The following is a 72089-nucleotide window of genomic DNA, read 5'->3' as shown; positions in this document are numbered from 1 at the left end:
GTACCACACACCATACACCCACACATATATATAGAGAAAGAAGAGATGGGGCACAGGTTAGAGACACATGACATGTACATGCACAGAAAGATGCCCATCAGAGGACAGAAGGAGGCAGGGGCCATCTATAAGCCAAGGAAAGAGACCTTCAGTAAACAAAGAACGCACTTGGCATCACTATCTTGGACTCCCTAAATATACTTATGTTGTGTAAGTCATTTAATCCGGGGTATTTTATCATGGCAGTCCTAACAAACAAATGTGCTAGCATTTTCATCAGCTTCATTATCCTTTCCAATGACAACAGCATTTTAGTAGCCTATTCCCATGATAACGACTCAGATTTCTTTGTAAGCCCTAACTAAGTTGGGGAAAGAGGAGGACACAGACTGTGTAAATAGAGGATGTAAGCAGAGGGGAACAGAAACCAAAGACTCCATGAAAACTCTAGTTGGGATGGTGCAAGGTTGTCATGAAACAAGATTAGGGGAGCCTGCCCCCTCTTTTCCGTTGACTCAGAGGCTGGTCACTCATTGACAGGACGTTTCCCCAGAGCATCCACTAATGTCGGAGGAGGAGGCAAAACCTTGGTCATAGTCTTTATTCATTGTCCCAGCTATGGACTGTGTACTGGGGGTGGGGCACAAGGGATGAGGAAGAGAACCTGGAATCTGGGTGTTGGTTATGGAAATAAGAGGAACATGGGAAGAACTTGCTGCCTCTTGCATCCTCACTATGCAAAAATGAGTTCAGAACAAATGTTAAGAAGGAAGAGAATGGAAATTGTTGACTCATACTCTTTCAGAACAGGTGTCAAAGACATCTTTGAAAAAAGAAGTAGAGAAGATATTCCCAAAAGTTTAAACTGAATGCCAGCTGTGGCCAAAGGGGATGGAAGGGATGGAGAAGAGAGAGTGTATAGGAGAGAAAAGGTAGAATGTAACAGTAGGGGTGGTGGTCTAATGCCCTTGAGTTATTCTGGTTAACTGAATAGCCAGAGAACATGCAGCCCAACTCGCTAGGCTCTGACAGCCCAATAATGGATGCTGACAAGCAATGTGAAGACGACGGTGTTCTAAACACTAAGATATGGCAAGTGATGCTCACGGGATTAGGGCATGCAGAGGGTTACCTCGCCTGGTCCTGGGAGGAAGGAGAGTCAAAAGAGGCATCTCCAAGTCACACTCAGGGGAAGTAGGAAGCAGGGATAGGCCTATGGAATGATGGGTGGAATTGTTTCACATACTAGAAATATGTGATATGGGACATCATGATTCATTCCTGAACTACAGGTAGGTCCTTATGTAAGGCACAGAATGTTATCTCTGAAACAGTATTTTCTAAGTAGTAATAAGGAAGACACAGGCGCTCTCTCTCTCTCTCTCTCTCTCGCTCTCTCTCTCTCTCTCTGTGTGTGTGTGTGTGTGTGTGAACTTAAAATATATGATACAAAGCTGGGGAGATGGCTTAGCAGCTATGAGCACTTGCTGTTCTTGCACAGGATTTAGGTTCGGTTCTCAGCACCCACACAGTGACTCCTAATTTCCCGTACCTCCACTTCCAGGGAATCCAGTGCCCTCTTCTGGTAACTGTGGGCACCAGACACACTTGTGTTGCACACACATACAAGCTGGCACACACTTATACACATAAAAGGTCTGTTTTAAAAATATAGATCAACACGTGCATATTAGGAAAAACCTAGATGATTCGCATATATTCAAGAACTATAGCAATGCAGGCAATTTAAGGCACTAAGTGACAAGTGTGGGCTTTTCATCGAAGGATGTGTCTGAATGCTGAGGGGAGATGCAGCTACAGCTGCAGGTAAGAGCTTTTGGTTTTTAAGATACTGTTTGCCAGCACATTCCCTCATGCTAACAGTATCTCTGGGTGTGCACGTTCTCAAGGCCTGAGCTAACATTCGACTCATCCAACCCAGCCTGGACTTTAGAGGCTTCCTGTGGATCAGGAGAAACTCCTGTGTGACTCTGATTTGCAGTGGTAAGTGTTCTTCCTATTAGATCTATGAACTGAAACTATGGAGAAAGTATTTGGGTATGAAAAATGAAATCAAAATAATCACCGTCTTTAAGGGGAAGTGTGACAGCCAAAGAACCGTCTCTATCTCCTACTTTGTGATCTACCACAGTGTGCCTGCTCTCCCCCAGGATTCCCCCACCTCTCTCACACACATACACCCACAGAGCTGCTCTTTGGAGTGGTTACTTGGTGCACTTTCATTGTGACAAACATGATCTGTATTTTTGTCTGGCATATTAGAAGTATATACACTGCATACCCTAGGTCTTACTGGATCAACCAAAGTTTGGGTTCTTTAATGGATCCCACTCAGATGTAGACCTTCAAGCCTTCATGTTAAGTGTTCTGACTTTTCAGCAGAAATTCCAGTATGGGGCAGGCTATAGGACTGAGTCACTTAAATGTTATTGAAGGGTCCCATGGTGTGTCAAAACACCTTAGGCATTGTCTTAGTTTAGGGTATTGCTGCTGTGATGAAGCACCATGCCCAAAACAACTTGGGAAGGAAGGGGCTTATTTTGCTTACAATTCCATATAGCAGTTCACCATCAAAAGCAGTGAGGGCAGAAACTCAAACAGGGCAGGGACCTGGAGGCAGGAGCTGATGCTGAGGCCATGGGGGGTGCTGCTTACTGACCTGCTCCTTGTGGCTTGCTCAGCCTGCTTTCTTATAGAAATCCAGGGATGACATGACCCACCATGTGCTGGTCCTCCACCATCAGTCCCTAATTAACAAAATGATCTGCAGGGTTGTCTATAACTCAGTTTTATAAGGGCATTTTTATCAGTTGGGATCCCCTCTTCTCAGATGACTCTAGCCTGTATCAAGTTGAATTAATCTAGCCAGCACAAGCATATTTAATGTATATAGGGAATCTTCAGCTCTACAAATACTTGTTTCATAATGGTCCCAGTTCTTTCTGTTCCTCTCCCCATCAGAGCAGAAGCCTGTGAGAAAGGGATTTTACTGTTCGCAACTATGCTGTGTTTACACTGTCTTGTCCTTGAAGGCTGTTCAGAATGTAATAAAATCATAGTCCAGTTGTTTTAACATCTGTCTCACTGGCTTTCCTCAGAGCTAGCCAGGCATGCTATCTTACTTGCTGCTGTGGAAACTGAGTCTCAGAGGGTATGATTTTCCGAAGCAAAATGTGCAAAGCATTGGCCTGCCTTGGTTTTAAGGTATAGTTTTGCTCATTTGTTGGAGAGCTGGGCTCTGGCTTTTGGAAAACTTGCTGAATTCTTCTTTCTGCAGGTACCTATCCCCAAAAACCTGTGGCTTGAACTTCCGTGATTTCAACGTTTGGGGATTTACTGAGACATCATGTTCCTCAGATGTTTCTGCCCCACAGCATCTCCTGTGGTACCCATGGAGTTTCCCAAGGGACTCTTGCTCAAGATGGCCAGCTCATAGGGTGCTTTGTCAACTGCAGCCCGCTACCTCCCTCCTGTCATGCTTCCTCCTGTCACACGGGCGTACAGAAAGCGCTGTGTTGATGTGTCACTGTTGGCTCTGAAGCCTCTTCTCACCCAGGAGGCAGGACAGGGGTGAGATATAGTCTTGGCATGGTTTCTTGACGGGAGAGGCTTGGCCTGGTTATATTTTTGTTGTTACAAATTCAAGATTAAAGCAGACATGTTTTGCTTGGTGTAGGAGATCTACAGTATTATTGTTCTTTTTTTCCCCTACTGTGATCTAATTTTGTTGTCCCTAATCTTTGGAACTGACCCTTTAGCACCACTCTGGACTTGACTACTTTTCTGCATTTATAGACATATTCTATTTTGTAAATGCTTAATGTCTCCACTCTCAGTTCGATTAAAGGAATGAAATTTTTTTTTACATCTTTTTTTTTAAAAAATTTATTTATTTATTAAAGATTTAGGAATGCAATTTTTGAAAAAAATTATATTTGCTATTTAATAGATGGGCAAAGGATTTGACTCTGAATCAGCTTTCTTTATCAGGTGTCTGACTTACAGCAGCAAGGGTTTCCAGAAGGAGGTTGGTTGGAGCATGTGCATATGAAAGTATGTGCTTGGGAGTACAAATGGAAACGCAGAGCTCTAACATACAAACAGGGATGTTATCCACATGTGAAGATGCTGTTGATTTCTTGATATTGTCAAGGCAGACAATGTTGCATTCAATTGGCTTGTTTTAGCAGGGGAAAGAGACCCATGTGGCTGTTTGTAAAGGCGCTGGGCTTCTCAGCATGCTTATGCACGCTGTGTATTCAGTCTGAATTTTGAGGTGTTGTCCCGAGGACCTCCTAAAAGCAGGTTGCTCTGCAAAAGCTGGGAGAACGCAGAGGAATAATGCACACTCCTCTGAACAAAGGAATTTACAGTCTAGAAGGTGAGGCGGTGAACAACAGGAGATCATAATCAGGTATAATGAGTGTTGTGCAAGAAGTCTTGCAGAGCGATTATGCAGGAGGACGTAGGAGGGGGTGCCTACACATTGTCCTGGTCAAAGATAACAAGATTTAGCATGGGCAGCTGGACCAGGACTGGTCACGGCATAGATGGAGGGGTTTAAGGAGATTTCCTCAAAGAAGTTGAGTGGAATATTCCGTCTTTCAACATTGATGCAGAAGTTAGGATCAACATGGCTCTAGATAAGAGAGAAAAACATGTGGGGGCTCCCTGAGATGAGGGTGAGCTAGATAAGTTCAAGGACTCAGTTTCCATGCTTGAAGCTGAGTGGTAAGGCTGTTGCAGAGCATTTATTTGGGTGGCTATGGAAATTGGGTGAAAGGCTTAAAAGCAGGAAGAACTAGGATTCATTGTTTAATTTTATAAATCTAAATGCACCCGCATTTTGAATGTAAGCATGCGAATCCTTTTTTCTTTGGGGAGCTTCCTATTAGAATGGTAAGTGTTGGAGATGGGATTTCAAATAATTGGACATTGGCATAACTTCTTCCCTATTACAATTGATTACTGTCTTCAGGACCACAGAACTCCCTACTGAAACGTCTAATTAGCTACAGAGTTGGCTAACATAATTGTCAATGAATGGTCTGTGGAGGAAGACACACTGACGGCAGGAAACCAGAGGTTTTTGGTTTTTTTAAATTTTGTTTTATTTCTGAATAATCCCATGAGTGGAAACAAACCTAGAGAATACTTGACAGGACTGGGAAGGAGTAGGGGGTAAGCTTAGAGGGGACACAGGTGTCCAGGGTGGCCTGAAGTTGTCTAGTTTGGACAATTAAGAGAAGAGTGTTCAAACAGCAATGTACATGAATTGAGGAGTCACCGTGTACCACTACTACGCCACATGGTTTAGGGATATGAGCTCATGGAATATTGTAAGAATTTCTCTTTTCATTTCTGCTGTCAGCAAACAGAACTAAAGGATAAATAGTCCTCCCCCTTCCAATTTAGAGACTCAGTAAGAAACAGATCTGGGCACTGTAACATTAGTTTATAAAGGCCTTGAAATCCAGAGAAATGGGAATAGATAGAATTTCCCAAGGCGCATCTCCTTGTTGAAGAAAGTATTGTGCCAAGGGCAAAACAGGGGAATCCCAGAACTTGGCGTGAACCTGTCTGGGAGAGAGACTGAGCTGGCTCTCCTGACAGGGTGGTGCCCTCAGAAGAAAATAATGGAAGGTGCCGACCTCAGGTGAGGACTGGCCCTGCAGATGAGGAAGCAGAGTCTGGGACAGCAGAGTCTTGGTGCTTGGGAGCCGCGAAGGCTGGGCTCTCCCCACAGCCCTGTTGTCATTGAGGCACTGGAAGAACAAACCCATGAGCCTTCTTCCTTTATGCTTTCTGATTCTTGATAATCTGAAGGAATATGGTTGAGGCTCTCCTGAGCTCAAATTTGGGTCTTCTGGCTTCAGTAGAGATCACACAGCTCATTTCCCACTTCCGTGGAATCTTTCACTGGAACTTTTACAGAGTCCGAAAAAGTGTGTGATTTAAACAGTAGATCCTCTTTCTCTCCATTGTGAACTCTCCGGACGGCATCTAGGAGAAATGGCAGATCTGATTTAGCTCTGAAATAGTCAATGTTCTGGCGAGCCTGGCAACTCACTGCTCATGGTATTTGTGAGCAAGCCACGTTCTTTATAATGATTGCTGGAAGAACCTTAGTGAGCATTTCCTTAGGGTTATAGTTCATCCAGTCATGTCAAGCTCTCAGAAGTCTTTGCTTCTCTCTGGTCATTCCACAGTTGGCTACTTCCTTCAAATTCTCTGAGCAGGGGGGAAAGCTGGAGTGTGGTGCTTGTCCTTACAACCTGACAGGGACAGCTCAAAGGGCTCCTTGGGGCTCTGTAAGCCCTGATGACTGACCATTTGCTCTTCTTAAACCAGGTCACACCCATATATACCATTCTGATACCCCATACAGAAATATATATTTCCTTTCTCTTAGAAAAAAAAAACCAAGAATGTCCTGTAGTAGAATCTGCATTCAAAGTGCCTCACCCCAAACCTGTTGGAGCCCTTTATGAACTGGACTACTCAACTTGTATTTTTAAAAGTTACTACCATTTCATCTGAGTTTTTATGTTTTTATTTTCTTCCTCTCCGTGGCCCTGCTTGCTACTGAACTCCCTGTACACTCATCAGGAAGCCATCGTGGTTATAAAATCGACTTATATACTCCTTAGCGATTCGGGTCAGGTTTTATTTGGGTGTTTTCATGTTTGCCTGTCTCTCCCACTAATGAAAGATCTGCGGAGATTAGGAATCATGCCTGCTTGAAAATTCAGTACTGTGATCCCTGCTTGCATTTCAAGCTCATTGTTTCTCTCACTCCCAGCATACCAGGACCAGAGACTGGAGAAGGAAGTTTTGGGCAAGATGGGGAGGGGAGAAGATGGACCTATGCCTGACACTAACCAGAGGAGTGGATGTCATGCAGACAGCATGAGGAAAGGATTTCAGGCCATAGGGAGGGGATGAGCTCAGACTGAGAGGATGCAGAGGGGTCAGAGACCAGGGTCAGAGTTGGGTGGGACAGATTTTACTAAGTTTAGGTACTGTTTTTTTTCAACCATTTCCCCATCTTTCTTTGCATTTTTTAATGCTTTTTCTTTTTTGTAAACCCATATCTAGAGGAAAGTGTCATTAGGAACATGGGAATTGGATAGGAAAAAACTACCCAGTGAAACTAGAACAATCAATTGCTAGGCCTCATTTATATCCCCCATTGATATGCCTTATTCTCCACAACCACAGCAAGCAGCTCTACCAAGGAAGTCAGTAGACCCTGTGAATTCTTAGAAAGCAGACCACAAAATGAAGCAGAGTCCTCCAGAAATAAGGTGTTCAAGAAGAATGAGAAGCTGAACACATGACATACGAAAGTATGATTAGGTCTAGGGACACACAAAGCCCTAGGCTTTATTTCCAACACTGCATCATCTGGGCGTGGTGGTGAACACCTAACAATCCCAGCACTGGGGAGGGAGAGGCAGGAGGATCAGAAGTTCACGGTCATCCTCACCTACCTAGAGTCTGAGGCCAGCGTAACCTACACAAGGCCTTGTTTAAAAAGGAATAGACAAATAAAATGCAACCACACAATTCTAATGAAAAAACTACCAGCAATATATAAACCCGTGTCGCTGCAGGGAGAACTCTTCTTAGCACTGTTTGTTCGGAAAAAGGCAAGAGGGGTGGGTGGATCCTGCAAAGGGTGTCATATAATCAAGTGCAGATGTTAAGGATGGCTTTAACCTGTTTGTCAACAAGCCATTCCACAACTAAATAAGAGAAGAGGAAGCTGTGAGTTTTCGAGAAAAAGTAGGACAATGAAAAGCATTTTTTTTAAAAAAAGATTTACTTTTGATTTTTTAAAACTTGAATGTGTTATTATCTGTGTGTTTGCGTGGTGGGTCTGTGCATGAGTACATGGATAGTGCTGGGATGGCCAAACATTAGACCAGCCTTGGATCTGGCGCTGTGGGTGGTTGTGAGAGCCACCTCACATGGGTGCAAGGAACTAAACCGAGGTCTTCTGCCTGAGCGTTTAACTAGATGTATGGTGGGCCACACTATCTAGGGTTGACAAAGGGCACTCTGTAATGTTTGAGCCATGGCAAAGACAACACAAGACAACACATGTCTCAGAATCTCATTTTCTCCATGGGCTTTCCACTGCCTCTTTCATAGGTCAAGTCCCACACTCTCAATCTGATCTGGGAAGTTTGACACACCTTCTTCCTGGCAGCCTAACCCTTCCCTTTACCGACACCAGAGTTTTGGTTTGTGACTTCAAATTGAGGGTCTCTGCTGGGACAATTTTGACACAACTTTCTTTTCCTTTAGTCAGCTTCAGGAAGAAAGCCCAGGCAGAGCTATTCTTCCTCTGTCCTTGTAGCTCTTCCTCTACACAGTGCATTTGCCGAGTCTTGCTCATTCCCTGTTTCCTGTGTCCTTGACTTTAGAAGATCTTGGGTCATCCCCCCCCCCGCCCTCCGCGCCCCCCCCCCCCCCTTGTAAAGTGTTCAAGTTGATACAGTAGTCACCAATCTCTGTTATGCAGCCTCAACTAAATGGTTTCATTTGGGCATTTTAAGGTACCTGCCATGGGCGAAGGAGGCATCAGCTCTGGAAGCATGAGGGTTTCCAGAGGAGGTGGAGATGGGAGAATTCCTTGAAACCTGTGGTTCAGGTCATCTGCTGTATGCAGTGGTAAAGAAGGGATGGTCGAGACAGAGACAGAGAGACAGAGAGAGAGACAGAGAGAGACAGAAACACAGAGAGAGAAAGAGAGACAGAGACAGAGAATTTAAAAAAATACATAATTCACCATTTTCCTTCATTTTATAATGGGAACAAGGAGAGAACGGGGTGGGGGTGACTGTTGAAGGGTGGACATTAGTTCCTGTTGTATTGGGTAATCTATATTTGGACAATGTCCTTTGAGAGAGTTTCACTTTCCTCAGAATTGAGTCTTATCAAAAGCTGACATTCTGTCTAAATTGTAGACTGTTGACTATCTCTGGCTTTCCCTTGCCCTGGCTTCTAAGTAACTGAGCCCTTGCTAGACAGAAGCGGCTGCTCTTCCTTCCCAAATTTTTCTCTAGAAGGGAACAAACCCTCTTTCAGAGCTGTGAGGATTTACGACTTATTGATATTTTTCCCTTGGTATTTTGTATCTAGGATTTGAAGCCAACAATAGACCACTGTTAAATTACAGTCATAAAGTATGTATGGATCCCATTGGGAGAAACTAAAAAGGAGTGTTCAATTAGGATGTGCTGGGTATTTCTTTTCTAGTCAGTCTTTGAGAATAAGAAAAAAACTGTATCTATTCTGTACTTGTACAGAGGATGCTAATCAATCAAAAATGGAGGCTGGGACTCGGGAGATGGTCTGGGTAGACTTGAGTTCAAATTCCCAGTACTCGCGTAAAAGCCAGGCATGGTACCACAGGCCTGTAACCCCCGCGCTGGATCCTGAAATCTCCCCACAGGTCAGTCAGCCTAGCCGGAAAGATCAGCTTCCTGTTCAGTGAGAGACCCTGTTTCCAGGGCAATAAAGCAGTGAGCGACAGAGAGGGATACAGAGAGGGACACTTGGTGTCCTTCTATGGCCTTCACGTTGGTGACCACTCCTACACTCACGTGCATGCTTTATACACACATATGCCCACACCCCACACGCGGGAGGGAACTGGGGGTTGGTTGGAGATCTGTGTGTTTGGGGACTTCTGCTCTTTGTGGTATTTTGTTGCGCGGAAGGTATCATGAAGTGGAAATGGCCCTCTGAAAGGGGGAGGGGTGGTAGACGAGGGGTGGGGCCAGTGGAGTGGCTGGGGCAAGGACCTGATCATCTGTCCAAAGAGATAGTTTTTTTCTAGATAGCTTGCAAAAATAGAATGGATGTTGCAGGAGGGAGAACAGGCAGCGGGGTGGGCAGATACAAGGCTGTAAAAATATTTTATCTAGAAAATTGTTATCCCTCCCTGACTAATCTTGAAACAAGTTTAGTTGGGGGCAGGGGGCAGAAGTCTAAATAAATGACTGTGTTGTCATGAGACCCATTCCACTTTGTCGCGGGATGCCGTGGCTCACACAAACAGCATCCTTTTCCAACGTGCTCCAAGGTAGCCTTCTCCTGACTCACATCCCAGCTGGGGGAGGGGTGGAGTGGCCCATCTGCTTGTTTCTCTTTTTCCACCCTCTCTTCTACTTTTTTCTCTTTCTTTTTAAGTGACACTCCAATGGGACGTCCCTGAGGTCCCACAAAAGCCTCACATTTAGCCACGAGCAATTAAATTCCCTTAATGTTCTGCATTTAATTTCATTGTTTTATCCCACGTTGTTGTGGAGTGAGTTGTCAAACTAAGACGTATAAACACAATTGCCTCACTCCTCACTCTGACTCTTGCAAGTCCTGCAAGGGGAAAGCACGGAATCATTGCCTTTTGGACTGACCTTGGTGAAAACTTCACGTAGGGAAACACTTATAATCAAGAAATGTTAAGTAATATTATGCTTCAAGCTTTATAAAAAGTAATAAACCATAAAGACATTAATTTCCAGGAAAGTTCTTGCAACTACCCCAAAAGTCTGTTCTTTTTTTCTTTCTTTTTTTTTCATTAGAAGAACAAATGGAAAAAAAGAGAAAATGCCAAATCAAGCACAACCCTTAGTGTTAAATGCATTTTGGAGTTTGTGAAATTAAATCTGCATTTTAAAGTGAATCCAAATGTCTCTTTAAAGAAGTTTCTCACTCCTTAGCCCATTTCTTCCCTATAATGACAACCAGCACAAAATATTCTTTTCTTCTCTTCTGCATACTTATATTTGAGTAAAAAGTAATTGTTTGAAGAGAATTTATTCTTTACTGACTTACAGTTTAGGCTGAGAGCAACTTTAGAACTGCCTGTTGGTAGGGAACATGTAGGAATTCTGAAATGAATTTTTTTCTAACTCTTTTCTCGTGAAGGGAAGAGATGAGGAATGCTGGATGCTACAGAATTTTCCTAAACGGTCTACAATGATTTTTCCCCCCTGAAAAACTTACCCCAAGAATGAATGAGATTTGCAAAACACAGGAGTAATTTTAAATCATTATTTTAAAACACAAATGAAATCCAGGCTTTTGAAGGGTGACCCAGTCTTCCCAGAGAACTGTCAGGTTCTCCTAGTTGATGCTCTAAAGGAGGTCCTCATGGAACTGTGGCTTCTTTTTTCCCCCACCACCTTCTTTTCCTTTGCTGGCCCCTGCGGTCATCCTTGGCCTTGAGAATCCCAGTGTGAAAGTGTACGGCAGAGACATCCTGCATCCTGCTGGGACTTTACGGACACATTCATGAAATAGATCCCATCCCTGAGCCATCACCACTGGCAGCTGGATGCTCTTACTGAAACTGGAAACCCAGCAGTCAGGCATTGGTACAGCTCCCTCCTTCCTCCCCACACCCTCCTCTTTCCTCCTCCAGACTCCTCCTTTGTTTTGGTGGTTTGGTTTGTCTCTCCTTCTTTCTTATTGTTTTCTTTCTCCCAGCCTTCCTTCATTTTCTTTTTTAAAAACAGGATTTCACATAGCCCAAACTTATTATGCAATTGAGGATGGCTTTAAACTTCTGATCCTCCTGCCTCCACCTCCCAAGTGTTGAATTATAGGTATGCTTTATTGCTCATGGCTTCTTCTCTATCCCTGATCTGTTGGCTGTTCCTTACCATAATCCTTAAATTCTCTAACTTGGAAAGTCTCTCCAGCCCTGTGTTGCTTATGCCTGGCAGTTTTTAAAAACTTTCAATAGTCTCTTGACTATTGACTTGGGAATACAAATATGTCATTTTTTCCCTTCTCATTGCCACATACAAAGATCCTAGAACTACCTTGGTCACCAAGTTGTGGATCAATAACGCCTATGTCTATTAAATTAGAGAAACTGCATAAAAGGAGCTTTCTGATTTCCAACCTCTAACATGAAAAATGAATTTCAAAGAAGCCGGTTTCTTGCTACTCCCCTGGCCTGGTGGCACATATTTTAGCATGGTGCCAAAGGTTTTTTTTTTTTAATTATAAAATATCTAGAGAAAGATTGAAGATCTTTTGCTTATTTTTTACTACCACAGATGAGATGCCAAATATATTTTTTTAAAAATACAGATCTTAAAAATGGGTTTTAACCTGGGTGTGGCAACATGTTGGAGGCTGAGAGAGAACTCCCTATGTAGATCAGGCTGGCCTGGAATTTATAGAGTTCTACCTGCCTCTGCTCCAGAGGGTTGAGATTAAAGGTGTTCACCCACCATGCTTGGCCAGATTTACTTCTGTACTGAATATGTGGGTGCATAAAAGTGATCCCAGAACCTGGCAGGCAGGGGAAGACAGGGTCAAAATTCAGTAGCATCCTGCCCTATGTAGACAGTTTGAGATTAGCCTAAGCTATGTGAGATCCTATCTCAAAATTAAACAAAACACAGTCTGTTAGCCATCCCATGTGTTGCTACAATACAGTAGTTAACTGTATGCTGCTTTATAAGAAGCAGTTGTAGTGTGAATTTTAATTGGTCTTAATAATAAAAACCTGGAGTCGGATATTGGGGTAAATGCTGAAAGATCACAGAAGCCAAGGAGCCAGCCACTAGAGAGATTCTTTATCTCTACTGAATCCTCAGACCAAAGGGGGCAAGATCCTGTCTCCATGAATCCTCAGACTGAATGGACTATCCTAACTCTACAAGTCCTCAGACTGAACCCTGTCTCTAGGAGTCCTCAGACTGAATTGCTGTTCTCCTGTCTCCCCCCACCTTAAATTCCTCTCTCCGCCCAGCTATGTCACTTCCCATCTCCACATCCCTAGTGTTGGGATTAAAGGTGTGAGCCACCATTAATTATTTAATGTCTCTCTTTTAGACTGATTCAATCTCGTGTAGCCCAGTGTGGCTTTGAACTCACAGAGATCCATCAGTCTCTGACTCCTGAGTGCTAGAATTAAAGGTGTTTGCCACCACTTCCTGACCTCTATGGCTAACTGGTGTGGCTGACTCTGTACTCTGATCTTCAGGTAAGCTTTATTTGTTACAGCACAAACAACATGTCACTACATTTCCCCTTTAGTGTCTAAAGTAAAAAAGAAGTCTATAACTAATGTAAGAAAAACTATATACAATAAGTATAGTAACTATATACAATATATACAGGTAATAAATACATCAACAGTTTGTAATCCATTTGCATTTGATAAATTCTGAGAAAATACTCCATTATCTATCCTATCTTGGTGAGTCCAATGTCTTGTACATAATTCACTTTCTATCCTAACTAGCATTATCATCCAAAACTATCTTTTGATGTCTCTCAACCTTATACACTTTATACTTCTTTAGTGAGTTTCTTTTCTGAATCTGGTAAGCAAGGGAAACTATAACTATCTAGACTTTAACCTTCTCATAGACTCAAGGAAGAAATAATATTAACTGAGTAAGCAGGAAGTGCAAACAAGCAACTTCCAAAAAAATTGAGACATCCATCTTCAGTCTACAAGCCTAGAATATTCAGTCAGACTTTTTTATGGAGCAGGATTTTTGAAGGACTGTCCTGCCTGGTCTGTGTAAGATTTGGCAGTCACTCTCTTTGTGTCCTGCTTGTCCAATTTGAACAGCACATTTTCAGCAATAGAAACAAGGGCATTTTCTTGCCCAGTGACTTACTTTTGCCATAAAGATGAATTCCATGTGGAGTTTCTGTGGTGTCCATCATCTTCTCTGAAGTAGATTGGTGCTGCTAGAAACAGACATATCTTATTGTCATAAAAAAGAACTTATGTTATTAAAACATCTTAAATGCCATACTCTTTATAGCTCTTAAGTCTTTGAAGATATCCTGTCTATCTAAACTATATCTGTTTGACCTTGAAAATATACATAACATGACTTCAAGTTCGATTGTAATAGGTGATTCATTTCCTTATTATCTTAAATAATTGGTAATAACAACTTTCAAGGACTAGAAATTTATATTACATTGTTAAATGAGTTGTATATGTATAATATCTTGAATAAGATTAGAACTGTATGTACAGTATGTTCTAACAAAAATAATCTTAAATTTGTATCAATATACAAAAATCCATATCAATGTAAAATATTTAAAACTAGTAGTTGCGTTTTTGTTTAAAAGCAGATTCAATAATCCACATTTTTATACTATTTCTATATTCCCCTTTTTCTTTTCAGATTACATTGAATAATCTACCCTTATATCCTATCATATCTATATCCTTTTTTTTTTCTCTTCAGAACAAGAACTCTAAATATAAACTCCTTGTTCAGCTTTTTCCCTGACCATTACCAATAACAACTTGTAACTAACCACCCTAAACAATGACAAATATCCAGAACCTATTGAATGACCAAGAACCACCCACCCCACATCTTGGGAATGTGGGCGTTGTGTTCTTAAATTTACTTCCTCCTGTCTGGTGGTGACAATATCTCTAGGGGATCCTGAAAAGAAAAATTGGTGTTAATTGTCAAGTCCTGGGAGAGGTAGCTGTATCATTTGTTGTCTTTTCTCTGAGTAATGGGAAAGTTCGGGGCTTTATCTCAAGTCCTGGCTAGAGTAGCCTGTGAGGCTAGACCATCTCAGCTAGCTTTTTTGAAATCGTCCTGAGCAGTTTGTAGTAATCTACCTTTTTATCCTATTTCTATATACCCCACTTTTCTTTTCAGAAAATAATCTACCCTTATATCCTATCATATCTGCAATGTTTTTTTGTTTGCTTGTTTTTTTTTTTTTTTTTTTTTTTTTTTGCTTCGTAGTCTTGAAAGTTTGCAAGGCCGAGATCATGGCACCAACATCTCTCAGGCTTGTGATTGTGAGGAAGGTGCAGGGCTGCCTGACTCACCTTGCAGTGGAAGGTGGAAGAACCGTAGGCTGTCAAGGAAGCGGCTGTACACTGGAGAAAGCCTTACTATACTACATCCATAACTTTTTCCCTGGAGAAATGACTAATCTTGACTAGTAGCCTAGTCACCTACAAAGACCCTCATCTTCTATCACCACAAATGGAACTAAATGTCCTGATGTTTTCAGACAGGACATCTGCTTCACATGTCCTTCCGCCACACGGAGGAAAGCTTGCTGAAAATATCCCCACGCATACCGTTTAATGAAGTGATGCTTCTCCACTCCACACAAGTAGTTTTCTATTTGTCCTCCATGTTAAAGTCCCTTTAGTTCCAAAAGGCGTGCGTGTGATTAAAGCAAAAGACTAGCCTACAGACACTGGACGTCATTCTCTTTGGTGACATGTGGAATATTACTATTGGCTCCCATTCAAACCCACAGGCCTGTGTGTGTCTGAATGTATGGGAGGACCAACACTTGTGCTGGATGTGCTTGCTTGAGAAGGATGAGAATAGCAAGGGAGCTCAAGGGCAGCCATGAAACCCTGGTGTGTTAAGCCACTAAAGCAGGGGACCTGTTAGATAGGGACATTTTAGACGTGAGCCTTTGTTTTTCTCACTTCTGCTAGAGCTACTATCTCTTGGAAGTGCACTCTTGTGAGCATTCTTGATGGAAGATATTTGGTGTTTGTCTTGAAAACAGAACCAGAGAGGAGAAACAAATTGAATCCTTCACGACCCATGTCATGTCCCCATGGATGGAACAGTGATTCAGTAAGAGCGATGAGCATGCCGTGGTTGGTACAGCAGGAGCATGGTTTATGGACAAGCATTTTTTTTTAAACCAAAATGAACAGACAATAATAAAACGTTCCATATATATTAAACCATATCCGTAATGAAGGATAGTGGTGTTATGAAATTTTTCTGAGCCAGGAAGATGGATCAGTGAATAAAGGGCTTGTATCTTTAAGCATGAGGACCAGAGTTCAGATTTCCCAGGATTCATGTGGCAGTCAGGCTTGGAGGCTTGTGTGTGTAACCTTAGTTTTGAGGGCCAGAGAGAGGTATATTATGGGGCCTTGCTGGTGAGCCAGCCTAGTCAGAAGGGTGAGATCCAGGCTCAGTGAAAGACAGTATCAATAAATAAATAATAACGTGGAGTGTGATAGAGAAAGATCTCACCTGTAGACTCAACCTATCTCTACATCTGTGCATGTATACGCGCGCACACACACACACACACACACGCACACACACACGCACACCCCCCCCAGAGGACATAAACACACACTTTCCTAAAATTATTCAAGTAAAAACAAAACACTTTTGTTAAAAACAAAATATCAAGAAAATATACTTGTCAAACAAATCTGAAAAATAAGAAGAAATTGTAAAAGCGGTTTCCTGGTGACTGTGCTTCAGAAAAACTAGGTCAAAGAGTTTCACGCTATCTTTTAAACTGAAGGTAAATCATACTTTGTACTTTTTTTTTTAATGCACTGGATGAGTTGATTCAGGGGCCATCCCATTTCCATTAGTTTTTGGATTAAAGGGAGAAAGAAACTCCGTCCATTCCCACTACCACGTGTATGCGGTGTGGCGTGGGCACCGTGGTTGTCAGGTACAACACTGCACGAAAACTCGGTCTATACAGCAATCACCCACGCCAGAACAGAGCAGGCTCAGTGTCTGCATGGCTTCACCTTGCCCACCAGAAGCTAACTTCCACTTGCCGTCAAGCAACTGCACAGCTCTCTTCTTCCCCGGACAAAATGCAACATCTTTCATCAAATTTATTGGCTTGGCAAAGTTGCAAGTTTTGTTACGCAAAAGTTGAGAAAGAGCAAAGTCGAAGAGTGCTAGAAACAATACACTCTGCTACTGTGTGGTTTCTGTATTTCGGGCTCAGGGTGTTTTATTTATAGCTATCTATTAATATGCAGCCAAAGATACAGAAAGAAAAACATAAAAACAGCTTTATCAAGCAGTTTCCCGCATTCAAGGGTAACATCTCCAGCAGGAACAATAAGGCCAACAAGGAGCTGTTGTATGGGAGGGAAGAACCATCTTCCTTGTCTCTTTTCTCCCTCCTCGGGGGTGGTGGGCTGTCAGGAGCATTCCCCTGGGAGGTTTTTGAAGAGTGGGGTGAACTCAGGGAAGGCACCCCCGTAGTTATAAAACATCCACTCATGGCTTTTTCTTCCTTCAGCTCTTCAGCCTTTCTAATAGGAATATCTTCAGTGGAGGCGGGTGGGACCAGCTAGCTTGTCAAACTGGTTTGATGGGACTGTCCTCCCCTCCCCTCCCCTTGATACTTGGCAAAATTTTATCTGGGACGTTGCCTAGAGGAGCCTAGAGCTTCCCTTGCTGGCCTTGAATGAGGAGTCCCACTTCCTTCCCTGGGAAGAAAAGGAAGGGGGGGGCTGCTGTAAGGGACAGAGATGGAGAGTTGGTAGAGAGGCAGTCTGCACTGCGTCCTAAGCACACACGAAAGAGACTAGGTGCACATGCATGCACACACAATGCATAAACACACAGAGGCCTGGGGACTTCAGGACAAAACATAAAAGGTAGGATCATATCTGGAAAGATGAGACCCTCCCAGGCTTAATGGATTGTTTTTGTTTACAGTTTGCGCTCACAGAATGTTAGAACAGCAGGGGTCAGAGTGGGTTACTGCCAACTTTTACATTTCTACTTCGAGAATATGTACGGGGTGGTATTGGTCAGACTCTTTCTCACATGAGAAGAATTTTATTTGAGATAGAGAGTAGGAAGATACCTGGACAGTTCCCACTTGCTTCCCTTGATGCTGGGGCCACTCGTACCTGCAGGGGTTCCAGCGCTGAAGGATGTTCTGGGCTAGACAGTAGAGGATACCTTTGCTAACTGGGTTGGGCATTTCCGGGGTGGAGCTGAGGACAGGTTGGTCCTGACAATTGCCAGTGTTTGGCTAAATTGGCCAGGAGGTTAGGAAAGGTGTGTATGGGGGGGGGGGGCAGAGGAGAGGGGTTAAGGGAGTACACATTTCCAGCCGCCTTTCTTCTGCGTGTGAGAAGCTTGGGCTTTGAGGAGGTGACATCAGCTCTCATCCCCCAGGTCTTCTGAGGAGCCGGGGTGGGCAGAGCTGGCTTCCTGTTGGGGCCCAGTTCTAGGGATAGCCATCACCTCCTGGATACCCTGGGGGTCAGGCTGAGGTAAGCAAAGCAGAGGTTGAGGCCTGGCAGTGGCCCTGGGCCTCAGGTCTAGGTGTGGGAGGGTTCCTGGTTCCTGCTTCTCCAGCTCTTAGTACAGTGCCTCATAAGGGACAGAGTTCACTAGGGACCTGATTCTGCTGGTGTATCTCCCTTGCGCTGGTTTCCAGTGAGGTCAAAGGGACTAAGCATGTCATTGTCTACAGCTTGGGTATTGCTATCAAATCTGCCTTCTGATTGCAGAGGTGGAGAAATGGTTGCAGTCCATCTCCTTCCGTGGGTCAGGTATTAGAAAGGAGTCTGTACTGGCATCTACTCCCAGGGAGAACGGTAGTCAAGCAAGATGAGAAGGAGGAGGGGGCCTCTCTGGTGGCATCCCTAGGTCTTGGCACAGTCCTGTTTAATCTCTATAGAAAAGCACTCTGAGTGGCTTCAGGCTTCTGGACATTTTGGGGTCCTCCTTTTCCTCACCTGAAAAGGGAAGCCTACTGGAAAAGCCTACATGTTTTATGTGTTTCGCTTTATTCATTAAAACATGTTGTCACCTGTACCTTAGAAACCCGCGGGCACCTGGGGGAAGGGAGGCTTTCATGGTAAAATAGACAGGAAACTGTTTGGAAAATGTAAACACGCTATTAAACGGTGAGGTATGATCTGATCCGCTTATTTAGCACAGGCAGGTCAGGTTCTCCCTCCCCGCATCGCCCTTGTAGCTTCCTAAACATGCACAGAACACCCCTTTGCCCAAATAAAGCAGCGCAGGGGGACAGGGCGACTCTGGAAAGCCAGGGAAGGGGGGTAATGGAAAGCCTTGAAGTCACCCTCTCTGCCCCTCTTTTTGTTCGGCCACAGCTTGTTTCCAATTATTTAGAAGCCAAGGCTTTAATTGTTTTAGTCTAAAACATAAGCCCCTGCAGCTCTTCATTGCCCCCTAGTGTTCGTTTCCTGCCATTTCTCGAGATCGGGCCGGATAGCCCGACAATTGCCAGGGAGAGTGGGCGCAAGAAATATTTAGTGTGGGACTGGTGGGGTACTTCTAATCAGTGATCCTAGGAAAATAAGGATGTGCCTAACAAAATAAAATTACTGTTGTTTTTCTTATCATTATTATTTATTTATTTTTCCTTGTTAACTCTTTACGGACTCTTTCTCACATGAGAAGAATTTTATTTGAGAGAGAGAGAGAGAGAGAGAGAGAGAGAGAGAGAGAGAGAGAGAGAGAGAGAGAGAGAGAGAGAGAGAGAGACAGAGACAGAGACAGAGACAGGGACAGACAGAGGGAGACAGAGAGACTTAGTTGAGGAAGGGGTCTTGGAAAAGTAGGCTAATCTTCCAAAATAATCTGATTCTCCAGTACCAGGGAGTGAACAGCAAAGAGGGCGAGCGTCCCCTTGTTTATCCCGTTTAAAACTCAAAAAGACATAAAAGGAAAATGAAGCGAACAATGACCATCACTCCCCCACCCCCACCCCCAGCGCTCACAATACAATCTATTTCATTGTACTTCATACTTTTCATTCCAATGGGGTGACTTTTCTCCTGGAGAACCTCTTGATTCTTGAACTCTGGGGCTGGCAGCCTGCAAAGGGAAGCGGGCTGCCGCTCAGCGCAGGTTTTGCAGAGGTCTCTGTCTAGTGGGTGTTTTCTTTTGCTTAGCCCTGCCCCTGGATTGTCAGACGGCGGGCGTCTGCCTCTGAAGTTAGCCGTGATTTCCTCTAGAGCCTGGCCTTATCTCCGGCTGCACGTTGCCTGTGGGTGACTAATCACACAATAACATTGTCTAGGGCTGGAATAAAGTCGGAGCTGTTTACCCCCACTCTATAGGGGTTCAATATAAAAAGCCGTCCCAGAGCCGTCCGAGTCAGACGCGTTCCTGCACTGGCGCTGTGAGCTAGACTCGCTCTGCGCTGCAGTCCTCGCGCACCGCCTCCCCAGCTGCCCGCGACGCTTTCGCTCTGGTGAAAGGGCCACTTGCTGAGGACCGCGCCGAGATCTCAATTACCAGAGGCGATCGGAGCGATCAGACGCCGTCCTCTTCGTTTTGCATTGAGCTCCATTTGCAACCGAGTTTTTTTTTCTCCCTCTTCTTCTTTTGATCCCTTTGCAGAAGAATGGATTATTTTCCCGTGATCTTCTCGCTGCTGTTTGTGGCTTTCCAAGGAGCTCCAGAAACAGGTAGGCGCCACTTGCAAATCTTTCTGCTCCAGCGCAGCGCTGTTCTCGCTTCTGTTTTTCACCCTTCTTCTTATTTTTATTTTATTTTTACCGCACCTCGAACAGCAAGTGCCTTGCAATTACTTCTGTGTCCCAGTGAAGGAAATAAAATACAACCGACTCCAGGCAAATAGCCCACAGCTTCAAAATAATGTGGCAATATTGCTGAGTAGCTACAACTGAGGCAAAGATATATTTGAAATACGTGTGTTTAGGGTTACACGGTGCATTTAGGAGCTTATTCAAACGCCGTCTTGATAGGGTGTTAATGTGTAAAATATTTAAACACTCCAGCTTAAAGCCAAGGAATTTTATTCAGGTCATGCGAGCACAATGAGAGCAGTGAAATCACCTGCCGATCAACCCTGTGCTGAGCAACCCCGCGGGCGGTTTCAGGGCGAAGCACATGTTTTCTTTAAAATTTGTCACTATTGACTTAAGGTTTCATTTGGCAGATTTTTGGCATCCCCGAACAGCGTGAGCTCTATTTCAGTTGTATTCACCTGTCTTGGGAGGGGAGCTGGGATCATTCCTGCCTGCTTAAGGAATTAGACAGTATAAGGCACATCTGCTCGGCTCCTCTCCCAACCTTATTTTTTTAGGGTCACTGCATTTTTTCTTTTTTTTTTCTTTTTTCATGACGCTAACCAAAGAGAAAGGATGTCAAAGGGATGAAAACCCTGGAATGTGCCTGATCGTTTGAAATGAACAAAATCAGGCAGATAAGCTTGCAGGGCTAAATTTTCAACGGAAAGAGGAGATGCTGTATTGGGCAGGAGGGTGTCATGTCCCGGTGCAAGTCTGCTGCCCAAAGATTCTGAGTTCTGAACCCACAGAGCACTTCCCTAGGTTCCTGCGCTGTATCTTTGCTTCTTTCAAGAGGCAACTTGTCTCCCACCCGCAGTGACTACTGAAAAGTTAATGTCTCTTCTGTGGCTAGTCATTTTCAGGATGCTCTTGCTTTCTACTTAATATCAAAGGCATCCATAGTCATCTAGACCACTCTGTGCCCCTACACAAGCTGGGAAATAGTGGGGACCCCTAAAGGAAAGGTTATTCTGGGTACAGAGGTGGCCCCAGTTTGAAATAGGCTGTCTATCTTATTTATTTGTGGCCACATGCCAGTTAAAACTACGGAAGCTGGAGTTATGCCATCCTTAATCTCAGGTGTGGGCTCCCTAAAATTCCACCAGACAGAACAGTAGTACAGTGTCCCTTTCAATGCTTCTTCAAAATGCTGGGGAGTCCTTCCCTAGTTGTTTTCTCTCTCTCTCTCTCTCTCTCTCTCTCTCTCTCTCTCTCTCTCTCTCTGTGTGTGTGTGTGTGTGTGTGTGTGTGTAACCTCCCCGCAGGTGGATAAGCCTGCCAGGGTAAGGGTGAAGTCCTGTTAAGCGTGGAGAACAAAGAAAGCCCTTTCTTTCTGTTTGTGTTTCTGGCTAAAGGCGGCTGTATGCCTTGTCTGCTTCTATTTGCGCTGCTAGATCTGGCCTGAATACGATGATGCAGGTGCTTGGGATGGTTGAGAGACCCCTATCAACCCTCTGTTTCTCTTCGCAGCTGTCTTGGGAGCAGAGCTCAGCACCCGAGCTGAGAATGGAGGGGAGAACCCCCCTCCCAGCACACCCTGGAGACACCGAAGGTCCAAGCGTTGCTCCTGTTCCTCCTTGATGGACAAGGAGTGTGTCTACTTCTGCCACTTGGACATCATCTGGGTCAACACTCCCGAGTGAGTCTCTAGAGGGCATTGTAACTCTAGCTGTCCTTCGACTCTGGCTTCTGGGGGTTGAAGTCCCTCTTCTGGGGAGCTCCAGGCTTTAGCATTGCTCATGACAAGAAAGTGCCTCCCAAGAGAAATGATGCTGAGACAGGTCAGCTTGGTGCTAGTCACCTAGCGGAGGGTCTTCTGAGGTGTTGGGAACCAGGCTGCTTACTGTGGGGCAGATGGAAGGGCTGAGGACAAGTAGGAATGTGTTGTACATTTCAAGGCAAGGAAGGGGGTCTTAGCAGGAGACTCTCACTTGGGTTTTGGGGACCAAATAGTCCAAGTCCTGTAGGCTAGTTCACACTGTACTTCTTTCTCCAAGGGGGCACATTGTCATCTGTCCCAGAGGGGAGACCTAGTGGGAAAGTAGAGAGCTGTAATGCTTTTGTTTTACCTATGGAAAAACTAAGAAACCAAATGTTGAAGTCCCTTGAGAAGAAACAAATTGGTGGCAGGGTTAGAGTAGAGCCCTGAACTTCTGGCTTCTCGCCTTGTCTTTAGAAAGCTGCATTTCAATGCAGAGATCAGAACACTGGTTACAGGGTTCTCTTCTACCTTCTAGGCGAACAAAGGCTGTTTCACCCTGAGCCCCCTACACTAGTCCTCTCATCAGAAGCAATCATAAGAAAGAACAAACACATTTATTCTGTCTACAATGGCTGGCCAAATTCCAAACCAAACCAGACCCAAGCCACTTTGGACCTAATCCTTAGTACAGGGTCTACCAAGGAGTGTGTTCCTCACTGTAGGAACTGAAATGGACCCATTGCAAGTGACTGGATAGCATTTTGATGCCAGGTCCTTCATACTCATGAGCTCTTACCAGACCTGAGGAGCAGTGTCCCAGCATGCCTCGCTCCATCCGGCAACATGTCTACATTATTACACATGACTGAAGTAGAAAAATCTTGTGTTACCGTTTTACTTCAGCACCCCCCCCCCATTTTCCTCCCTCCACCCATAGCACACACTAGAAAAGGAAGAAAACACAGAGCAGAAATCCAAAAAGAGGTGTTATCATTTGGGACAAAGCTGTGTCTAGAAGAAAAGGAATATTGTTAAGTATTGAGACAGAATTTCATGGAATCAGAATAAAAGCTGGTGTGCTCCCATCTGGGGACATACACTGAGGGTCACTGATGGGCAAACATGTCACATAGCTTCCGCACTTCCTATCATGAGCTGGCCGAATGCTTTCTGAGTTGTATGCTCAATGGATGTGTCATTGGGAAGATTATTAATTAATCTACTCTCTTTTCCTTCTCTCATTCTGTAATAGGCGTGTTGTTCCATACGGCCTGGGAAGCCCTTCCCGGTCCAAGCGTTCCTTGAAGGACTTACTTTCCACGAAGGCCACAGACAACGGGAACAGATGTCAATGCGCTGACCAAAAGGACAAGAAGTGCTGGAATTTCTGTCAAGCAGGAAAAGACCTCAGGTGAGCGGAAGCCCATTTAGCTGTCGGTCATGTGCAGCCCACTGACTTCCTTCCTCTGTGACTGACCTCACTTTAGAGACAGTAGCAGGGACCTGGGGAGTAGAGGTGAACCTCCACAGACTGTGGCTAAAATGCTGTTCCCTGTGTGTCTTAGCAGAGCCCAAAATACCATGCAGAAAGGCTTAGAAGACTTCAAGAAAAGAAGAGCCTGTTCGAAGCTAGCAAAGAAGTGTATCTATCAGCAGCTGGTGGAAGGGAGGAAAATAAGAAGGTAAGAGGCTTGCAGTGATTGCTAACCCTGGACAACAGTGCTAAGGTCTCCCTCCTTGGTCCTTCCTGGTGGGAGAAAGGCTCCCATACAGCACAGAACCGTCACGGTCTGTGGACTTCAAAGAGTAAAGGGAAGGGCTCCTCAAATACTCAGGCCTTGAATGCAGAAGCCTGCCCACTGTGTCTTAGCACACACTGGTCTATAGGTGAACCTTCCACACTGAGAGGCAGCTTTAGCATTTAAGCATATCCAGACCTTTTCCCCCTCTCTGGTTCTTTTATATTCTGCTTGCCTCAAGAAAACTAAAAGTCAGTCAAGGAAGATTTTTAAAATATGTATATATATATTATTTAAAAAGTAGCAGTTAATTATTCAAATGGCCAAAGGGAAATAAAGCCATTAGGTAAGGTTGGTGAGACTTAGACCTGTTCAGACCTGTTACACGTTCCTATGTCTAGAAGCTTCTTCAAGAAATCCAGGGGCAAGATGTTTTGTGACCAAAGTGTTCTGATCCCAGTGTGACAGTGGGGAGGGACGCTGAGTTGGTTACTGCTTCTGTGTAGGATAGCCACAGTTGGCTCCCTTCACACCTGCCCCCCCACCAGGTTCGTTCTCCATTAGGTCACAGTTGCTGAAGACTGTACCAGTTTGTTACCTTGTCTGACATTAACTACTAAATTAATGTTACAGTTCTTCATCTGCTCCTACTCATAAGCGCACGCGCACACACACACACACACACACACACACACACAGAAACACAATTAAATTAGTCATTTAGTTTTTTTTTCTTTAAAAAAAACTGTATTTGCTCAGGTCTGCCACCCATGTATTAGCTTCCATTTCTTTTGTAAGTTAGAAGGTGCCAATATGCCATTTCTCCACAGAAGCAGAGGGTAGGTGGGAGCTATTTAAACATAGTATGTGGTGCCTAATTCCTCTTAGACACACTCATAGGATTCCTCTCTGCAGTAGTAAGCATAAACAGCAGGGTTTGTTCACAGAGGTCAGAGATGCTGCTGCAGGATTTATCAGAGAGTGAAAGGCTAGGAACTAGACAATATGTTTGTGTCAAACTAAACTTAGAAGTCTCTTTAGTCAAAGTTTGATTGCTTTTCTTTCTATCTGTGTGTGCTTATATAACATTTATTTTCTCTTGTCTGGTTTTACTAGGTTGGAGGCCATCAGCAATAGCATCAGGACATCTTTTCGTGTTGCAAAGTTGAAAGCTGAGCTCTATAGAGACCAGAAGTTGACACACAACAGAGCCCACTGACTCCGGAGCTTTTCTGTATTTTGGAAGCCATCACTTCCTTAGAGCAAGCCCATGACCAACTAACTCTGCACTCTCCACGCTGGCTGGGTTCTCAGCAAGAACATCCATCCTGCTTCTACAATTTCTTATTCCAGACTGGCAGAGGAGGCCCAGCATCCTTGTTCCAAGCATTCCAAGAAAGGTTGAGATGTTCCCTAACCTGCCTTCATTCGCTTCTGCTGGTGGTGACTGCTTTTTGCCCCTTCTTGCTGTTTGGGGATGTCAGTGGACCTCTCAGGGAGCGGAGACATGATGACATTCTAAGGTGGCATCGTCCAGAGAGGAAGGAGATTCCACACCAGGGTGGAGTTTCTGCAGAAAGTCCCTCGGGAGTGTTTGTGTCTGACTCAGGCGCCTGGCACATTTCAGGGAAAAACTCCAAAGTCCATGCAAAAAATTGTCTGAAGAATGCACAAATTGAAAACATACTCGAAGGACAAAACACTTGAGTTTTTTTTTAAAAAAAAAGTAAAAAAAAATCAAAAAACAAAAAAAGGACAAAGGCTTTTTTTTTTTAAGTTGTAGAATGCAAAACTCAAAGCAACTGTTACTACTGTACATTGGGCTGTGTTTCATGAATATGCGTCTACCTCACCATACTGCAATGTCACGTATACTCCCCACCCTTAATAATTATTGCCTCCCTCTGTTCTCTCCTCTCCTGCCACCAGGCTCCCCAGCCCCTATACTGAATCCTCGCCTCATAGGAGTCTAGTCCAGTGTGTCCATCAGCGGTAGATGAAACATTTCTATGCTAATCTGCTAGCCCTGGTCTATGAGAGAGAAAGGATGACGAAATCCGGCCCCTGCCCTTGACCTTGGAAAACATGATGGTATAGAGTTGCTTGTGAAAGATCTTGAAAGTCGACTGTGCTGTAGAGCCGTCAAAGTTTGTTCCTGTATGTAACTGGGAAAAGGTTAGATTGAATGTTGATGTACTTATTTTTTTATCGTTATTTATATTCAAACGATTTATTCCTTATATTTACCATGTTGAATATATGTCTGGGCAGGCCATATTGGTCTATGTATTTTTTTAAATGTATTTCTGAATGAAATTGAGAACATGCTTTGTTTTGCCTGTCAAGGTAATGATTCTAGAAAAATAAATATTTTTCCCTACTGTACTTAGTTGTGAATTATTTCTGAAAACCCCAAGAAGTGGTCATCCTGAAGGGAAATGGATCAAGCTGGCTTTCTAGGAAGGTTGAAATTAGAGAGAAAGTAGGACGTTGGCTTGATTTAAAAAGGAAACGATATGTTTATTAAAAACTGCTTTTATGAATAGTTATCCTTGCACAGTCATATAATCTGAAGAATTATAATAATATATCTAATATATTATATACAATAATTACAAAGAAGATATTTGATAGTTACAAATGTATGTATTTGTGCATAAAAACGCTTTTCAGATTGTGTTAAGGACCACAAAATAAAAGCTTTAAGTCCCGTCTTCCCGTGGAGTGCAGCCTCTGCCTCTTCTTTACCTGAAGATGTCCCCAGGGACACTGCCCATTAACCTTGCTTCTCCAGCCATTAGGCAGCATCCAACAGTTTAAGCTGATGGTGTGCTGAGAGGTGCTTTCTCCATAGTCCTGGGCTGGAGGAAGTGATGGAAAGATGATCCTGCAGCGTAGGCGCCTAGACACAGCTCCTAAGCCCAGGGGTTGCTGTGAGAGCAAGGCCTGCTTGCTCCGGGGAGGCCACCAGCGCCTTTGAGTTGCTCGGAAGAATTTGTTTATCGAGGTACACTGAGAACTGCTGCTTCTTCCAAGCTCAGGACTGGAAGAGTGCCCCAGAAGTCGAGACACCAGGAGCTTATTTTAAGACACTACCCTCCCTCCCACACACTTTCTCTTCTCTGATTTTGCCAACTGCTGACAGAGACAGCATTGTAAATAGTCATATCAACAAAGACTCATAGGAGCTTGATGGGCTTCTAAAATCTTCATTGCCTCTTTCTAATAGAGACTGAGGGAATGCTCAGCGTTTAACAGACATTAACTCTTAGTGATTAATGTTGCTCTAACAGTGACACCGTAGGACGATATCAAATGACAGTCTTCCGGCCTGCATGACCAACATCTGAGTTAGTTGACTACAATTCCTTTCATTCCCTATTAAATTATTAGCATTTAAATAATCTCAGTCTACGAAAGAAATGAGTGTAGAAATATTTGACTTCACCTGATGAATTGCTTGCTACTGTAAGACTCTCGGAGGATTTCTTAAAGCCCCAGCTACTTCCACAAGGTACTTGGACTGAACTTGGCTACAATTTACTATTGAGCAAACAATCCAACTCACTCCCTCAGAGGCACCTTCGGTCACTCAACGAGAGGGGGGGGGAGGGAGGTAGTTTCTTCTTCTTCTTCTTTTTTTTTTAACAGTTTCAAGAAAAAGTCAAAGATGAAGGTACTGAGGGGGTACCAAGAAAATAAAGGCCAGGGCTTAGAGAACGTGAGTCTAATGCATAGAAGCCGTAGCTGGGCTGGGAGAAGCCAAGTCAGGGAAGGTAGCAACTGGAATGATGGAGTTGCCATTTTTAAGCATTTAATCTCTATGTCCCTTTGCTTTTTGATCACTACGACAGTAACTGCAAGATAGACACGAAGCTGCCTCTCTTTGGAATGTGGATCAGCAGCAGCAGAAGTTGGGAAGTTCGCAGGCAACCCGTGCTTTTCAGGCACTCAGAGGAATTTTGGACTTTGCAGTACTCAAAACCCACGAAAGCCTGAAGGCTGAGCTAATAGGATGGTCAGTTGTGCTTCTTCCGGTTTTGTGGAAAAAGCTTGCTCTCCGGCAATGCACTTAGGACAGATTTCTCTCTTCACTTTTAAGGACCCAGAGGGACTTTAATCTCGGGACTCCGAAGGAGAACGGAGCCTGTGCAGGAAGTGGTGACCTTTGGCAGAGACAGGGAGAGAGAATCCTACTAATGAGTCCTTCCTTTTCCCCAGGGATTAGCTTCTTTGGTGATGAAAACCATTGGTTTTAATTCCACCTGTGATCCTCCAGAACACATCAAGGCGGGGGGGGGGGGGCGGAGGGGGGAGTTGCATTCAGCTGGAGTTCCCTCAGAAAGAAACTTGCTAACATCACATTGGAGCCTTTTCTCCCCCTTTGGAAGAAAAGAAAGCAGAGACCCAGAGGGGGAAGTGAACTAAAACTCACACAGCAAGCAAAGGCATTTCCAAAAGCTCAGGGGCCTGAACACCACAAATCCAGTTTTTTCACCCAGGGGCCCCTGGAGGTCACCTGGAAGAAACACCCAAGGGAACCCTAGAAGGGGGCTCTGGAGGCAGGGGACAGGGAGGGAGGAGTAAAGCAGAGTCTCCAGGAAAGTGTCACCTCCAAGCTTCTCAGATAAGTTAGCCTACCCATTTGGAGCTGGGGCTCCCTGGTAGAGCATTTGCCTAGTTTCTACTGGCTGTGGACTGAATTCCTGGCCCTACAGAAGAAGGAAGGAAACATTTGCCAGGAGATGGTGGGGGTGGGGCGGCGAGGGCATCGAAGAAGGATATAAGTTTTATTGCATCATTAAAGGAGTAGCTAGAGAAACTTTCAATTACCACTGCTAGATTTACTTATCAAATAACACTCATATGAGTGAAAGGAAATTATTTAGGTGAGCTGACATTGGCGCCAGAAACAAGGCAGTGTTTATCTTCTTCCAGGGTCTAAAGCTGTTTGAAAGACCCAAATTCTCAACATCTCTAACAACTTGTTCTCAGTAGAATTCATTCATTTCTGCATATGCAGTTCCTGGGCTCCTAGTCTAAGGTTCAGGAGGGGTGCATTGCAGGGCCCCTAGCCTGAGGTTCAGGAGAGGTACATTTCAGGGCCCTTAGTCTAAGGTTCAGGAGGGGTGCGTTGCAGGGCCCCTCGTCTGAGGTTCAGGAGAGGTACATTGCAGGGCCCCTCGTCTGAGGTTCAGGAGGGGTGCGTTGCAGGGCCCCTCGTCTGAGGTTCAGGAGGGGTGCATTGCAGGGCTCCTAGTCTGAGGTTCAGGAGGACTGCATTGCAGGGCTCCTAGTCTGAGGTTCAGGAGGACTGCATTGCAGGGGACTCCCTATAGTCTTCTAGATGTCAAAGTCACAAATCTTTGTAGAAAACTTGGCTTCCCACAGCAGTCCCTTTTCCTTCCACCGGTGAGCACTTTTCTCACCATCATCCTTTTAGAAGGCTGGGACCATTATGCTAACTCCATTGACAGCCAAGGAGACAGACATATTGAACATGAGGTAGACTTATCCAAAGACCTGAGACAAACAGCAATAATGAATCTCAGAATCCCTGTTTTTTTTTTCTTCTGTAAACTTTTCTAGATCAGAAGAGGCTTCCTTATTCCCAAAGCAGGGAGAAAGTGAGGGTATGTCTGGTTTGTGAGTGGGCTGTAAGTGCAATTAGTTTTTCATTGTTCTCTTTGCAAAATCAATGCTCCATATGCACCTGGGGCTTTCATTGTGAGTCCTTCCAATATGTGGTGTTTTGTCTGCTACCTCATGCTCAATCATTTTAAAACACTGTGGGCAGAACATTTGTTGTTATGGGCAATATCCGCTTCCAACCCTGGTGTCACAGAGGGCTTTATCAAATACTATTGTCCATGAAGCCAACACATTGGGAAAAAAACCAAAACTTCAGTGATGAATACGTTGGCTAGGATCACCATGTCACCTCAAATGCTAGGCAAACGATAAGGCAGAGAGATAGGACTGGTACCACTGGATAAAGCAGAGAGAAGGGATCAGACCATGGGGATACTGAATGATGGAAAGGATGTATTCCAACCATGACACTATGCTGCCATCTCTTCAGGAACCTGGAAGTAGTTTTGCTAGTTCAGAATGTCCTGTTTCTATATTATTCTTCTCTTTCATATTCCTAGGAAGGTCAGGCTTCTCTGCTCAAATTGATGTGAAAATGCTCAGGAATGTTATTTACAGTATTAATCTACCACTGGCTTAGGTTAAGACAAATAGTAGGTCAGTTCCCAACTGAACTCCGGCTGGACCAGTTATGAAGTCTGTAACTACTGGATTGTGAGGAGAGCATGTGGTCTAGGGAAAAGTTTGGTCTCAATGTGACATTTCTAGAATGCTTACTTCTATGACTGTTGATCAACCAGGATGAAATAGTCTCAACATTTACAAGCTGTAATAACTTAACTGTCATGTCCCTGTGTGTGCCTTTGTCTTTTCCAGCATGACTGAGTGGCATGCCACTGTCTCCATGTTTGCAGGTGTCAGAGGTCCATCAATGACATAGCTGTCCCTCTCTCCGTTCACACTGTCCTTGCTCATACTCTAGGACCCTTTGGCAGAAATAGAAATGCTGTGAGGTCTCCTTTTTGCTCCTTGGAAACTGTACAGGCCGGTGTTGTGGGTCAACTTGATACACGCTAGAGTCATCAAAGGAAGGAGCTTGGGTTGAGGAAATGCCTGGATGAGGTCCATCTGAAAGGCGTTTTCTCATTTAGTGATTAACTGGGGAGGCTCCACCCCGTGGTGGGGGTGCCATCTGTGGGCTGCTGGTTCTGAGTTCTTTGAGAAGGTCGGCTGAACCAGCCATGGGAAGCCAGCAAATAAGCAGCTCCTCTCCTTGGCTTCTGCATCAGTTCCTGCTTCCAGATTTCTGCCCCATTGGTGAGTTCCTGTTCTGACTTCCTTCAGCGATGAACAGTAATGCTAAAGTGTAAGCCCAACCAACCCTCTCCTTCCCAACTTCTTTTTGGTCATGATATTTCTTTGCGGTATTAGAAATCCTAACTAAGACGGACACTTTTGGCAGGCTGAGTTTATGGTTGTGCAAACCAAAGGCAGAGTGTAGACAGAAGCTTACTCAGAGCCTGGTTCTGCTTTAGAAAGAACATCCAGGAAGGTTGGTACCACTTAAAAAGATGAGTCTTTCCTTCTCAGGTCAACTTTGGGTCATAAAAGAGTTGGGAAGTGATTTATCATTTAAGTCAGACACATGTGATGAATATTTTGGCAGTGCTCTTAATTCTCTGAAACCATGGGCTGTGATAAGCAATGAGGCATACGGTCACTGAAATTCAGGATAACTCTTAAAAGCAGGTCAGAGTTTCAGAGCGGCCTTGGTCTCCTGGAGATGTTCTGAACCTTGGCCCAACTCTAGAACCTTTATCTGAAGATCAGGCTGAAGTGTGGGCCTTCCCTGGTGTTCCAGCCTATAGCATACCACCCAACAGATGCTGACTCAGGGGATTTACAAACACACACACACAAACACAGCTTTCAGCTTTGATAAAGAGGAGGAGGGAGATGACTTTCTTCCAACTAGATGTGGTTAGACTACAATAGTGTTAGAAGATTCGTGTATGAAACTCACTTTAGACAGTTTGTATGATCCAAATTCTCTTATTGATGTTTATCCCCAGGGGTAGGCTACTTGTCTCAGCAGGGAACTCTTTCTACATCTCTCTGTTCCAACTCACCCGAGATATCACTGTCCCCATAATAACATCTCCCCAGTGTTTTAGTGACTTCAATAAACACAAAGGTAAAATGAGTTTTAAAATGTATCTTGTTATCCTTCATTTTCAGATGTCTTCCATCATTATCTTCTACATGTATGATAAGAAACATGCCACCGATCGAAACAAGGACCATAAGAAAAGAGCTGGAGTAATAGGAAAGGTATAAAAATGATAGAATTTCAACATTGGGCATACTGAGTTTAAAATTTGTTATCATGGATAATATCTTCGATCATATCCTATATCAGAGAGAAGAGTATAATAAACTCAATGTACCATCTTGCAGCTTTAATAAGTGTCAAACTCTAATTGATGTCATCTCTTCTACGTATCCTCCCTTCCTAGGTTACTTTGAAGCTAACCCAGCTATCATTATCATAGCATCTGTACATTTTTTAGTGTAGATATAATGACTATAATATGCTTTACTCGACCAACTAAAATGCTGAAACAGTCAATTGGATGTGTATTTCTACAGTTTAGAAGGGATAGAAAATGTCTCCAAGCTCACGGGATTTGTAATAATGTCCAAGGCATATCTAAGGTTATCCTTAGATAACCCTTGTGCAGTATCTCCTGTGCTACAGATGCTCTTTGGAAAGTTTTACAAGTTCTCTGTTCACATTTGGTAACAATCTGTGAAGAAGGTAATTGTATTTGTGTTATTTTGTTGGTGAGGAGATTCCTTGAGTCTAAACTTTTTGAAGTTAAGTGCCAATTTGGCTGATACTAGGTAGCTAGTGAGAGTTACAATTTCAAATCATTTGCTCACTAGGTTGTTTTTAATTATTTAAAAAACCATGAAATTATAAATGCTGTTTTGGGGTAATGAACTCCTCTGTGGAAAAAGTAAAAGTGACAGGAAAGGGAAGGGATGGTTTAACGGGAAAAGAGTGAGAAACGTTCCTTAGATCCACAAACTAAGCAAGATCTCATGCAAGCAATTCATAAGAAAGGCAAATAGGACTCTGGATCATGAAGAGGTGACTTATGAGACTTCAGCAAGGATAATTAATGCAGCAGCACGGAAGACCTTAAAGAAACACAACCAAAACGAGCAACAGAAACACTGTGACTTTGCAAGCCATGCTGGTTTTTTTCCTTAAGTTTCTCTTGCTAAAAACCAGAGAGAATAATTAATTTAATGGTAGTGAACATCTTAAATCAGCACAACAGCAATATAGAAATCTGAAATGCTATTGCTTAGATTGAAATTTTTGGCAATTTTTTTTTTAAAATAAAAAGAAAGCAGTTTCAATAGAGCTTAGCTAAATTTGGAGATTTTAACTTGATTTGTGCCCAGTACTATAAAATACGCAGCAGAAGTCGGTTCTTAATCAAAAGTAAAATAATTTTATACTCAAAGTCTTCCCCATGGTTACAAATGTCTCAATAGATAAAGAATTCCCTTGTGATTTATAGGAACGAACTGTTTAATTTACATGTCAACTTGGTTGCCCTTTCTGGACTAGACAGCTTGCTAAGATATGATAAACAGTAGGCATGGCTCTGGATGCTGGTCTCTGGTTTGGTCCCCAAGGACGTGTTCATTTTGCTCTAGTTAATGGCCGTTGAGTACCCTGATGGATGAATGACAAAGTATACTGACAACTAGGGAGGTAATTTTATTTAGACCATTACAACAATAATATTGTTCATTAGTGAAGAATGTCTCATGAAGAGACAGAGGACCTCGGATTTTATAAAGGTGGGCATACAAGGGAGCCACCCACGGGTTTTTAGGAATCCTGAGGAAGAAGATACATGGCCTTCTCTACGCAGTGTGAAAATGCAGAGAGAGATGTGGAGTATGAGCTGGTCCTCTGTGGCTCATCATCTTTCAGGACACAAAAAATAGGTGGTTTCTTGAGAAATATGGCGCCCAAATAAAACTCAATCCTCTCTTTTGTTCAAGATGAGTATCATTCAACCCAAAAACACCCCAGAATGCTCATCAATCTCCTGAGTGCGGTGAAGTAAGGTCTCAGAATAGTTTCTCAAAGAGCATGGTGTTGTTCCTGCTAAACCAGTTGTACCATCAGCATGGAGAGGATGTTGGCAAAAGTCAGTGTTTCAGTATATGGTAGCTCGGACACCTTAAAAAAAACATACTTTCAGGAGAAGGGATCCATTGCTATAAAAGTATATTCAAAACCAGAGTTGGGGATCAAACACTGAGGGTAAGCAATCAATGCAGTGGATTCTGAGAGGTCTTGGTGTGACTGGCTTATTGGAGTCAGAGCCTGGATCCTGGAAACCCCAACAAACTTGGCTCTGAACCCTTCCCCAGTCCTCTGATTAAAGAGATCCAGAAGAATAAGAGAAGAGGATGATAATTTCTTCAATGTGGGCACACAGAGAAAAGGAACAAAAAAGGACATTGGATGGCCCCCAAAGTCCAGGGTATTTAGAATGAGTTTAGGTTTAATAGAAGGCAAAGGATTTGTGATATTAAGAGTCCTGCCATTATTGACCCATTCTCATCTCCACTCAGTCTGAACTATGTAAATCTCTTCCTGAGAGGCAACTCTCCCCTTTGGTTGGTGTCAGCACTTCAGCCTTTTCCTTATCAAGGTTTCCTGGGGGAAATTTTTTTAATTCCTTAGGGGCCATCTTTTCCATAGTCAGACAGTCAAAGTAACAGGCCTAAGTGTCTGTCTTTATTATCCCTTCTTTCTCACCAGAATGGTTATATGCTGAGAAACTCCCTTTACTGTTAGGGCTGCAGAACTTACAGGTGAGGTTCCTGGAGACTCCCTGAAGACAAACCTGCTGGCTGAACCTTTGCAAGGAAATTCAAGGTAGGCTACAGCTGCAAGTCCTTGAAGAGGCAGATGGCTGAACATTTGTAGGGCTAAATCTTCAGTGCCTTTTCAGAAAACATGACCAGATTGAGGTTACATAGAATCTGGATTTCCCATAGGGATCTGGGAACTAGGTCAAGTGACAGAGAGAAAAATTGGAAATGCTGGTGGGACAGAAAACCTCCATCAACAATTTTGTTCTGAGATCATCACTCCCTTTATTCCATTTCTTAATCTTTTTATCTCCTTGAACACAAGATTAGCTCCATACCACTTGTTCGTGCCCATTTTCTCAATTTGTACATTTTTTATTTTTTTTATTAAAAATTTCCGCCTCCTCCCCTCCTCCCTTTTCTCTCCCCCTCCCACCACTCCTGAGGAGAGAGACCCTGAAATGGCCCGATCCTATAGCCATACTAATGAATATCTTGCATATCACCATAGAACCTTCATCTGGCGATGGATGGAGATAGAGACATTTTGTATTTTTATTTGCTCACTTTTCTCCTTTTCATTATAAATCTTCATTAGAGTTACCACAAAAGCCACAGAAGAAAGTCTATACTAGGCTATTTTGAGATTTTCTTTGCCAAAGAAAGTAATCCAAAGCTTTCCCTTTAGCCTCAGGTAAACTTTTCAGACAAGAGCAAAAAGAAACCACTCTCTTCACCAAAATATTACAAGAACAATCTCTAAACTATATACTAAAATTATTCTCATCTGGAACCTCTTGAGCTAGCACCTGTCAGTTCAAATCATTTTCAGCATCATTATCTTCCATGGTCCTATTAGCATGTTCCATTGATCAGTGCATAAAATATTCCATTGCTTTCCTAATCTAAAATACCAAAGTCTAAAATTCTCCAGAAAAAATCATGGTTAGGCCTATTACTGAAATACACAAGGCCCTGGTACCAACTTCTGTCTTAGTGAGGATTTCTATTGCTATAAAAAGACATCATCACCATGGCAACCATTATACAGATAATCATTTAACTGTGGTGGCTAACTTAAAGTTCAAAGGTCCAGTCCATTATCATCATTGTGAGGAGCATTGCAGCATGAAGGCAAACATGGTGCTGGCTACATCTTCATCAGATGGCACCAAGAAGTAGACCGACACCCCGATTGAAGCTTGAGAAACAAACCTGAAAGCCCATCCACACAGTGACACTCTTCCTCCAACAAGATCATACCTATTTCAACAAAGCCACACCTGATGTTGGATTCCCCTTTGTATGCTGGGAATATCATTGGTTAATAAAATTTAAAAAAAATGGAAATGCTAATTTGAAGGATTAAGATTAGACCTTGGAACTGGCTGGGAGGATTGAAAGCCTGATGAGGACTGGCAACCCCGGAATGCAACAGGATTCGGTCGAATCGAAAAGATAGCTCCCAAAACTGGGTTTTTCCACAGCTGGAGAGCAAGTCAACTAAAATGTCACTAGCCGCAACAGAGTCTGCATACTTGCCAGCTGTGCGCCATTTAAAAACAGATGCAGAATCCTGCAAAAGTAACAACCAGGACTCTAAGTGGTTAGCCTGAAAGAGTGTGCGATCTGATGATTGGCTTCCGTTAAGACACAGCGTTTCTATGGCAATCCACTTGCAGTCCAAAATACTAGTTTGAGACAAGCGTTAGTCTTAGAAAACTAGAGGGCTGCAGGGTTTCACAGACACATTTGGTTATGAATGACAAGAATGATAATTTATAATTTACCGGGCAAACTCTAAGTGTGCTGGTTAGAAATTCTCATAAGGAAGTTCAGACTGGATTTAAAAACTGTGGATTGTAAGGGTAGGGAGATGATCCAGAAAGCTCGCGGCTAGATTGCACCTGTGGTATCCATAAGCTTAGAAAAAAAATAATAAAGTGAAAAACAAAAACCGCTCGGAGTCTCACTAATATCATAGGATGCTGAGCCTGCCAAGAAGTCACCCCAAGAAGTGACTCATATTAGGGCATGGGGCTGAGGGTCTACTCTTGAAATCAGGCCTATTTGCCAGTGAGGGCTTATAAGAGTCACCCCCTAAAGCTAACCTGACTTCTTTCTAAGTTCCGGGTTCTGTATGAGTCAGGAAAGACTCTCAAGTGTGACATTGCAGGCAAAGTCCTCTGTTACATAACCGCAGTTTCCAACTAGGTCACGGCAACAAGAAAGACAGATCCACCCTGAACTTAGTCAAATAATTATATGGCTATGGAAATTTAAAAAAAATATATATATATATATATTTAACAAAGCTTCCCCAAATCCAGAGGAGTTAGGCAGAGAAAGGAATACATTACTTATGGACATTTCATTTCAGTTATTTATTTATTTATTGGTTTTTTTTTTTTTTTTTTGAGACAGGGTTTCTCTGTAGCTTTGGAGCCTGTCCTGGAACTAGCTCTTGTAGACCAAGCTGGCCTCGAACTCACAGAGATCCACCTGCATCTGCCTCCTGAAGACATGCACCACCACCACCTGGCTCATTTCAGCTATTCAAGGCAAAGTATAACTTGCAGGGACTTATGGTAGCTTAAGAGGGAAAATTAATGGTTCCCTTATAGATGCAAAACATAAGATATTAGCATGACCACATCCCAAACAAAACGCACAATTCTCTTTGTCAGCTATTCCTTCCCATGTAACGAATTCTCCTTTCACTCAGTCTTGAGTAGCAGCCTTGTGTGTCTACCTACTCCTCAGGCAGAGGTCTGAAAACATTGACTCTATTGCTATGTTCTCTGTTACTAACTGTCACCATCAGAAACCCGGACCTAGAGTATCTGCCATGGCCCCTTTTCTGCAGGGCTATGAAGGAACTTTTCTACCTTCAAGCCCAAGAGGTCTTGCCCAGCAGCCAACTTCCAACACCTCCCTTGGGTGCATCAGAGGCAAATGAAAATGATCTGGATAGCAAAAGGTGTGACCCAGCCATGGTGAATTTATTACCGGTGAGAGTAAGTTGACAGCTTGGTATAAGAATAATGCAGCAACAAGAAAAGCCGGTTGTTCGTGAGGCATTCAAAACAAGGCAGGAAAGCTCACCCCAAACATTTTCTGCAAGACAGTCCTACACGTGGTAATTTCTGTTTTAAAGGAAGAGTTGATACTTTCAATTTGGGAAAATAAGCAAGTGCATAAGAGAGCTTGCCACTCTTGCAGAAGAGCTAATTTAACCACTTATATTCTGGGTCATTAATACCATAAAGAGGTTAAGGAAAATATCACACAGTAAAAAACACCTGGATTTTTAGATTATCTCTCCGTGAAAACATATGAAGGCATTTACAAAGAAAGCTCACAGTTTCAATTCTAAAATGTTGGTCATCTGTCTAGTGTAAGCCCAGGAAAACAAAACTCTGTCATTCAGAAATGAACTTCAGGTACAGTCACACCCCAGGATAGTCCTAGAGTACAGACTCAGCAAGAGAGATGGCCTCTGAAGGTCGCAACGGTTTCCCCAATTCATTTATATCTGGATAAATAAAATTAACTAAAATTAATTATTAACTGGTCTGGGCTCAAAACAGACAAAAAGAAGAGCCTTAGACCGAGTTCTCTGCAAAATTACCCATTAGCGACTCTCAGCTGTTTACAAAGTCTGTCAAATAACAAGACCCTGAACTTAAAGGAAGCTCAGACATCATAAGGAATCAGAGTCAAATCTGTATGGGCCTGCTGGACTAAAGTCTCCAGGACTGGAGTTGACTTAGCCATTGGACCCACACCTCTAGTCAGGAGCACAAAGGACTCAGTACCCCTGTGGAGAACGAGAGCCAAGGCATCCAAGTCTTGGAATTCAGCGAAGAGGACTCTTGTTTATAATGAGAATAGACTCGAAAAACTCCACAGCTAATACAGGCACAGTGGACAAGGGCAGTCAGGTGGTTAAAATCCTGGCCCCTGTGTTGTGTTCAGACGCACCTTGGTTCAATCATAGTTCTATCGCCATGGTACCATTTGTAAGACAATTTGCTTCTTGGGTCTTTGTCTAATCCACCACAATATAGAGAGTAACTCCTACCCCATGGTATGACCTTGAAGATTACTATTCCATATAAACTCCAGATGTAGGCCCCGTGCATCACAGAAGCCCTTCCCTGAGCGCCCCCACCTACTCCCAGTTCCACCTTTGTCTTCCATCTCCTCTTTCCGTACGTGCTTTTATTGCAGGGTACCATTCCTGAAAGTTTTTGGGAGCAAAAGGATCACATGGAAAGATCGCCAAACTAAAGAGTTGTAGGTCACAAGACTCAGAACTTCAGATCTAGCAGTGATGGAATGCAGACCGCCTCTTGTCAGCAAGCGTTCACACGACTCAGACTCTCGTGTCTGCTAAAACTGAAGAAACACTGATGTCAGGCATTTCTAAACTTTGCTGTAAATTTATTTTGAGGTTTTTTGTTGTTGTTTTAATGCTACCTTCATGGGGTTTTAATTGTTGTTTTGTTTTTTATAATTCTGTTGGTGAACTCTTATTTCTCCTGCAAGGTTCTTTGCAAATGTTTCCTCTTGTGCAAGGGAGGACTCCTTGTATGCCTCAAGGCCAAGGGCTTTGTGCCTCCACCCCGGCATTTGCTTACTTGCCCGACTCCTTGCTTGACAGTGTACTCTTTTACAAGATGGACTGGGTTGTATTTCTCTGTCCTCACCAGCCAGCACGCATGCTTTAAATATGTCTGTTAACTCAACTGACAGTCTCTACACCACACTGAGAGGTGAATGCTATGCTTGGAATCTCTCCTGTCCTTGGCATTAAACTCATGTACGGATCTGAACTGAGATCTCACAAGGCTGCAGACAGAAGGGAGCAGCAAGGTTTTGTCAAGCTCCAGGATGAAAAGAGCTTTTGTGATTCCCATATCTGATGGCAGACTGGGCATCTTTCTGGGTTATCAACCAGAAATAAATGGTACTAACACACCCCCTGTTAGAAACCGGGGGAAGGGCCTGTTAACTCAGAGTTCCACCGTCATTCCTCTAGTAACCAGAAAAGAGGAGACTTGTTCTACTTCTGTTAAAGTACATGGCGTTCTTGAGTAGAACTAAAAACACTCCTTCCCAGTGATGTCTTATCTTCACTCGTGAGGTGGACACGGTAACCACCCACCTGCTTGGTTTTTCACTTTCTGCAGATTTATTTAGCCATCGTCAACCAAGGTCTGAAAATGCTAAACAGAATAAACAGAATAATAAAACAGTTTCTGTGATTACAGAAACTAATTATTCATAGGTTTTAAGTTGTGTGCCCTTCTGAATGTAATAAAATCTCCATCCAGTTTTATTCAAAGTATCCTCACTGTGTACACCACCCCCCTTGTTGCTTAGTAGTTACCTTGGTTATGCTGGGTATGCCATTTGAGAGATGCTAATTTTACTTAAAAATGGCCCTGAAATGGAATAATGATAGCAGCAATTTGTATATGCCAAAGAAAAGCTGGAAAAGTGAAACTTCATATGTAGACAGTAAGTTGTAAAAAATGGGGGGAAAATCATACTTGGTTTGCTTGAACTTCAAACTGTATAAGTTATCAGCATAGCGTGTGATCAATGCTTAGGTAAGATGGAGAACACATTAAATTATAGGTTTCTTCATTAGTTACAACCTCAAGCTTCTACCGCAAGTCTTGGAATCATTTCCCACACACTAGGAGGGGAGACTAACCCATGTCCGCCACACTCTGTGTCCAGCCCCTTGGCAGTCACTCACAGTCAGCAGGAGCAAGCAGCTGGTCTCCTGAAATCAGATAAGAATGACATACTGCTGTACCTGGGGGACAATGGTTTTTCATTTTCTGGCCATTCATTTAGCCACAGTCAACCACAGTCTGAAAAGGTTACACAGAAGATCATAGAATGTGCTACTGACCTCAAATTAAGCAGTAACTGCTCTCTGCTTCCAGAGACACAAAACAAGCCGTGTTTTTGAGGCAGCTTTCATTAAGTAAAAAGATCATTTCAGTAACCTGTGAATGTGAAGAGTTTTAGAACTCTATGAACCAAAATCAAAGAAACTCAGCATTAGAAACTGCGTGGCAGACAGTCAACTGAACTTCCACCGCCTGGTATAGGTGCAGAGAACATGGGTGTGAACGTGGGGGTTTCTTTGGCTATACATTATGATATATGATCTCTTCTGTACATGTGTTAGGCTTCAAGGAAGGTCACCTCTAGCCTCACACACAAAGCAGGTGTTGACGTTTTCTTTTTACTAAATAAATACTGAAAAAGAATTTGAAGAGTTGCCAGGATATTAAGACGCCTCAGGGAGCTGTGTGTGTTGGTCAGGCCGGGGCCTTGGAAGTTCATGTTCACTCTGAGTTCATTTTACTGCCTATGACCTTGCTTTTCTCCTCACGTAAAAGCCTTGCCAGCCTTTTTCTTGAGCAAGGCTTGCTCTTCCTCTTTGTCGAATGCCGGAAGCTCTGTCTAGCAACACAGCCTTGCCTTAGATTTGTTTCCTCATACCAGTTGACTGGCTTTGTCAAGTCCTGACGCCATCCCGAAGCTGGTAAAATGAGCCAAGTGACTTCATCTCTCATGGACACCTTGAGGACATTTCTTGGGCATGAGCCAACTTAAAGCTCACAGCCTAAGAGACTTTTTTTTTTTCCCACGAGCTAACTTACCTCCCTCGCTTGTACCTTCTTCTATGGGAAAGAAGACATCAAAGAATATGGAGCATTGTAACTACGCTTGATGAGGGAGGGAAATGCTGTCCCCACTCCTCGCCCCACCCACGCCACTCTGGGGTGTCAGCTCTCACTGCTTACTAATGCTTGGGTTTCACTCCAAGCTGTCTTTGCTTGCTCACGCTCTTGAACAAGAATATCCAGGAAAAGAAAGTATCGGGGAAGACTGACCTATGAGTAAAAGGTTCTTCGTGTTTGCTCAACTGCCTCAAGCAGCTGACGGAATCTCACCGCTGGAATAGTAGACAAAAGGAGACTCTCCAAGAGAATGCTTCTTCCACGTGACACCTAACCAAACCAATGGCCTAGCCAGCCGTTGTCAGCGCATGCCTGTGGACTGGTACATGACTTTACAAGCAAGCATAACATGTGTTTCAGTTGGTAAATCTCATTGGTCCTTCTACTCCATCAGTTCTGTGACTCGAACTCAGAGTCTGATGAGCGAGTATGGCATCCTTACTAACTATACAGAAGGCGTGTGCTGCCCTGCACAGGAAGTAGATGAGAGCCATTCTTTGGTCGGATGGCAAAGGTTCCAACCAGCAGTTGCCAATACCAAACTGTTTTTATTACTATAGTTCTATAATAGGGTTTAAAGTCGGATATGGTGATACCTCCAGAAGTTCCTTTATTGTACAGGATTTAGATTATCCTGGGTTTTTTTTTTTTTCCACATGAAGTTGAGTATTGTTCTTTCAAGGCCTGTGAAGAATTGTGTTGGGATTTTGATGGGAATTGCACTAAGCCTGTAGTTTGCTTTTGTTAAGATTGCCATTTTCACTATGTTAATCCTACTAATCCATGAGTATGGGAGATCTTCCCATTTTCTGATCTCTTCCCCAATTTCTTTATTCAAAACATAAAATTCTTGTCATGTAGACTTTTCACTTGTTTGGTTAGAGCTATCTCAAGATATTTTATATTTTTGTGGCTATTGTAAAGGGTGTTGTTACTCTGATTTCTTTCTCAACCCATTTATCATTTGTATATATAAAAAGGCTACTTTTTTAGTTAATTTTATATCCAATCACATTACTGAAGGTATTTATCTGCTGTAGGAGTTCCCTGATGGAATTTTTGGTATCACTCATGTATACTGTCATATCAACCACAAAAAGTGAAAGTCTGACTTTTTCCTTTCCAATTTGTATGCCCTTGATCTCGTTTTATAGCTTTATTGCCCTTTCTAGAACCTCAAGCACTATATTGAATAGATATGGAAAGAGTAGAAGTCTTGTCTTGGATTTTAGAGGAATAATTTTGAGTTTCCACTTAGTTTGATACTGACTGTGGGCTAGCTGTGTATTGATTGCCTTTATTATGTTAAGGTATATTCCTTGTATCCTTGTCCTCTTCAGAACCTTTATCATAAAGAAGTGTTGGATTTTTCAAAGTTTTTTTCGGCATCTAATAAGATGATCATGTGTTTTTTTTTCTTTCACTTTGTTTATATGGTGGAGATGGAAGATTCTGTTCAGCAATTCAGTCCCAAAGAAACACATAGAGGCTTATATTAATTATAAACTGTTTGGCCTATTGTTCAGACTTCTTACTAACTACCTCTTTTTTTAAATTTATTTATTTATTAAAGATTTCTGTCTCTTCCCCGCCACCGCCTCCCATTTCCCTCCCCCTCCCCCAATTAAGTCCCCCCCCTCAGCCCGAAAAGCAATCAGGGTTCCCTGTCCTGTGGGAAGTCCAAGGAACCCCCACCTCCATCCAGGTCTAGTAAGTTGAGCATCCATACTGCCTAGGCTCCCCAATAAATTAATAGCCAGAACCTGGAAACAACCTAGATGCCCTTCAATGGAAGAATGGATGAAGAAAGTATGGAATATATACATATTGGAGTACTACTCAGCAATAAAAAACAAGGACTTCTTGAATTTTGCATGCAAATGGATGGAAATAGAAAACACTATCCTGAGTAAGGTAAGCCAGACCCAAAAAGAGGAACATGGGATGTACTCACTCATATTTGGTTTCTAGCCATAAACCAAGGACATTGAGCCTATAATTCGTGATCCTAGAGAAGCTAAATAAGGAGAACCCAAAGAAAAACATATAGGCATCCTCCTGAATATTAACCTTCAGCAAGCGATGAAAGGAGACAGAGACAGAGACCCACATTGGAGCACAGGACTGAAATCTCAAGGTCCAAATCAAGAGCAGAAGGAGAGAGAGCACGAGCAAGGAACTCAGGACCGCGAGGGGTGCACCCACACACTGAGACAATGGGGATGCTCTACTGGGAACTCACCAAGACCAGCTGGCCTGGGTCTGGAAAAGCCTGGGATAAAACCGGACTCTCTGAACATAGGGGACAATGAGGACTAACTACCTCTTACAACTTAAATTAACCCATAGTTCTTATCTATGTTTAGCCATATGGCTTGGTACCTTTTCTCAGTAAGGCGCTCTTATCTTGCTTCCTCTGTAATTGGATGGTGACTGTGTTTCTGCCTCTCCTCTTCCTAGAATTTTCTTACTCTGATCTGCCTATACTTCCTGCCTGGCTTACTGGTCAATCAGCATTTTATTAAACCAATATGAGTAACAAATCTTTACAGTGTACAAGAGCCTTATCCCACAGCATTTCCCTTTTGTCTTTTAAAAACAAGAACCATGAATCTAATCTCTTTTGTTTATCTTTTTTTCTGACTATTATTCATAACAACTTGTAACCAATACCCTAAACAAAGACAAACATCCATAATCTATTTTGGGGAGGGAGAAAGTTGGCATAGATTTTGAGGCAATTTCCTTTTGATTGGGAGCATTGGCAATCTTTATGGGACCCTGAGAAAATTTAGGATTATGGTTAAGTCCTGACTGGAGTAGTCTGTGAGGCTGGATCATCTCAGGCAGCAGTCTTGAAGCTGTTTTGTATGTATAACTTAGAGGAAACTTCAACAGAGGTGCTCTGAAATGTTGGATCTTTTGGGCCATCTGTTACCACTGGAGATTTTTCAAGGGGGTCTTCCTTGATCAAGCATAATTTTTCATAACACAGAATGAATCCATAGCTTCTCATTTACTGTGGAAATAAAAGCAGAACCTCTTTCCAAAAGTAACATATCTGACTTAAATTTTGAAGTCAATGTATTTTTAAAATATAGGCTGGTTTAATCCAGCAGCATTTATAATCAAATGTCTTTTAGTAGCTGTTGCTCTTGCCTCAGCAGTCAAACAATTCAAAGACAGCACAATAACATATAGGAACCAGATTCTGTGTGTATTTTCCACCTTTATGTGGCTTTTCCTTTTTTTTAAAACTCTATTTCTTTTATTTTTATCTTTTAATTTTGTGTTGTTTTTTTTTTTTTTTGAGACAGGTTTTCTCTGTGTATCTTTGGCTGTCCTGGAACTCACTCTATAGACCAGGAAGCCTTGAACTCACAGAGATCCGCCTGCTTCTGCCTCCCAAGTGCTGGGATTAAAGGTATGTGCCACCACACCTGACTATTCTATTTCTTTTTAAAAAGAACTTTATCCTTTTTTTTTTTTACTCTACCAAGCTTACGTTTTTTTTTGTTGTTGTTTTTAAATGCACTTGTAAACCATTTAGAGGTTTTTTTCTTCTGAATCTATCTTTCCTTGTGTCTCTGTCTTTTTCTGACCACATGAGTCTTTAATCTGCTAAGTGGCAAGGCTAGGATTAAAGCTGGATCCTGGATGGCTGGCTTCATCCCATTCTTAGCTTTTTGAGAGTCTAGCTTCATGGCGGAAATACTGGCAGGAGTCACATTTATTGCCATAACTCTTTGGAGCTTCTATGTCTATGCTACCACCAAGAATCTGAATGCCAGCTGCTCATAAACACCATTTAAAGTGTTTAGAGGCAGAGCTGTGAAGTTTTTGCCACTAACAATGAGTCAGAAAGCCTCTCTTAAAGGAGCCACACCTCTTCTTGTCTCTATCAAACAGAGCCTACTGGAGAAAAGATGGTTACTAAGAAACATTACTTGACTCTGTTCTTATATGTCTAGAATCCTTTTTAAAAAAGCTTTCTCAGGCTTTATGTGAAAATGTTTGCCCCATATTGGGCTGCACTTTTGGTTGCTGGACACCCAGGCCCAAATAATCACACAGAAACTATATTAATTGTAACACGGTTTGGTAAATGGTTCAGGTATATCCTTAGTTCTTACATCTTAAATTAGCCCATTTCTATTAATCTATGTATCTCCATGAGGCTGTGGTTTACCAGTAATATTCTGTTATCTTTCTCCTTTGGCAGTTATATGACATCTCCTTGACTTTCTGCCTACTATTGCTCTCTATCTCTGCTCAGATTTCCTGCCTGGTTTTACTCTGCTATGTCACTGGCTGAAACAGCTTTATTCATCAACCAATAAAAAGCAACCCATATACAGAAGAATATCCCATATCGTCATGGTGGATTACATTGACAGATTTTTATATGTTGAACCATCTCTACATCTCTGGGATGTAGCATACTTGATCATGATAGATGATTTTTTGATGTGTTCTTGGATTATGTTTGCCAGTATTTTTAATTGAGTATTTTAACATTAATATTCATGAGGGATACTGGTTTGTAATTCTCTTTCTTTGTTACATCTTTGTTTGGTTTAGGTATCAGGGTAACTGTGGCCTTATAAAAAGAATTTCACAATATTACTCCTATTTCTATTGCGTAGAACACTTTGTGAAGTATTGGTATTAGTTCTTTGAAATGCTGATCATAGTCGTCATTAAAATCATGTGATTCTGGGCTTTTTTGTTGGGAAAATTTTAATAACTGTTTTTATTTCCTTGGAGATTATAGGTTTATTTAAATTGTTTATCTGGTTTAGATTTAATTTTGGTATATGGTCTCTATCAAGAAAGTTGTCCATTTCTTTTAGATTTTCCAAATTTATGAAGTACAGGTTTTTGAAGTATGACCTAATGATTCTCTGCATTTCCTTGAAGTCCGATGTTATGTCCCTGTTTTCATTTCTGATTTTGTTAATTTGGATATTCTCTCTTTGCCTTTTAGTTAGTTTGGATAAGGGTTTTCTCTAAAGAACCAAGTCTTTCCTTGTATTGTTCTTTTTGTTTCAATTTTATTGATTTTATCCCTGAGTTAGATTATTTCCCGCCATCTTCTTCTCCTGGGTGAGTTTGGTTCTTTTTGTTCTAGAGTTTTCAGATATGTTGTTAAGTCACTTGTGTGTGATTTCTCCAAATTCTCCATGTAGGCACTTAGTGTAATGATATTTCCTCTTAGCACTGCTTTCATTGTGTCCCATAATTTGGGTATGTTGTGAATTCATTTTCATTGAATTCTAGGAAGTCTTTAATTTTTTTCTTTATTTCTTCCTTGACCTAGTAGTGTTTCAGTTGAGAGTTGTTCAGTTTCCTTGAGTTTGTAGACTATCTGTAGTTCTTGTTGTTGTTGAACTCTAACTTTAACCCATGGTGGTCCAATAAGATGCAAGGGGTTTCTACATATTTTTAAATCTATTGAGATTTGCTTTATGACTGAGTATGTGGTGAGTTTTAGAGAAGGTTCCATGAGAAGGTCTTGCTGTTGTAGGACTACTAGGTTCTGGTGGTGCCATGTTGCTCTTCCAGTTGTTGCATGTATTCTTACACCTGCATTTACCCATCTTTTTCTCCAACTGGTGTGTCTTATGCCCGTGCCTGTTCTTCCTACTATTAAGGTTTATACCTGTGCCTACATAATCTGCTGCTTTTCCAACTAGTGTGGTTTGCACCTGTGTCTATGTAATCTGATGGGGTTGTGGAGGAGGCTGGCCATTGGGAGGATGCTCAGGTGCGTGGGGTTGGGTGGCAGAGTGGGTGTTGGAGGGACAGAGGCCAGTGCAAGGTGAGTTGGGGGCACAGTCTGAAGGGAAACCTCTTACCTGCTTGCTTTTTGTGCAGATCTTACGCAGCTCTGTTCTGTTTTATTTTTTAGGACATAGTTTTAAAATGTAGGTCAGGGCTTACCTTGAACATATGATCCTGTGCCTCACTTTTTAAAGACTAGCATGGTACTTGCTATATATCCCAGGATGATCTTGATCTTGTGATCCTCCCACTTCCAGCTGCAAAAGACTGGAATTATAGGTGCGTACTGCCATACTTGACTTTCCATGGAGTTTTCTTTTTCTTTAAAAATATTTTAAGCTTTATTTATTTTATTTTATATGAATGAGTGTTTTGTCTGCATGTATGTATGTGCACCATGTGTGTGCCCTATGCCCACAGAGGTCAGAAGAAGGCATTGGATCCCCTGAAACTGGAGTTCAAGTTGTTTGTGAGCCACTATGTAGTTTCTGAGAATTGAATTCCAGCTCTCCTAGTGAGCAATGAGTGTTCTTGACAGCTGAGCTATCTCTCCAGGACCTCCATGGAATGAGTTTTCTTTAAGATATATTCTTTAGGGGCTGGAGAGAAGGCTCAGCGGTTAAGAGCATTGCCTGCTCTTCCAAAGGTCCTGAGTTCAATTCCCAGCAACCACATGGTGGCTCACAACCATCTGTAATGAGGTCTGGTGGCCTTCAGGCATACACAGAATCAGAATATTGTATACATAATAAATAAATATTTAAAAAAGATATATTCTTTAGAATTAAAGCTGGTATCTATATTAAGAATTTTATGTTTTTAATGGAATCTCTTTATAAAATTGGTAGGTCTTTTACAATATTGCTAAATAAAAATATAAGAAGTAGATGATCCCAGCACTCGGGAGGCAGAGGCAGGTGGATCTTTGTGAGTTGGAGACCAGCCTGGTCTACAGAGCTAGTTCCAGGACAGGCTCCAAAGCCACAGAGAAACCCTGTCTCGAAAAACAAAAAACAAACAAACAAACAAAAAGAAGTAGATGATCTTATTTTGCCTTTGGTGATGGAAGAAAAGAGTTCAATGTTTTCACTTTGAAGGATAACCTATACTCTGAGAGAGTTTGTTCTCCTGTTTCTATTTTGCTAATAGGTGAATTTCATCACGGACTTTCTGCATCTGTTGTCACGACCCTCTCCTTATTTCCTTAATATGGAAATTACATTGACTTATTTTTATATGTTACATCAACCTTACCTCTCTAGATCTTCCCATAACTTGAACTTTGTGTATTTATGATGTGATTTACCAATATTTTATTGAAGAGAAAAGGGAGGAGGCTTAAAGTCTCTTTGGGATGTAGGGATAAGTCCCGCCCCTTAGGGGGCGTGTTCGCCTCGGGCTAATGTCTGCCTATAAATTTGGCGAGCGTGCTCCAAGCGGTTGCTTCTACTTTCCTGGTCTCCGCGGGAACGGTGGTTCTGTAAGTCTATTTCTACATTAAAACTATATATATCTTTACAAACTATCTGCATTCGTTTACGCCGCTACATTTTGGCGTCCAACGTCGGGCTATTTTGCCCTCGACTCAAGCGGGTAGCCCGCTAGCTAACACAGCACCCTCCTGGGTGCTGTTTTTCTGTTCGTGACTCCGGCCCTAGTGCCGAGTCCGAGACATACTCGGCCACACAGGCCCATTCTGCCTGCCTTGGCTAAGTTTTACAGCGGAACCCCACTGCCTGAATTAGCGGAAGTTTAAGTACCTGCGGTTTTACAACAAAAGCTGCCACAGCGGCAGATTTGGTCTGACACAAAGTGACTTGGCAGGGCAGTGGTGGCGCACGCTTTTGATACCAGCACTTGGGAGGCAAGGGCAGGCGGATCTCTGTGAGTTTGAGGCCGGCCAGGCAGTGGTAGCACACGCCTTTAATCCCAGCACTTGGGAAGCAGAGGCAGACGGATCTCTGTGAGTTTGAGGCCTGCCAGGCAGTGGTAGCACACGCCTTTAATCCCAGCACTTGGGAAGCAGAGGCAGACGGATCTCTGTGAGTTTGAGGCCTGCCAGGCCGTGGTAGTGCACACCTTTAATCCCAGCACTTGGGAGGCAGAGACAGGCGGATCTCTGTGAGTTCGAGGCCAGCCTGGTCTACAAGAGCTAGTTCTAGGACAGGCTCCAAAAACACAGAGACCAACAACTGGCAGGAACCGAATATTGCAGGTAAAAGATTTTTTCTTTTATAAATAAAATGTCTGAACACATTACTGTTCAAGAATTTAACAGTTTTTTTAATTGTACCATGTGGGAGATTTTACAAGAGGTGCCTGTCACGCCACCTCTATGGATCCTTCTGGGATTCGTAGTTTTCATTGGCACCAAATGGTTTGATAATAGAAATATGATAAAGTCTTTACGAGACGAATCCAGGATTCTTAAGGCAGAGATAGAACGCTTAAAAACAATTGAGAATGATAACAATCTTCTCAAGAATCAGTTTGAAGTTCTCCAGACTGATAACAATCTTCTCAAGAATCAGTTTGAAGTTCTCCAGACTGATAACAATCTTCTCAAGAATCAGTTTGAAGTTCTCCAGACTGATAACAATCTTCTCAAGAATCAGTTTGAAGTTCTCCAGACTGATAACAATCTTCTCAAGAATCAGTTTGGAGTTCTCCAGACTGATAACAATCTTCTCGAGAATCGGTTTGAAGTTCTCCAGGCTGATAACAATCTTCTCAAGAATCAGTTTGAGGCTCTCCAGGCTGATGTTAAGGAGAAATTCATTACTATGGAAGAGGGAACAGCTGATCTGGATCGTAAGGTTCAGTCCCTCTCTGTAGGAACTGAAACATTAGTGGCTGATATTAAGGAGAAATTCATTACTATGGAAGAGGGAACAGCTGATTTGGACAATAAGATTCAGTCCCTTTCTGTAGGAAATGAAACATTAACTGAGAGAATCAAAACTGCTGAATGTGACAATTGGATTTTGTCTAAAGCTTATGACAAATTGATGGAAAGAGTGTCAATACAAGAAGGCACAGTTTATGCCATAAAAATTATGTCCAAAGATAAGATGTTATCTCTAACGGACAAACTTCATACTTTAGAATCCTCAATGAAGGCTTTGGAACATAATTCTGGACAGGAGATTCAGACATTGCAGAAGGCAATAGTGAATAGAATTGAAAAGATTGAGGAATTTCTAAATTCTGATGAAGAAGAGCAAAGGGTAGAAGGGCAAATTTTAACTACATCTGTGGGTAAATCTCTCCGGGACAATTTCCACAAAGCTCTACCGACAGCTCTACCTGCCTTTCCAGTAATAACAACAGAGAAGGTGGTTGGTTCCAGAAACCCTAGGGTCATCAAGGAGGATACATGGGAGCCTGTCCGTATGAATGACCTCAAGGAAATTAAACAGGCTGTCATGACTTTTGGGATGCAAGCCTCTTTTGTTAAAGAGATGCTAAGATCTTGGGCCACGACAAACAAAGCAACCCCCTTGGACTGGCTCCAGCTGAGCTCTGCAGTACTTGAGAGTGGACCACAATTGAAATGGCAATGCTTATTCAGGCAAGAGGCTAAACTCTTAGAACAGCAGGAAAAAGCAAAGGGAATTGACATTTCCCTAGATAAAATTATAGGTGAAGGGCTCTTTTCCGACCCTCAGGAACAAGCTAATTTGGATGAAAACACACTCTCCATGTGTACTACAGCAGCCTTAAGGGCTTGGGACAGGGTACAAGACCCAGGACAGAGAATAGAATCATTTGTCAGAGTTAAACAGGGTCAGAGAGAACCCTTTAGTGACTTTTTACAAAGATTAACTAAGGCTGTACAAATAGGGATATCTGACCCAGAAGCAAGACGTATAATGATTGAGTCTTTGGCTTATGAAAATGCAAATGTGGAATGCAAAAGGATTTTGGGGCCTTTAAAGCTCAGATCAGCGCCTTTGGAAGAATGGGTCTTGCATACACTCAATGTTGATACATTTGATTATGGCACTGAAGCATGGGTAGAAGAAGCAATTTCCAATGGTAAAAGGAGACACCAGAATACCAAATGTTTTAATTGTGGCAAAATGGGTCATACGAAAAGGAATTGTAGACAACGGATTTTCAGAAATAATAATAATAATAATAATGCATCTTTCAGAAACAATAATAATAATAATGCATCTTCTAGAAATAACAGAAATAGGAGGACTCAGCCTTCAGGTTTATGTAGAAGATGTGGAAAAGGCAGACATTGGACGAATGAATGCAGGTCTACAAGAGATAGACAAGGCAACCTGATACAGTCGGGAAACGTGAGAGGGGGGGCCTCACAGGCCCCCATGGCAAACATGGTTCAGTCATATCCAGTTTCTGCAGAGAACGTGCCTCATCAGGACAATTAGGAAGCCCCATGCCTACTGTTACAAGCAATAATGATCAGAAAGATAAGTTACGTGTGTTTTGGCAAACTTCTATAAATGATCAAAGACCTAAACTGAGAGTGTGTGTAAATGGCATTTTTATTACTGGCCTGCTGGACACAGGTGCTGATGTAAGTATCATTACCCCAGAATCTTGGCATCCGTATTGGCCTCTTCAGAATGTAAATGTTCAGCTCCTGGGAATTGGAACCCTATCTCGAGTAAGGCAGAGCACGAGATGGGTTGAATGTATAGGGCCAGAGGGACAAATAGGAAAATTAAAGCCATATGTAGCCAATATCGCAATGAATTTATGGGGTCGTGACCTATTACAACAATGGAATACCGAAATTAACATTCCTGCTACTTCTAGAGCCTATAGTTCTGAGAATAATATTAAAAGATATTACAAATGGAGAAAACCGGCCATTCGGGCTGTACAAGAACAAGCAATTGATGTCCCTTCAGAGATACCAACAGCCTTGCCTCTAAAATGGTTGACTGAGAAACCAATATGGACAAAGCAATGGCCTTTAGCTGAGGAAAAGTTACAGGCTTTAGAACAGCTGGTACAAGAACAATTAGATGCTGGACATATAGAAGAATCTACCAGCCCTTGGAATTCTCCTGTATTTGTGGTTAAGAAAAAATCAGGTAAATGGAGAATGGTGACAGATCTCAGGGCCATCAACAAGGTTATTCAACCTATGGGCCCTCTGCAATCTGGAATTCCTTTGCCCTCTTTATTACCAAAAGGATGGCCTCTCATAGTTATTGATTTAAAGGATTGTTTTTTCACTATACCTTTGCAAAAAGAAGATAGAGAAAAATTTGCCTTCACAGTGCCTACTTATAACAATTCTCAACCTTCGAGGAGGTACCACTGGACCGTTCTCCCCCAGGGTATGTTAAATAGCCCCTCCCTGTGCCAATATTTTGTGAACCAACCATTGCAAATAATACGCAAGAAATTTCCCAAATCTATAGTATACCATTACATGGACGACATCTTGTTATCCGATTCAAACATGGATACCTTGAACAGACTGTTTGAAGAAATAAAGATACTTTTACCTAAATGGGGATTGCAAATCGCTCCTGAAAAGATTCAGAAGGGAGATTCTGTTAATTATTTAGGTTATAAAATAGGTTTGCAAAAAATTAAGACACAAAAAGCACAAATTAGGAGAGATCGCCTACGGACTCTTAATGACTTTCAAAGACTGTTAGGAGACATTTCCAGTCTACGACCAGCTATTGGAATAACACCTGATCTAATAATTCATTTGAACAAAACCTTGGATGGTGATAAAGATTTAAACAGTCCCAGAGAATTAACAGCTGAAGCAGAAAAGGAACTGACAATGATTGAGGAAAAATTACAACAGGCACATGTGGACAGGGTGAATCCAGAGCTCGATTGTATTCTTGTCATACTACCATCAAAAATTTCTCCTACAGGAATTTTAATGCAGAGAGATGATATTATTTTGGAATGGATCTTTTTACCACATAAACCAAGTAAGAAACTGAAAACTTATGTGGAAAAAGTCTCTGAGTTAATTATAAAAGGCAAGCTGAGACTTCGTCAACTAGCAGGCATAGACCCAGCAGAAATTATAGTGCCCTTCACTGCTGATGAACTAAAGAAATTATGGGAAGATAATGAACCATGGCAAAGAGCTTGTATTAATTTTTTGGGAGACATTAATAACAACTATCCAAAAAGCAAGCGGCTTAACTTCATAAAGAGAACTTCTTGGATTCTTCCTCGAATCGTCCGTGATGCTCCAATAACTGGAGCCCGTACATTCTATACTGATGCCAATAAATCAGGGAAGGCAGGTTACAAATCAGAAGACTTGGATAAGGTGGAACAAAGTCCGTATAATTCTGTCCAGAAGGCAGAATTATATGCCATTCTTATGGTGCTAAGGGATTTTAAAGAACCTATTAATATAGTTACAGATTCACAATACGCAGAAAGAGTTATTTTACATATTGAAACTGCTGAATTTATACCTGATGATACTGAACTAACCTCATTGTTTCTCCAGGTTCAAGATTTGATCAGGAACAGGCTTTGCCCTATGTACATAACACACATCCGATCCCATACGGGTCTGCCAGGTCCTCTAGCACAAGGTAATGCAGAAATTGATCAATTACTGATTGGTAGTGTGCTACAAGCCTCTGAATTTCATAAAAAACATCATGTTAATAGCAAAGGTTTGAAGAAAGAGTTTTCAATTACATGGCAACAAGCTAAGGAGATTGTAAAGAAATGCCCTACTTGCTCTTTCTATAACCAAACGCCACTGCCTGCAGGGGCTAATCCAAAGGGCACCCAAAGGAATGAAATCTGGCAGATGGATGTGTTCCACTTTGCAGAATTTGGCAAATTAAAATATGTTCATCACACCATTGACACTTATTCAGGTTTTCAGTGGGCAACTGCTTTAAGTTCAGAAAAAGCTGATTCAGTAATCACTCATTTATTAGAAGTCATGGCTATCATGGGTATACCTACACAAATAAAAACGGACAATGGTCCTGCTTATGTTTCTAGGAAAATGAAACGGTTTTTTGATTATTACAATATCAAGCATGTTACAGGTATACCATACAATCCTACAGGTCAAGCAGTCATAGAAAGATCAAATCGAACTATAAAAGATATGTTGAACAAACAGAAAGGGGTGGAAAACACCCCCAGAAATAGGCTACATAATGCTTTGTTAACCTTGAATTTTCTCAACGCTAATGAGAAGGGAACAACGGCTGCAGAAAGACATTGGATAATGGAAAAGTCTACTGAACTAAATCAACCAGTTTATTTCAAGGATGTGCTGACCTCACAATGGAAGCCAGGATATGTGCTACGTTGGGGAAGGGGTTTTGCTCTTATCTCCACAGGTGAGGAAAAATTATGGATACCATCAAAATTAATAAAGGTTCGGTTTGAAGAAGAGAAGCCACTTGGAAAAGATAAATAACAATTCTTTCATAAGGATGGCGAACATACTGATGGTAAGAAATACAGATAGGTTTGGAGGCAGGGTTCTTTTCTTATCTCCACAGGAAAATACTCATCTTCAAAGAAATTGAGGGACCCTGAATATTTAATTACTGATGGATGGACACATTTTGTAAGTATTAATTTTTATTTATATATCTTATTAAACATTTCTTTATAAATATATAGAGCTGGTTTTGAAGTTGGACTCTGGCTCAGTCCCTCTCCAATTCCAAGCCTGTTAGTAAGAGAAAAACCCAGAGTTTCTGGAGTTTCTGTCTCATGTCAAGAGCCATGATATGGGACAGAAAGAAATATGAGTTTAGAAAACATCCTTGCTTTTCTTCATATCTATCATACTTTTCATTGAATATATGTATCATGCCTTTTATTGAATATATATATGTATGTATATATATGTCTATATGATTAATGTTTAAGTTTTTCACAATGAACAATGAGTTTTTCCCGAAGTGACATTTGAAGTTTCCAGGAAGAAGATGGGGCCCCACAACAACAACTCTACCTGGTTGATATGACGTCATGATACTGATAGCACTACTACAAGACCTGTTTTTGGATACCAGCTGCACAAGACGATCCCAACTTGGTTAGCTGAAATGGTGCACATCTTGTACAACATTCTGGCCAGACCTCCACAAAATACTCAGAGACTATTTGCAATTTTAAAAGACATTGATCTTGAAATTTAACCATCATTTTACTTTCACAGGATCCCCCAGAAAGAACGTCGCCCCCATGACAGCTGGAAGTAATTCTAGAGGACGACGTCCCCTCTCCCAGTAAAGTTTACCCCTGGGTTTAGGGACATCATTTAGGGGTTGGGAGGTTGGGGGAGGAATTTTATAAGCTCAGGGATCATTTTGAAAAAAAAAAAAAAAAAGAGGGAATGATGGGATAATAGATTTATAATTGTGAGTTACTGCTTTTAGACAAATATATTGGTATCAATTCTTGTATATTGAAACAAAGTTAAATTATATTGACTATTGTATGCATGCATGTTTCTATGTCTGTTTAAAACATTTTTATGTATTGACATATATTGTATTGATATATATAGTGTATATATTTACCATATTGCAATGTATATTTGTACAGTGTTTATATTTGGAGGTCATTATCCTCATTTGTTACACAGTTGTTTATTGTCTTAGTCTTTAAGTTAGATAGATATTGAGAATTATATAGATAAATAGTCATCTAAGTTTGTCATTTATAATCAGACTAATCAGGTTCTTTAGATATAGAGAGATTATACTCAGTATAGATAGATAATCTTCAACCTCTTCAAAGAGCTGTAGAAAATGGCCTTTAATCTAACTCAGAGTTTCGTGATAGTGAGACACAATTGCTCCTGGCAATACCACTCCATTCCCGAGAGAATGTTGAGCACCAAAGACACTCCACCTGGAGCCTTTCTATTTGGCAGAACTGGCCTTTGGGCAAAGAAATGCCTATACCTCAGCCACTGACACAGATACAGAACGTGCATCAATGGACAAAACAGGACTGTCATATCCTGCCAAGACAGGGTAAGATAGTTTTGAGAAGTTCCTTGCCTTTAATAATGGTATGTCAGTTATGTTAGGCCTTAGCCAAAATTGGATGACTCAACATTGCAAACGAGACTTTGGGTGATTGCCCAGGTAGTCAGTTGTCTCTGTCAATTGTTGCACATTTTGGATATATCTCGTTTGTTAAGTAATATTTATTCCCTTCTGAGATCTTTGATGGAGTTGAAGATTATATAATTGTAGTTACTCTCTACATTATTTAGGCTCCTTGAGATAGAATGTTTAGCAAAGCTTTTGTTCTCAATATTGTTTGTTATATTTATTATTTGTTGTTATTGTATGTAGTTGTATTTGGTTTAGTTCTGTCTTATTTAGACAAAAAGGGGAGATGTAGGGATAAGTCCCGCCCCTTAGGGGGCGTGTTCGCCTCGGGCTAATGTCTGCCTATAAATTTGGCGAGCGTGCTCCAAGCGGTTGCTTCTACTTTCCTGGTCTCCGCGGGAACGGTGGTTCTGTAAGTCTATTTCTACATTAAAACTATATATATCTTTACAAACTATCTGCATTCGTTTACGCCGCTACATTGGGATGATATTAACATTTGGATCATTGTAGGGTCTAGTTATGTTGACTTAGTTGTTCATTGTTCTTAATCTCACATTAAATGTCAGGCACTGTGCATATAAAAAAGAATCAGAAAAAGAGAGATTGAGACAAGTATTATGTGTACACACAAAAAAAGGGTATTTCTTATTTTCTATTGAACTATTTGTAGAGAGATTTGGCCAGCAAAGCAGGACGTTGAGGTAATTCTTTGCTTAGCCTTGTCGTTATACCCCAGGTTACAATGTAAGTACCAGGGGGTATTTCAGCTCCCCTGCTAAGTTCACAGACTCAGGAGGTCCTGTGTCTCAGTACTTCAGGAGAGATTACTCTCTGTATCCCCATTCCTTCTCTGGTGGTTGCTGCACATCCAGGCATGTGGAATGATTCTGAGTTGTCTCGATTCTCCATCTTTAAGGCCATGTATACCTGTGGTTCCCTCAGAGGCAGATGCAATATGAAAAAATCCGGCTTTGCCTTGAAGATTGAAAACTGAGAGTGAATAGAATCAAAACATGCCAGTTACCTACACCAGAGGGAGAGCAGAGAAACTGAGAAGACCCTGCATCCATTCCAGCCTTATTCCAAATATCAGAAACAACCTCCACAGTGCCTCATATCTCATCCACAGTTCTGGATGTAGGACAGTTTCATTTGCTTTCATTCTCCTCCCACTCCTGCACTCAGGGACATCTCTCAGTGCTCTGACCATTTGGAGAGAGCTTGCTCTGAGCTCTGTCTAACCCCTGGTGCACATCTGGCGTAGGGGTGTGTTTATTCCAGTTCCCATTTGGCCTTTCTTCTTAGCCCTCTCCTGAGAGTTCACTGTGTGTTACCTGTTCCACATGGATGTTGTTTCTGCTATTTGGCATAAGGCCTGGATAGTGGGAATATCTGCTAAGTTTCTCCTCTCTCTCTCTCTCTCTGGTTTAGGCAACTGGCATGATTTGATTATATATTTGATGACATTCACCATCGGTTTTCAATCTTCAAGGAGAGAACAGTAATTTTCCATTCTGCAGCCGACTCTTTATACCAGGTGTCTTTCTTTAGCCATTGCTTGAGTTTTCTACACCTTGTTGGGGATACTTATTTTCTTCCTAGGGACAGTTCACAACATCTGGAGTCACTTTTGATCTTCAGAGCTGGATGTGATCAACAGCTACAGGGTAGAAATGAGAGGTAATGATAAAGATCCTATTGCAAATTAGGACAACACTCAATAGGAATTGTCTGATGGGAAAATATGGAGGGTCCATTAATCTGTCTTAAAGGAATAGGAACTGCTTTCTACATTGAAAAGTTAGTTATCACTTTTCTACCTCAAAATTCTGATGTCACTAAACAAATATGAAAAGGAAAATAAGATCATGTATATTATTTTCTTCATCCCAGGAAGGCACTGAGTTGATCATGTCACTGTCAATGACTTGTCATGGTAAGACCACTAATTAATATTTACTGAAATAGATCATGAATGAATAAGTGCACTGGTGACTGTGAATAAAATTTAGTCAAGAACAAAGATAATTGCGGCTTATTTTGTACTAAATAGAACTGCAATCTGGAAATAAACACAATCTTGAAAGCATGCTCTGATGTTTTACAAAACGGCAATCTTATTGATGGTTTTATACCACAAGAGAAGTTGGCGATAGTACCATTAGTTAATCAAAAACATTGTGGTTGGGAGCTAGAGATTTGGCTCTGTGGTTAAAAGTGCTGGCTGCTTTTCTGAAGGACAAGTTTCAGTTCTTAGCACCCATACTGGGTGACTCACCATCTTGAACTCCAGCTTCAGAAAATCTGATATTCTCTTATGGCCTCTTTGAGCACCTACACACACACACACACACACACACACACACACACACACACACACACACACACGATGCACATACCTACCCTCAACAACACAAATGATCACATAAAGATGAATAAATAAAAGCTAGGTAGCTAATTTTAAAAACTCATGACTGGTAATGGTAACCTTAGGAACATGATGCTGTCTCACGACACGGTATTCTTTTTTTTTAAATTAATTTCTTTATTTATTAAAGATTTCTGCCTCCTCCCCGCCACCGCCTCCCATTTCCCTCCCCCTCCCCCGATCAAGTTCCCCTCCCTCATCAGCTCAAAGAGCAATCAGGGTTCCCTGTCCTGTGGGAAGTCCAAGGACCACCCACCTCCATCCAGGTCTAGTAAGGTGAGCATCCAAACTGCCTAGGCTCCCCCAAAGCCAGTACGTGCAGTAGGATCAAAAACCCATTGCCATTGTTCTTGAGTTCTCAGTAGTCCTCATTGTCTGCTATGTTCAGCAAGTCCGGTTTTATCCCATGCTTTTTCAGACCCAGGCCAGCTGGCCTTAGTGGGTTCCTGATAGAACATCCCCATTGTCTCAGTGTGTGGGTGCACCCCTCGCGGTCCTGAGTTCCTTGCTCGTGCTCCCTCTCCTTCTGCTCCTGATTTGGACCTTGAGATTTCAGTGTGGGTCTCTGTCTCTTTTCATCATCTGATGAAGGTTAATATTCAGGAGGATGCATATATGTTTGTCTTTGGATTCACCTTCTTATTTAGCTTCTCTAGGATCACGAATTATAGGCTCAATGTCCTTTATTTATGGCTAGAAACCAAATATGAGTGAGTACATCCCATGTTCCTCATTTTGGGTCTGGCTTACCTTACTCAGGATAGTGTTTTCTATTTCCATCCATTTGTATGCAAAATTCAAGAAGTCCTTGTTTTTTACTGCTGAGTAATACTCTAATATGTATATATTTTATACTTTCTTCAACCATTCTTCCATTGAAGGGCATCTAGGTTGTTTCCAGGTTCTGGCTATTACAAACAATGCTGCTATGAACATAGTTGAGCATATACTTTTGTTGTATGCTAGGGCCTCTCTTGAGTATAGTCCCAAGAGTGGTATTGCTGGGTCCAGGGCACCAACCCCGCAACTGACAAAGATCTGATCTCCAAAATATATAAAGAACTCAAGAAATTAGACCGTAAAAGGCTAATCAACCCAATTATAAAATGGGGCACTGAGCTGAACAGAGAATTCTCAACAGAAGAAGTTCAAATGGCCAAAAGACACTTAAGGTCATGCTCAACTTCCTTAGCGATCAGGGAAATGCAAATCAAGACAACTTTAAGATACCATCTTACACCTGTCAGAATGGCTAAAATAAAAAACACCAATGATAGCCTTTGCTGGAGAGGTTGTGGAGAAAGGGGTACACTCACCCATTGCTGGTGGGAATGCAAACTTGTGCAACCACTCTGGAAAGCAGTGTGGCGGTTTCTCAGGAAACACGACACGGTATTCTATGTGGTCCCATCTTCTAGTTTTGGGAAAGTGATGTCATACAAAGGTTGACACCAATTTCAAGGAGGTCCAAGGAGAGCTTGCATTTGTGGTGGGCATTCTGAAGCACAGCTAACAAGCCCAGCTAGGCGTGTGTGAGAGACTAGATGGAGCAATTCCACTTTCTTCCATTAGAAATGACTGCAAGGAAGATGACGTCATTCAGACTTCCTTCATTATGAGCTGATGGAGTCCACATTGCTACCTGCCATCTGACTGATCTGTTCAAAGTCTTCCCCTGAGCGTTCTCAGACTTCCCAAAGGTGCACTGGGAATTTGTGCCCAGGAGTCTATATACTTATCTTCTGCTTTCTGAAGCTAATGAATTTAAGTAACTGCTCACTTCTCATGAGTGACCTTGTCAAAACCATCCATTCATTTCTATAGTAGCTACAAAGATCCTTATTAGATTTGGGACCCGAGACATAGACATCGTCTTTCTCAAAAACTTGGCCTTTGAAGGAACTTTTTCAGGGCACGATCAACAGAAATTTGTATGTCTCCTGTCTATAAATGTAGATAGATATTTATTATCACGAACCTTCTGAAAGGGGGAAGGAAATACAAATACTATCTTAAGGGGGGAAGGAAAAAGAGAGAGTGCCAAGTCTTCCCTAGCCTTAATAAGTGCCACTCATTCCCTGAAGTGCAGGCTTGTCACTTTAACAACCCTCAGCAGATGTGGGCTGTTTCCAGAATCAGTACAAGATGCAGGACTCACAACCACTGCACACAGAAGAAGCTGCATTTGTTGTCCTGGTATGGACTATTGACTCTTATTTTCATTCGAGTTATCTGACACATGTCCAAGTGAACATTCATCAATGTGCTTGAGTTCTGAGGATTTTTTCACTGATGCTTCAGTGAGAGGACCCCCCCACCCCATATATTCAAATTAAAAAACTTAAATAAATAAAAATGTGTATTTTTGTGGACATACAAACTCATGTAGTTCCAGCAATTTTCATTTTTTTTCTCTCAAAGTCTTTCAGGCTAGCAGGTAATAAAAACTGTACAGATGGGTTAAAAATGCTTTCTTCCACTTAAAAAATTTTTTTCTAGGTTGCGTGGTGGTGGTGCACACCTTTAATCCCAGCACTTGGGAGGTAGTGGAGGGAGACCTTTCTGAGCTCAAGGCTAGCCTGGTCTACAGAGTGAGTTCCAGGATAGCCAGAGCTACATGGAGAAAGCCTGTCTTGAAAAACCATTTTTATAAAAAAAGTTAAACAAAAAATTCTTTATAGATTGTTTTAAATTAATAAAAATGTTACTTTATTTTTACTTTGAAAGTTTCATACAACCAAACAATAAAATTTGGTCATATTAATCTTCTCCTCCTACTCTTAGCCCCTCCCAGATCCATCCCCAGTCCTACCACCCTTCTTCTCCCCCATCCCTGACTTCATGGCTGCTCTTTTGTTTTTTTTTTTGTTTTTTTTTTTTTACTAACCCACAGATTCCAGTTTATACTGTCCAAATACTCATGGGCATGAGGCACCTGATACAGCATGGACAATCTTTCAGGGATCACACCCTTGAAGGAAACTGAGGCTCCCTACCCCAGAAGCATTCAGCGATTGATAGCTTCTCAGCTGGAGATAGGGGTACATCATCACCTTCCACTCATAGGCTAGCATGGTGACTGGCTTGGTCTTGAGCAGACCTTGTGCAGGCAGTCACAGCTGCCCTGAGTTCACGGGTGCCGTGGCCCTGTCATATCCGGAAGACAAGACACAGTTTCAATCTGGTCCATCTTGACCTCTGGCTGGCTGGGACTTTCCCACTCCCTCTTTTGAGATGTTCCCTGAGATTGGGGTGGTGAGGGGATTGTATGATATAGTTGTGGCCAAGTACTCTACAGACACTTAGTCTCTGTGCTTTTATAACTTACTTCCCCTAATTCTTTCATTTGCTGCCAACCCACCCCCAGTCTAGGGAGCTTTGGTTATTATTCAATACCACCATAGATTTAAAGTGTGGGAGGGCAGCAAAGCTCAGGGAAAGGTGTTTCCACTTAAGACAAACTGGGCTTAAACTCCACCCAGTGCTATCTGCTTATGAGTGAGGTTCCCTTAGTGACCGTGTAAGTCAAAAAGAAAAACTCAATCTCTAGTGAAGTCAGACTGTGTCAGAAGGAAGGTATACAGTGCAGAGTGATTCTTCCTGGTGGAACTCAAAGACTAGGCATGCCCCACAATGACTCATGAGCATGGCATCGCTCAAACTAGCCCAGGAGGCCCTGGGCTGTATCTCCATTCTACAGGACCTGTATTCAGCAGAAAGCCTCTTCTCCCAGAGGGATGTGTGATTCTAAATATAGAAGGCACAATATCTTTGTCAAAAGGCCAGATCTTTGTCATCATGGTCTCCATACTGTCATAGACCATGGGAAACTGACTTCCATTTTATTCTTTATTTTATTCTTTATTCAGAACATCTAGATTTAGCAATGCTGACCTCTTTAACAGAATCTGAAGCTCAAATTAATCTGTCTTTTATTAAAAATTCTGTTTTTCCCAAAGTGATAGTCTTTGCTCTTTAGCTAAACAAACTACGGGTGTTTCTCTTTTGAGCTATTACTATACAGATACCACAAGCATAATGTTAGCAGATATAAGCCGAGAGCTTTAGGTGATTGATCGGAACCTCATCTCTTGCTTGTCCGCCAAGGTTTCAGTGAGGACAAATGGAGTGGGAGCCCTCCCCCACAAGCTAGAAGGTAACCCTCATCACATCACCACTCTGGAGGTGGCCCTGCCTTCTGCCTTCTCTGTTTGTGTTCTCCCTGGGGGCAAGACATCTCAAGTGCGTTTGTCTATCACTTGCTGGGTGGTAGGAGCCCTGCCAGCTCATGGTGGGAGACTCAGGGGCGTGGAGGGACCTTGTCAACATCCTGAGGGTGCTCAAGCAAGAGCTTACTCATTAAGCCTTTGTTTCAGGATCCAAGCATCTCATTAGGACTTTTCAGATAGAATTACAAGTACTTTTCTTTCGAATGTCTTTAAAATAAGGAATAGGAATGGGGTGACAGAATGACAATTTGAAATGTATTGTAGCTGCTAAGGCTGGGAGAGAATATTACAAACCTTTAGCAGGAAGTGTTACTAGGTCCCAGGAGGTTAAAACAAAAGTACAGGATGAGACTTTATTCCCTGTCTATCCTGAGGAACATTAAGAAACATCATTTCTGTACAGTGAGCTAGACAAAACAACCCTGAAAGAAACACTCCAAGGTTGATTTATTGAGTCACCAAAAGTTAGCTATGCTCCTAGTGTAAGATCGGCTTTTTGCATGACAGTCTGGAGACTGGAAAGCCATGTTCATCCCAGTGTTAAGCCACACGCAGCTCATAATTCTACCTACCTTAGCAATTAGGGATGACCCCCTAAAAGTCTTTGTTTTAATTTTATTTTATATATACGTACTTATAATAGCAAACTAGATTCTAGTATTTAGTATTACACATAGATCAGGCTAGATGCCAGAGACCATGAAGGTAGGCATTGCCAGGCTCTGTTCTAGAACCCCATGTCACTGTTGCCTGGTGGTTGTCCTATCTTCAACTCTATATCGCAAAGAGACATAGCCAGGGAGATGGTGGAAGTACATTGCCTGAAAGCAATCCAAAGCAGTTGCTTCCCTATGATGCCCTGTGATCAAACGCCATAGACTGATGGAAACTACTCAGTAAATTCATTCATTCATTTTCTTTTCGGTGTGATCAGACAGTCCCTAGGGGACATGCCTCTTCTGGAGTGGCACCAAGAGTAGCATGTCCCAGTCGCTGAGAAGAGTGTACAGATTGACCCTCACCCCAGAGACAATCCTGTGGTCTGTGGAACTCTGATAGCTCTGCTCTGAGAATACTGCATAGACACTCAGCTAGCTGGCTACTTCCCATTAAGGTGTGTCTTTTACTCTTGTCTTTGTGAGGATCTATTGAGATTTAAACTTAGGCATCCTGCTCTGAAGTCAGAGCTCCTGGTTTGGCTGTGGATCAAAGCTAAGACAAACAAACAAAAAAATCAAGCAAGTAACCCAACCAAAACTCATCAGTCTCAAGTCTATGTGATACACTGCATTATGAGAGATGTCTGTCCATTTTGTTGATTTTATCAATATTTGCTGGGTGGTAGGAGTCTGGGCTAAGGATGAGTGTTAGATAAGCGAGGTTGCCTTGTGAGGAAATGTAACTACTTTGGAGGAGAACAGCAACATGAGAAGGAACTACTAGCAGAAGCAACAAAGTATTGGTGTGGTAAGATGTAGAAAATTTCAGTGAGTGGAATTATGTGTGTGTGTGTATACGTGTGTGTATATACATGTGTGTGTATACATGTATGTGTATGTCTCTGTGTGTGTGCACAACAAGGCCAGAGATTAATGTCAGGTGTCTTCTTCTATTGTTCTTTACCTTAGTTTTTTGAGACAAAGTCTCTCACTGAACCTGGAACTTACGATTCAGCTAGAATAGCTGGCCAGAGGCAGGGTCCTTCTGTCTCTGCCTCCCAGGTTGTGAGATTTCAGGTATAGGCCTGAATTTTCACACGGGTATTGGCGATCCAAACTCATATCCTCATACGTAATCAGCAAGCTCTTTACTTATTACCCCTCCCCTGTACTTGTCTTTTTTTTTTATGATCGCTATATTTGCTTTTTCAGTTGTCATATAATAATTGCACACACTCACTGAGGTGTAATGTGATAGAGTCCCTTCCCCTGTAGGTAGCATTTCATGGGGCCCAAACTGACCTGAACTCTTAATTCTCCTGCCTCCACCTCCATCGTGCTGAGATTACAGATATGTGTCACCATGCCTAGTTTGCTGGGGTGTTCCAATGCGTGCAATGATTTATCAGAGTTGAAAGGTGGATTCTGAACTGCGCTGTTGCTGTGATGGAATACCATGTCCAAAAGTATCTTAAAGAAAAAGAGTTCATTCTGGCTTACAGTTTCAAAGAGAGGTTCCATACTGGCTGGGAAAGCACAGCACAGTAGTAAGAACAGGAAGTTGGCTGATCTTAATCCTTACACAAGAAGAAGGAGGAAAGCAACAATTCACATTCCAGCTCTTTATCGTTTCTTCCTATTTAAGATCCTTCAAACTCCTTTCCTAGTTTTTCACAGAATAAGTAACAGTTTGCCAGAGTGCTTGTGTTTTTGTTCTTATTAATCACGTAATAGCAATTGATGGGCATTTAGCATGTACTAGATGATGTGATGGGCCAGATACATTTAGATTATATCCATTTGTGTTTGCTCTTTCTCTCCTCCATGTCCTCCTCAGTCCCTAGTAATCCTTCTCCTAATTTCATATCATTTTAATTTATTATTATTTTTTTTTATTATTGACGCATTTGTTTCTAACAGAATTTATTTGAGGCAAAATTACTTTGGATGAGCTGTCTGGATTGTGAGGAAGAAGGAAAATGCACTCTTAAGGAACAGAGGGTGGTTTCTACATTGTCCCAAAGGTGAGAGCAGATGTCAACAGAAAAGTACTTTATTTTCCAAATAGCAGAGGCATTTGCTCATGGTTGGTGTTGTAACAACTATGGTATAGATGAATATCTTTGCATAGTAGAGGAAAGAGCAACCCAAAATTTTGCATGGGGTGGGGGAGTGGCAATTAAGAAGAAGGCCATGTACCAAACAGGTGCTGAGGAGAGAGAAAGAAGCCAAGGGATGCTGTTAGTGTGTTTGTTATAGTGTGTGTGGTTGTGCCTCATCCTCAGCATCCGCACAGAAATCTGGACTGAGGCACTCAGTGATGGATGTAGCTTTTGTGTGTGCTTTGGGGTAATGTGAGCTTCTATCTGGGTATGGTGAGGAGTGAGCAAAGCAGTCTGCATGGCCTGATGCGTCCCCCATGATAGCCACTTCCCCATCTACTGCGCTGTGGAAATGGGCATCTGCCTGCTCTCTGCTCTTTGACCGTGGCTCTTCAATCAGCTCTTCCCTAAGTAGATTAAATGATACTTTTTAAGCTTCCTGAGTTAAGCTGGGCCTGATGGCGATGATAGCATGCCTGCTCTTCTTCTGAAAAAGTCAGAAGATGACAAGTTCAAGGTCAGCCTAGGCAACTGAGGGAGACCTATGTCACCATAAAAAGAAGGCTGGAGATATAGCGTATAGGTAGAGCATTTGTGGAGCATGCTTGAGGTCCTACAGTGTGTGTTCGTGTGTGTGTGTGTGTGGGGTAATTTAAATCTGCTTTCAACTCTAACCATAGCAGTCAATTTGATTAAAACTAAATGCACTTTCCTAACCATGGATTAATCCCTATGTGATGATGGGTCCCTGGCTTCTCTGAGTTCTACGGCCTTCTTTCCTTACGAGCTACACACATTGTTCTCCTCTTTGTTTTTGTCTGAACAGCAGGAGCCCTCATTCATGCCAGACCACTGGGCTTGTTACTTTTACTTGGCTGAGATCCTCGTCCTTTGGATATCCACCTAACTCCCCTTCCTTTCTTGCAAGTCTGTGTCAGATGGCATCAATTAGGGATGATAGCTCATTTGCTCACCTTTCTGAAGAAGCAGTCCTCCCCTTTCATCCTTTACCCAGACCTGGCGCCCATCCATTCCCAGAGTTTGTACGTTCATTCATTTTCTGCTTGCCCCCATTAGACTACAAATCCCAGAGGCACTGAGTATTATCAGCTGTAGTGTATTATAGGACTAGAGCCCAGAAGATTTCCTGACTAAGGTAGGAAATTGATGCATAAAATCATACTTGGAGGGATCAAAGACTAAGAACCCAAATTTATAAGCAAAAACCCTAGCCACTCACCAAACTTCCTTTTGCAGATTCCTATCAGTAATGATAGGGAGTTGTTTGCAAACAATATTGCTCATTTTCTTTAATCTTTGGCATGCAAAGTATAAATACCTAATCAGTGGCATGCTTTATCAAATGAACCTTTCAGAAGGAGACAGAGGGGAGGGCATGGGTCTGGCTCCTCCTCTTGGGTGCATAATTGGTCTCTGTACAGCAGGATTCCTAGTCACTGAAGCCTGGGGAAGGCAACTTGGGCATGCACGTGTGTGTGTGTGTGTGTGTGTGTGTGTGTGTGTAAGGCTTTCCTGTGCTTCCATGCCACAATGCCCAGGCACATTTACAGGTACTTAAGACCTCTTTAGGCTGGTACATTACAGAACAAAGTATAGTTACCAGATTCCGAGTGGTGGGAGAGAATAAAGAGCCCTAGGAGGAAAACAGAAAAAGGTTAAAGCAGCTAAGGATGAATTCCAGATTACATATAACACGTACACATTTATTTACATACATAAGTATATACATGTGTATACACAAACGTATGTACGCTATTCGTGTGTTTGTGAGCACATGAACATGTAAGTTCACCTGTCAGATTAAATAGCAGAGACCTCTTTCTCCCTATGCATTTCTTGCCTTAATTACCTTTTGTTCTTGTTCCTCTCACATTACCAGCTCTGAAGAGAAACCACAGCCCTTGTTTAGAAATTTTGCTTGACTCAATGACAACTTAAAACAAAGAAGAAAAATGGCAAACAAACAAACAAAAATGAAACAGTGATATGCATGCCAGTGACTACGGCAGAATGAGCACCATCGCCTCGCCGAGGACCTCAGCTCAAGAGACTCAGCAGGGATTAACCTGTTTTACACAGGAGGAAGCACTAAGCAAATCTAGGACTTTCGGCAGCTCACAAACATCACTCCTTGTGCTTTCTCTTTTCTAGAAACCTGGGAGGAGGAGCCTTGAGTAGGGTGCTATTTTCTCTAGTTAGCGATGAATTGAAGGAGAGTGGAAAAGCAATGAGGAACAGATTCTAATTATCTCTGACGATGGAATAGCACATGACATGAGGGTGTAGTCAAGCCCTGACAGTCAGAATGGGAGAAGGCAGCCAGGACAGTAATAGGAGGGACTTCACAATGTGTCCCGATTCCCGTTTTAGAATGCCAGTACTACGTGGTTGAAAGAGAATGGTGAGATTTAGGAGATTGCTTCTTCAGGGAAGAAGGATCAGGTGTTCAATGTGCATAAGAAGATCTCTCCATTTTTGAACTCAGCTGATAGTTGAAGAGAAAGGGATGGCAGAGACTATATCAGCTCAAGGGGATTGGGAGGAAGCAAACACCTGTTCTAAATCCAACTGTCGGGTCAATCAAGAGAAAGCAGAAAAAGAAGGAGGCAAAGGAAAGAAGAGCTCTCAAAACACTGTCAATTCCTCCATCAGATTTGCTTGGGAGGCTCTTGTAAAATAGCTGTCTTTATGAATTGTGTTCCACCTTCTTCTCTCTTCTTACTCTGAAAATAGATGGTGGTCTGGCATGCGCAGTGAGCGGGAGGGGCCTCGGAGGGTCCCCAGAGATTGTGCAATAGGTTTAATTCCCATCTGGGGTAAGGAGAGTCTGTTTTTTGGTATTCTGTGGGTGGTTCTCTGTGCCCCACTAACATAATCACAGAAGCTCACTAATTCATCCCTACAAGATTTGTCAGGTAAACAGCCCACAGTGCAAGAGCTGCCTTGGTTTGCCGAGTTAAGAAGTCAAAACAAACATCAGCAGGGCCCACAGATATGGGTCACTGGGATAAAAGGAGAGGAACAGTCTTCGGTGACTGGCTTGTGTTATCTTTTCTCAGGCTGTGCTCTTGGCGTTGACTAGCAGGAGGCCCGGAGGCCAGCGGAGTTTCCCCAGCAATAGTAATACATCATCCACTCATCCCGTCTTTGAATTCCTTGCCTGGCTTGTTCTCCCATTCATGCCTCTGCTCCTGCTGATTTCCTCTGTAACTCTAGAAGTTGAGTCCCAAGGGAGTCGAGATCAGGTCTCACATCTTAGGTGAACAAACTGACAACCGCCTTGGCTCTTACATTACTTCTAATGTCAAAGAAGTGCTTTTGGCTGATTTAGCTGATAAGAGCGTGGCAGGCTGGCATGGATAACACAGAAGGCCACGGCATCTGAGGCCCAATGCTTTCACGTACTTAGCCTTATCTTTCCTGGTAGAACCGCCTATTTATTTGTCTTCCACTCAGCAGTGAGCTCCTTGAGGCCATGTATCCCAGCACCCAGCACTGGTCTTGGCAAATATTAGGCGCTCAATGACTATTTGTTAAGTAAATTGAATGCGATTATCTAGATTCCCATGAGATCATCCCATGAAACTGTATGCCTAGGCAGCTCCTCTGGAACACTCCAGAAGGGAGAGAGAGAACCCCCACCCTTCCACCACAGGACAGGCACCGTCTCATTCAATTCTATATCCTGGAGTATCATGTTTGCTTAAGATATGAATGAAGGTCTGTCATTGTTCAAAAGCTGGGGATGGGAGAGTCTTGTACCATCCTTAGCTTGGCAGGCACTTGGAATATCAAGCCATGGATTCCTTAGGCAGCTGTTTCTGAAAGCATAAGAATGAAAACCCTTTCTGTTGCACATGGTAACAGCTTCATTAAGGGACTCCCAGATTTCAAACTCAATTTTTTTTTTTAAATTTACTTCTTGATTCACATACCCAGAGCTACCGGAAGTGAACTTCAGTGGCTTCACTCATTTATTTGAATTGACATGCTTTTATAATAATTATCGCTTTTCTCTCCAAACTGTGACCAAAGTTCTTTTTGTGTTAGATTTTTCAGTGAGCCACTTACTCAGCTATGGAAGGGCATCAGAGGTGAAGTTCTACCTGAACAATCCTTGGTTAGCTGGAGTTTCAGGAGTCACTCTGAAGGGGGTTGCACTGGCCTAATGCTGTCGTCTTTCCTCTCCTTGAGTCTTCACTGCACCCTGTAACTTGCCTCTTCTTATTTTAATTTTACCGTTTTCAGGCAATGAGCGAAAGCCTGAGAGTCATAAACACCTTTTCAAGGCTCACCAGTAGAGCTGTATCTCTGCAGTTTCCACTACCCTAAAGGAGAGAGGGAGAGCAAGAGCTCTTATCTCATGAGAGAAGAAGAAAGTCAATGAACCAACGGAGGCAGTAGTGGACTTTTATCAGAGCCCTTTAAGGCTCTTCAAAACACTGTACTTAGTGAAAACACGAATCCTCTGACCCTTCAGGGTTCGCAAGGCAAGTATGAGCTTCTTAAGGGTCATTCAGGCAAGGATTCCTGTTGGCTCACTTGTCAAAGAGTGAGAGGGTGAGCACAGTGAAGGCCCCACGGGTCATCTGCCCTGGGTAGAGGATGCACAGCTGTCCATTTGTGCAGGTAGTATAGAGCGTGTGTGTGTGTGTGTGTGTGTGTGTGTGTGTGTGCGTGTGTGTATTTTCTCTCAGTGGCCCAGGGATTTAACAGACGTGCAAAGCCAATCCTTGCAATCTCCACAAGTCTCAAGATGCCTCATTTGTTTATTGTTTCCCCTTGTACCTATTTGAGCTGAACTGAGAGGCCCCAGTCTAGATTTATGCCCGGGTAGGTCCTGGCTGGTAGAGTTGACCTCTTACCTGGCAGCCTTCAGGGACAGAGCTTGCCTAAAGGCTGACATAATCTCACATGCCTGCTGACAAGGAATAAACAAAGGAGGAGTTAGGACCAGTAGCTATAACAAAAGGACAAACGGAGAAGCAGCAGAGAGCTGCCAAAGCACGGAACAGCACCTTGGCCACACAGCTCTGCCTCCCAATCCTGGAGGGAACTAGAGCTGGTCCTGGGATATAGCAAGTGACAGAATTCCACCTGCTCAGTGCCAAGGCCAGAATGATGGGCCCAAACAGTGCCCAGGAAGGCAGGCTTGGTCCAAACCATGCTCCATCATCTCAGTGCTGATAAGGCTGAGTCCTTGTCACCTCCAGCAGGGAGGTTTGGCCTCCTGGAGTGCAGAAGTCTCCCAGTGCTGCTGAAGTGGCCTTGCCTACTTCCTCCTGTGCAGGTTCATTTCCTAGATATTCCTCTTCTGAGTTAGAATCTAATTACTCCCTCAAACCAGCTCTTAGCGAGGTCTCAAGGAGGCCTTTGCAGACACTGTCAGTATCACCTCTGGGTGCCCATTCATAATTCACTCAGGTAGTTCCTGGTTTGTGTCAAACAAATTAGTGGTCTAATCAACCCCAGGAAGCATCAGAAAACCACCACATAAGCTGTAGTAAGGAACAGTTGCTGGAGGCTTGCAACCGGCCAAGACTTGGGCTAAATTTTTATGTGTTGCTACTACTGTGTCTTAACAGATCTTTTGTTACTTCTTTTATTTTATCATTTTGTATGTAAGGCTATTTCACCTGAATGTATGCCTGTGTACCGCCTGTGTGCGGTGCCCACAGAGGCCAGAAGTGACTATCACCTGGAACTGTTACATTATAGATGCTTATGAGTTGCCATGTAGGTGGTGGGAGTTGAATCCAGGTCCTCTGGAAGAACAGCCTGTATCCTTAACTGATGATCTAGCTCTGGATGGATCTTCCCAGTCTCTCCAGAAGGTGGGGAAGTGGATGGGAGGTAAGGGGTTAAAAAATATTTCTAAGCCCATTTCTTCCAGCTCATTCTGGTAGAATCTTCGTTTAAGAATCCCCCCTGTCTCAATTTAGCAGAAGTATCCCACTGGCTGGATGACGAATGACTCCCCAAGGTCACGTGGAGTCAGCAGCCACCTAGCTGTGATCAGCTGACCCCGGTGAAGCAGATAGGGTTCTGTTATCTAAGCAGAGAAGACATGCGCAAACTAGACACATCTAAGGTTCATACCAAGAGTCTGGGACTTTGACCTTCTTCCGCAAACATCATAGAACTTTCCAAACTGTTCGTGATTTGCAAAGCTGATGGTGTAGACAGAACCCCAACCTCCATTCCTTCTCACAGGCACTTCCTCATGCTAGAGAAGACAGTAAACAAGGCGTGGGGCTCCTTTGCTCTGCCTCTGCCCTCAACCCTGGTCTACTAACCCAAGCCTGTCTTGGCGTCTGCTTCTACCTGCCTTGCCATTGGTCCTACACCTGTTGAGATGTGAAATGGGGGACAAAGAGAGATAAGGATAGGTCAGGGTTCTGGAGAACAGCTTGTAAATCTCAATGGGGAGGCAAGTATGCAATCAATTTTCAGTGTTTCTGGGAATCTTGGGTCAGAGAGTTTGTCTTTGCACGATAGAAAGACAATAGTGATTGCAGCGATTACAGTTTTTGATGGGGGAAGATTCTGTGAATACTGGAACAAGTCAGGGACGGGTCACATGTCACTCTGGTTTTTATGGGTCGCACTTTCCTGTGCAAGCTTTTATTGAGCACCTATTTTGTCTAAGAATACAAAGATAAACAAGGAAAGAACTCTGCTATTAAAAATCTTATAGCTGG

At 42.5% G+C, this 72089-nt stretch overlaps 1 protein-coding gene across 1 annotated transcript; it reads left to right on the top strand.

Annotated features, from left to right (window-relative positions):
* The first annotated feature begins 19896 nt into the window (after positions 1 to 19896).
* On the top strand, positions 19897 to 25529 carry Edn1 (endothelin 1). The gene is made up of 5 exons (XM_075969821.1): positions 19897 to 20251; positions 21848 to 22016; positions 23332 to 23490; positions 23648 to 23761; positions 24935 to 25529. The coding sequence occupies exons 1-5, from the start codon at positions 20188 to 20190 to the stop codon at positions 25035 to 25037; spliced, it is 609 nt and encodes a 202-aa protein (XP_075825936.1). The 5' UTR covers positions 19897 to 20187; the 3' UTR covers positions 25038 to 25529.
* Positions 25530 to 72089: the final 46560 nt, after the last annotated feature.

The sequence above is a fragment of the Microtus pennsylvanicus genome, chromosome 4, assembly GCF_037038515.1.
Source record: "Microtus pennsylvanicus isolate mMicPen1 chromosome 4, mMicPen1.hap1, whole genome shotgun sequence".
In the NCBI taxonomy this organism is placed as follows: Eukaryota; Metazoa; Chordata; class Mammalia; order Rodentia; family Cricetidae; genus Microtus; species Microtus pennsylvanicus.
Note: the sequence above shows the minus strand (reverse complement) of the source record. Positions and strands in the feature narration are given on the sequence as shown.

Coding starts and splice junctions, on each gene's coding strand:
- Edn1 (XM_075969821.1), top strand. CDS start 20,188: ATGGATTATTTTCCCGTGATCTTCTCGCTGCTGTTTGTGGCTTTCCAA. Junction 20,252..21,847: donor CCAAGGAGCTCCAGAAACAG/GTAGGCGCCACT, acceptor TTCTCTTCGCAG/CTGTCTTGGGAGCAGAGCTC. Junction 23,762..24,934: donor GAAGGGAGGAAAATAAGAAG/GTAAGAGGCTTG, acceptor TGGTTTTACTAG/GTTGGAGGCCATCAGCAATA.